Here is a 72,089-nt window from a genome sequence, read left to right on the forward strand (position 1 = left end):
AACATGGATGTAAAGTTTAAACTTAAACAACTTAAACAATATATAAAAAAATCCCAATGTATCTCAGTGGGTCTTATTTTCACAGCACTCAAAGGATCACAATGCACTTTCTCAACACATTACCTCACTTGTATGAATTCAAAACTTCCCATTCAATGTCTTCAAATGGTTTATGTGAACAAAAAATAACACTAAGTTCTGAAGTTGTGCATTTGTTGGAACAAGACCCACAGTTTTGTACCTATAAGCACATTAATAATGTTACACAAGACATTAACCATTGCACAGTAGGTTACTGTTCACAGGCACGGGCCTTCAGATTTTAGGAAGTTATGTCCAAGCTAAAGTAAAGTATGGGAACGTTTCCCTTCCTCCTTGCCACTGCGGAAGGGGATTGAACAAGAACAGAATTAGTAGACAACTTAAGTGGTAAACATTAATTTTATTTATAGGTGTTACAATACAATCACCATAAAACTTACAAGAACTGAACGTAAGACTTGCATAGACTTTTCTTTTAAAAATAATAATTTTATTCTTTTTTCAGGCCAAAGACTCTCCATTCTGGCACAAAGATATCTAACAAACTTCACTGTAGGTCTATTATTAAACAAAAGAAAGAGCCACACATTTGGTTTATCTAGTAAGGAAAGCTAATATACCACTGTGGATGTTTTCACTCAAATACTGGAAGTTTTCTGGGAAAGAATTCTTCATGCTTTGGTTCAGAATTTAGAAATCAAAAGCAGGATCCATTTGCAGAAATACATTCTTGGAAATGCATACAGTACTGTGTGCCACATCCCTCTTGATAGAAGGCACAACTTATGAAAGGAACATTCATGATATAAAACAGAAGTCAGTTCTGAAAAGCTAACAGTGACATCCACTACTTCTGGTGCACTTTTTTCAGTCTAAGCAAGACTTGCTCTTATTTTCTAACACCAACATTCCCCACCCTCAGTCCATAACATAACTTCAGTATTTCTAAAAGTAAAGCTTTTCCAGGTATGAACAGTTGCAAGAAAGAAATATGAGCCAACATTTTTCTACTGGTGGAGTTACTTTCAAAACTGGACCTAAGAGTAGTCACTACCCCCCAAGAACCCATGTGTCAAAACCAAAGAAATTATTAAAGGCAAATTTTTAAAAGTGTCATTCTTCCTGCATACTTGAAGTCGGGAAAACAAAGCTGTTTATGGCAGTAAAACTGATTATTTTGTCTAAAGTGCTTGATGAAAGCAGAAAAACTATAGAAATGATAAATTAGTGAAACCAGAGGTGGAAGAGTTACATTTATCATACAAAACAAGATAAATTGGAGCATTTTCACATTTTCTTGTTCCATTAGACAAGATACAGCAAAAAGATTCTTCACAGTGAAGAGCTCCCTTAGAATGTATAGAGTTTGTAACATATGTTTTTTTACATTTCTATGATATGAAGTAATTTGAAATAAGACTCAGAAAGAGTATCCCAAAAAAAAAAAAAAAGTATTATTACAGCTAAGAAATGAAGATTACATAGGAAGGTTTAGACATTAAAAAAGAAAATCTTTGGGAAATGCTATTAAATACTTTTAATAATTTTAAATGCCCTGACACTATATATTTTACAGTAGAAATGCAAGAACCTTTGGAACACAGCAACACTTGATTAGTTCTGTGCATGTCTTCTTTTATGACATCATCTTTCCTTTACATTCCACTGAGCAGAAAAGCATCCCTTCCATAGATATGAACTTCTGGCCAATCAGACACTTGCTGCAGCAGGAGCACAAGAAGCATTCCTGCGTTGCATGCCAGTTGAAGTTGTTGTAGGTTACACGCTGAACCTCGGGATCTATAGCATTATGACAGCCTTGGCAGGTCTGTTTAGAAACAAAACAATACTGAAATGAAGCACACATGCTCTCTTCAAGTGCAATAAAACCTAGAACATTTAAATGTTTTTTGAGGAGAGAGGTGTTAAAAGAAGCCTTTTAAAAAAGTCTCCAACTTTTGATTTTTTTCTTTATTTTTAGAGTGTTTTGATTAGAATTCAGCTAAGGGCACAGAATAATAAAATGGACACACAGTTTATTTGCTGCTGAGACTAAGTTTAGACAGTTATGATGGTTAGGATTTCCCAGTACCCAAATAATCATAAAAACCTTTTATGTCAAACATAAATATCTTCATATATTAACCTAAATATGTGAAGAGATTAGCTACAAATCTTCCTGTGTATTGACAGCTCTGTGGCAATGCCAAATAATTAAAAGTTATTAGAAAGTCTTGAATGCAATTAATCTTAGAATCTCATTGTTCACAAATTATAATTTAGATAAAGTCAATGAGGGGAAAAAAAGCCTCTCCAAAAAAACAATTCCTCACACCTACCTCAGAATATTATAAACTGCCAACTAGAGACTATTTTTCCCTCCATTCACTATATAAACCATCTAGATGCACATTAGACTGAGCCCCCAACTAGTAGCTAGCTAACTTACAGCTACGACTGGACCATCATCTCAGATGAGTTTCCAGCATAACCACGAATCAAGAACTACCATTCTTTTCCAAACTTCTAGCTGTATCCTGTCATCACTCTCCTTTTTAACCCATGTGGCTAGAAATAAATGAAACACCTAGATTGCAGTTATCACTACAGGCATTTAGCAGATCAGCTGAAATTGATTCCCACCAGGCTCAATGAACTGCAATTGACGAAAACTAAACATTTAGGAGAATCACTCATCTTCACCTACTTTACTCCTGTTACCAAATCCTGCTTCACCACTGGCTAAGTTCCAGGTGTTTTTCCAACAGGTTCCACCCCCCACCCTGGCAGTGGCTTTTGTTCTAGTTTTGTTCAAGTGAAAAAACTCATGCCTGTCTAAAGTTGTGGGTTTTGGTTTCTTTTTCCCGAAGGGAAAGAAGATGAACTGACTCAAGCCAAAACACACATTCAATTTATACTCTTCAGATACTTCCAGACTGAGAAAAAGTAAGAGTTTGAAGCTCCATAGACTTATGTTCCCTTCCTTCACAACACCAAGACATCTGTAAGGACCTTACCACAGCGTGGTTCTTCATATAGCAGGATTTGCAGACTGGCTTGTCATTCACCATTATATAGGTTATCCCAGCCAAAACACAATCACAATCAAAACAGCAGAAGTGTTTCAGATGCCAGTTTTGCCCTTCTGCGAGAGTATATTCATTGCTGAATATTAGCTATGAGGAAGATAAAAACAAGTATACAAGTAAACGAGTACATTCATTTAACAGTGTACCTTTTAATAAATACAGCCTCTGGATGTTTTGTGATCTGCAAGAACTCCCAGTGGTACCACCATTGTTTAACTGTTTCCCAAAAGCCCCCATGCTGCTCCACAGCATGGAACCCACAGATGCCAGAGGCCCCAGGAGGGCTGTGCCCTGTTGCTGCCCAGGGTCAATTTGGCCCCTAGTGCCCCTGATAAGGAAACGAGTGCATAAGTGAGACTTGTTGGAAGAATTTGCCCTCACATATCACATCCTATGTCTCCACAGATTGTATAAAATCACCAACAAATCCAAAACAAACTATGGATCTTCCTGAAGTGCAGTGTCCATATTGGTTTCAGTTCTTTGCATCTAAAATATCAACTATACTGGTGACGGCATATCATCTTCCTGCACTGAAATGTTTTACTACAACTCCTAATCACTTCTCAGGGGAACAAACATATACTAGAAGAAAGGACTAGGATATTTCCTACCTCATCACATCCAGCACACCGGGGTCTTTCACTGTCACAATAATGTCTTCCACAATACAGGTTTCCATTCTTCCAGAAATAGATCATGTCTACTAGAAGTTCACCGCAGGTGCAACAGACAAAACAACCTGGATGCCACAATTTGTCATATCCAGCACGTTCTGCATAGACAGCTGGGTCACCTTCCTTCATGTTCAGTTTGCAGTGATAGCAGAACTGGAAAGAGGTTATTACCAAGTTAATTAAGTCTTTGAGAGCTGTATTTATAAAAATTACATACTGCAGATATATTTAATAAATTCCATCTTTCCAGACTGAAATTAAAGCATTAGCTTAATCCCATGAGTAGATAGTAGTGGTTCAACATATACCTTTTCCATAGGTTATGTTTAAACAATTCAAGATGATGCACATTCTACTATCATAGCATTAGTGCCCCTTAAAAGGATTGTTATACTTTGCTGTATTCACATTTGCAATTGCAGTCCAGTGTTTAAAGAAAGCAACAGGCAATTAAAATTCATGTTATGTTCTGTAAATCTTACATGCTTAGGAACAAGGAGAGGATAATGAGCCTCCATCCAAGCTAACCAACTATGACTAGAATGCATGACAAGAAAATGGCTGTACTTGTAGGTCATGAGAAGACCAAGCCATATCTGAATCACTGGTGGGGAAAGTAAAAAATAAGTGAATATTTCAAACTGATTCTGTTTAAAGCTGTGTGCTAGGGATGCTAGTCACTCATGGCTGCTATCCAACAGTCAGTGATTAATGATTTTAGGACAGGGAGAGTGACTACAAATAACTACAAAGCATACATACACAGTTACACTACAAATAATTCCTGAGAGTTCATAGTCAGTCTTCTGCCCTGTACCTGTACACAGAGAGGTTTTTGCCATCAAGTAAAAAGCCACAAATTATTTATTTTACTGAACCAAAAATTTTTTATCTACAGTTTAATCACCAGTATGGCATTTCCTGCACTCCAGCTGGTCTGTGGACTGGGCTGAAGATCCTGGGAAGGTTTTCCTCTATGACTCACATCAGTAACAAATGGCTTCGTGTGTGCATATAAAAATAAAATACATATAAAGTGCCTCAGCTGTAAGGCATGTTGATCAGATCCCAGATGCCAGACAATTTCAAAAGGTACATAGAAAGCCACCAAAAGAAGAAGAACAACTTGGAACAGAAAAAGAATGCAGAATGTAGGGAAATAAAAGAAAGGGGAAGTTCAAATATACATGCTTATAAAGGTTTCTGATCTTTCTACTTTAGACTTCACTCCAAGAGAAGTCCATTGGAAGGTTAAGCAGCTGCCTAGACCCAAATCTGGGCAATGTGATTCATTTGCCTACCATTTACACCATCTCCAGCTTTGGTAGTTAAAAAGTACATACAAATTTCCTTCTTTACAAGATGAAAATATGCTGAGTACCTATTTTCCTTTAATTCAGCTTTCAGTTATGGTAAAAAAGCTTTATATTTGTAAACACAGATACAATTATTATAGGTATATTTACATTAATAGTGGAGACCTGGTTGTTAGTGTAGATGGGTTTGCTTTTTTTATTTTTTATCAGGTTTCCAAGAAGTGCAGTCTATTCCTATAATGAAAATTAATTTTCCAAGAGAGTCTTTGTACCACAGCTACAGGAATACAGCTTTCAAACTCAGTCTGAAAGACAATGTACAAAAAAAATCTGATAAGCAAAAATGCAGAACCAAAAAACCGTGTAGACAAGGATGGCATTCTTCTGCTAATTATTTAAGAGTTCTTCTTCGTATCAATTTATGTTGAACTGTTAAGTAGTTGAGATAATGTTAAATCCTACAGCTGAAATAAAGTCTCATTGCTGAAATCAGACCCCCCCCCCCCGAATACTTACAAATAACATACCTAAATCCTGATTATTTAACCCAGTGTAAACTCAGTACTAACAACAGATAAGAAACCAAAATGTTCATTTATGCTATTAAGCACCTACAAGCCTCTTTCTAAATCACGGCCCACAGTGATGCTTGGCTCAAATAGCAGGAAGAACACTCAGGTGCTGGAGTAAGAAAAGTTTGGAAGTGATAAACAGGTGTAATGTAAAAACAAAGCACCTTCTGATGCAATTACTCAAGAGGACATATGGTGCCTCCTGCTATTGACTTATAGTCCAAGGCAGTTGGTCAGCAGGGTATAATGCAAGATGTGCATTTCTGTAGGTCTTCCTTGAGGAGATAAGAATTGCTGTTGTGAAACTAAAGTAAACCAGCAAGAAAGGCTGATTTAAGACAAAATGACAGTAACCTAATCAAGCCATGGTAAAAGAACTTTTTAGTTTCTTAGATTCTCCATAACAACACAGTGACCAAAAAAAAGAAAAAATTAGCAAATAGTCAAACGGCACAGCTTGAAAATTTCTGCAGTAAGTGGTCATGTCCAAAGCTAAAACTTAAGTGTTGATTTTATGTTTCACACCAGTAGTCATATATACAGTCAGTTCAGAAACAAACAACAAACCACCACACCCCCAATAATGCCACAACAAAAGCTGCATTCTACAACCAGTGTTAAGCAAACCTTTTTCTCCAGCTAGAACTTGTATGTTTTTTCTGTAAGCAACCTGAAGACAAATAATTTTAAGGATTCATACATATAATAACAACATTTCTAGAAATCTAGCTACAGTAGAGGTTTTGACACTCCTAAGTAATGTCTACCCCCACTAAACTGATTTAATGTTCCTTCAGTAATCCTACCCCTATTTTGTATTTGTAATCGGTAGTTGAGACATGCACAGCAGTAGTTATGTCAGAAACTTGATAAAGGCTATAATTTTTGAAATATCAATGAAAACTGGATAGTTTTATATACTTTGTTTTTTGTTGAGCTATTACAAGGAGAAATCAGATGCCAAAGGAAACAAATAGGCAAGAAAATGGAGATGAATATGAAAAGAAGGCTAGTCAAAACAGCACTGTATGGCTCAACTTGTTGGACAAAGGATGGATACTTGTTACTTTATTATTCCTTAGTTTCATTTCTTTTTAAACACAATTTGTCAAGTGGATAATTTCAGTGCTTTTCCAAGAAAGAGGAGAAAACAAGCTTCTAAAATTAAACTAACTCTTCAACACAAGAAGAATGTAACAATTAGTCCATAAGACAACACAAGCTTTTTGATTATTCTTCTGTAAAAGCCACCCTAATACACTATCTCCAAGCTAACATGTTTTTGCACTGAGGATGAAAGTGTCACCTAGGAAGTTATTTGCTGCAATGAATTAAATACTGTCAGAAACCAAGGCTCTGTGCATTCACAACATCCTCTAGTTTCCCTTCTTTCTTTCCCACGTTTTTGCTATTCCAAATTAACAAACAATTTAATTGGGCTAAAATGACCAAATAGAGCACTCAGATGATAATTTCCCTTCTTGCTTTATCTTTCCCTTTTTATACTTACGTATTGAGATGCTTTCTGATTTGGGGGCTTCTTCTCCATTGTTCCAACAGCAGATGAGGTACCTCTGCCACCACCATTTTTCAAGTTATTCTCATCAGGAGCTCTCACTTCCACCTCACCAGGGAGCTTGACATCTCCTACACCAAGTGCCTCTTTTTTGTACTTCTTCACGAATTGCTCCATATGCTTAACTTCACTGGGGGAAAGCTCGTGGCATTTTGAAGGATCCTGATCGTGAGCAGGCAGCTGCTTTGCCAACTGCTTCTTCCTGTATTGTGCGCCTTCTGAGCCAGCAACAGGCTGCTTCTCCTTTGGTAACATCTGCATGTACTGTCTAGCCTGAATCAGGAGGAATTAGATATCAGATGGCACTTCAACTACAGACCCATTCTCATAAGCAAACACAACTAAAATAATCTCTACTGTTTTTAGCGACAGTCAAATTTGTCAAAAACAAGGTTCTTTCCATAAACATTAAGCTCCTGAAACAGTAATGGAGATAAAATGCAGCAGATGCATTAATTGGCTTCTTCCCAGAGTAAGAGACAGGCTCCTTTTTAAGCCTTTTACAACATACAGAAAAGAGTTATTACTTCTCTGAGTAAATAACATTTACACAGCACCTTGTCTCTCTCTATGAATACTGATCATGAGTATAGTCTTAGAAAAGTAGAATCTGAAATCATCTGCTAGGGGCATACAGCCCATTGAAGAAACAACTCTAGCTAAATTTAGGAACAAAAAGCCCTAGCTTTAATAAAGCAATGACGAAGCTAAAAATCAAATTGGTAACTGAATGTTAAATAAGTCTTAGATGCACAAGGTTTGATTAATTCACTGAAAAGGAATAATTTGAGATATTGTCATTCTGGCATGGATTACACAACATCTTGGCACAATAAATTAGTAATCAAAGTCTGAAAAGTGAAGAAAGGTCTTCAGAAGGCTATCTACCATCTCAACTACTTCAGCTGAAAATATACTGGAAGAGAGCTGCTCTTTTAGATGTCAACACTGACTTTGTTCTTACCATATACAGTAAAAGCTATAAGCAAGGCTAAGTGTTCCCCTTAACCTTAAACAATGATATAAATTGATGTGGTGATGGGTTTTTGTTTTTTTTTTTCTTTAAGCCCACATTTCCTGCAATTTTTTCAACGTTATTAAAATAGAAAAAGAAAAAAAAAAGAAAAAAGAAAAAGGCAGGTTACAGAAACTGGACTCCAGGGACTTAGTAGATAACTCTTAATCCTATGTATCAAAAACTAGCTTATCTCCCCAAGCTTTTAAGAATTTCTACATACAAACATTCATAAAGCATGATGACAGATGCAAGACTCATTAAACAGGCACCATATTTTCAGTTTTGAGGAGCAAGAAAGGAAGACTACAAGAGGCAAAGTTAGCCTTCCAGTAAGCTCTACTACTTTATCTCCCACCAACTCCTGCCTTGAACATGAAAAAATGTGAGTTGGACTTACAAGTGTCTGATTCTGAACAGGAGGAGCCCACTCATAAGTCACAGTATCGATAGACACGTTCTTGGCTGGCACTGGGCTGGTCAGTATCATTACATTGCGTTTATACATGGGATTGCTATCATTCTTCAGCTTTGCAATGAGGGTTGTGTATTTTGTATCTTCAAAGAGTTTCCCCACTTTCCGATCTTCCTCATGGCTGGAAGGGATGTCATGCTCCTCCTGGCCACATTTGCAGTTGCGGCATATTTTCCTGAAATTCATGGAAACAGCAACAAACTTAAAATCTCACACCATCTGAGTGTGTAGTAACATCACCAGGAACCCAAATCCTTTTTTCAGTGCTTTGTTTAGAAATACACATGTTTTTCTGCAATATGTTAAGCACTTCCTTATGTGTCCTGTTGTATTATTTACATTGTTTACAGATAGGTATCAGTTGACTACACTAATGCATTTTTAATATGAAGCTATGTCATTTCTTCAGTTACATCTCAGTACTGATCAAACACATATATCCTTTATCAGTCACCTACCAGATTTATTATAAGATAACTTAATGCATCAACATGATTCCCCCAGCAATCATTGCTTGGGATTTTAGTTTTTCAGTTGCTCTTCATACATTCCAAGTTATACACAATATATTATTTTCTCCATGTGGATTTCACTGTATGCCTGATATTTGATTATCACTGGGCTGCTATCATGTGGAAACAAATATTTCCTAGAAAGGAAGAAAATGCATACAGACATACAAAGAGTGTAATTGCACCAAGTTCTGTTCAAAGCACTGAATTTAAAGAGAAGATGAAAGAAAAGTTAAAGGCTTATATGGACAAAGTCTTTCAAAACAGCTCTGAACCAAGTCAGAGGTACTCTGGCACATGCTGTAGAGAGAACTTTCACAGAAAACAGCCTTAAATGGTAGAAGTAGATCTACTTACTTGGATATAAATTATATTCTTTCATATACTACACATTTCAAATGTTTTAGCTAACGAATATTAGAAAGCAATTTGTTACCTTAACCATAATTAAACAATTCACGTATAATGAACAGAACCTTGGATTAGACAAGCTAGTTCATTATTTATTAACAGCTTCCCCAGAACTTCAGTTCAAAGCAGTCAGCCAGAAATCAGTGAAATTAGATGTTAACTAAAGGCTCTTACTATACACCAAGAAAACCTATCAACCTTCTGGATCTCTAGACTATGAAGAGGAATGAGCAGTGTTTTACCCCATTATTTATGCTTCATATAGAAAACAGCATAAACTATTAGCTATAAAACGCTTCTGAACCCTGCTTGGCAAAACCTATCAAACTCAGCATTGTTCTGCATCTTGCTTTATACAGTCTTGAAGGCAAGTCAGGTGCCATAAGCCACAGGAACACAACAAGAACATGCCATGACTACAGCTAGCCCCTGAGGTAATGGGAAAGGAAGGAGGACCTTTAATTGGCCACCTGAAGTGATACACAGCCAGCCCCAAACAGATGCTCTCTATATGTACACCAGTTTAGGATGTGGAGTACTAACATTTCAGTGTATGGTGGATGCTGCACTGGTCATTTGGTTACACAGAAAACATACATCGTGGTAATTTAAGTTGTAAGGCCCAGTTCCAATAAAAATACCTAACTCTGCAATAAAAATGAGCCACTCATGCAAAATAAGAATGTTAAGCAGAAGTGACTCCACTTTGCAACACAAATACCTAAAGAGATCACCAACTGAAGTGTAGACTGTCTGACAGCTTCCAACTCATTTCCACAACAGGAAAGGTGCAGAATTTCAAAGCTGATACTTACCTGGATAGCTACTATAAACTAATCACTTTGCAATCTCCCAGTTTACCAAAACATTCAAGCATGAACTAGCACTGCCCATTAAGCCTAAAAACTTTACTATGGACCTCAAGCACTTGAAGCATAAAATTTTGCAAGATCTTCTGCATCTGTCTACACAAGTTCTTTACATAGCTAATACTTAGAGACTACTTAATATAATAATAAAGCAATTAATATTCACTTTGCTCATCTTTTATAGTATGCCTGTGATTGATTCTATCTTATTATCAATTCTCCGTTGTAACTTTTTTGAGATCTAATACCAGGTGACAGAATCAGACCTTGCTTTTTGCAGATTTAGTGATTTACATCATGATCACCATGCTGCTTTATGCCTCACAGCACACATACTACTGGAATTGAAGCAGTTTGTCCATCCAAACAATTGACACAAAGCACTTTATTTACTCTTACAAGTTAAATCTTTAGCAACAGTAACCCCAGTTTCAGTCTCGTGTCTTGATGTGATTTAATAAGTGATGAACGACCAGACATTCTTGGGTTCCCTGCACAGACTTAGGCAATTCAAGTATGACCATGCTGTCCAGAACTGCTCTGCTTGCAGGACAGACCTCAGTAAGAACAGTTCATATTGCTGTATTGCCTGTGTGACAGGTGGTGCACTCTCCCCACTCTACAGCATCCAACTACAGTAAAGCAGCACTGACAGCAGGCAGAGACCAGACTACTCCCCACAAGCTGCGGTAGAATTCATCCTAAACTTTCACATGGGCTGGAAAAGCCACAAGAGCACCTAATTTTTGCTCATGTCATGAAATTGCATATCTTTTTTCTAATAGTATTCTTTCAGAATGCAGAATAGCTTAGAGATCCTGTTTCTATTTTCAATTAGATGAACACCCTGACCTGCTGTCATTATTCTTCGTCCCACCTTGAAGGCTTAACATGTTTCACTGACTGCAATGTGAGAGATTTGTTTTTGCTTTCCTCATAAATGGGTAGCTGCAAAGAAGTGAAAGCACACAATTCATCCTTAGGTCCTTCCTGGGACTCACTGTGAAAATACTGCATTTATACTTGTATTGAAAATAATGAGGCAGCCACTAATCTTCCCCACCCCTGCACCCACTGAAATTCAGAATTTCACTGTGTGCATTTCAGTCTAATCTTGCTCTTCCAAAGTTAAGTGAATAATTCTTTGCAACAGTTTGCAAGAAGCTGTTAACAGGGGCTATGTTACAAGTGCAATAGTGGCCTTGGCATTCAAACTTGTGTACCATTATGCCTCTGAATACAGGACGAAACAATACAGAAAGAATGTGGAGAATGCTGAGTCACAACTGATGTCATCATATCTCAGTAAATCGAAGGAAAATCCCGTAGGCTGTTGCCATTTTCCATGCTCCCCTGGATCTTAGTCACATAAAGATGTCCATACAGCTGCTAACAGCCCAAAAAAAGTATCCTGTCCTGATTTATAATCTTTCCTCGAGTAATTTTCAGTACTAAAAGATATCCAGTTGATATTTACATATGAAACAGTTCCTGCATAGTACTGTTTACAGTTTAATCCTAACTTCTTTCAGTAGTTGCCACAGCAAAATCCTGCTCATTAGTCACTCACTGTCCCCCCGGCAGAAGGTATATGGCCAATTACTTCTCTTTAGAATAGACTGGCTGGTCATTTTTCTGGTCACTGAAATGACCCCATTCCATTACCTCAAATTTGTATTTCACAAGTCTGTCTGTTAATTGACGCTTTATTTTCATCTTTGATGTTAAACTGAACACTTCATGTGCAAGAAAAAAAATTGCTGTTATATACACCCAAAGACATAAATATATAAAAACATATATGCTTAGACAATTTTTATCTCCTTTGACTCTGTCAAGAGGACAAGTAGTGAGAATTTCTTGTTCTCTCCATCTGCATTGTTGAAAACATTTTCTCTTCACTTGAGGACATTCAGCGAGATCCCTGCAGAAGGAGTTGTTATGGACTCCTGCCTATGTCATCACCTCATCAAAGCAGAGCAATGCTCCTCCACACCCATCTCAGAATTTGAAAAGCTTTTCCCACTAAAAACACCAGAGATAGGGAAGAAGCTTCAAAAATCTGTGGAATGAAAAGTTGTGTATCACTGTAAAGACATCTATTAGATAGTGCCTTGCTAGCAGGTGTTGAGTAGTTAGAAAGAACAAGGAAGAAAGGTAGAGATTCCATCCTCTCAAGTGATGAATTCTTGTGTTCTGAATGTCTACTGACAGGAAGGATCAAAGACTTCCAGTTCCTTCTCCAAAATCAAATGTTAACCATCCACCTGATTGTCTATGTTTTGGTGTATGGAGAGGAAAAATAAGACGGATAATGATCCTTCCTATACTGCCTCCTAGAGACAGGAGGCAGTAGCTGCAGGCATAGAGAAATCTTCAACAAAGACCTGGCAAGCCCTGAGGCTTCTGCGCTCCATGCAGAACAACTAACCTCTTCCTATAACAGAATCACAGAACTCCAGGTGACTCTTGAACATCTCCAGTGAGGGAGACTCCACAGCCTCTCTGGGCAACCTGCTCCAGTATCTGATCACCTCCCAGACTAAAGTAGTTCTTCCTCATATTCAGGTGGAACTTCCTGTGCATCAGTTTCTGCCTATTGCCCTTTGTCCTATTGCTCAACACCCTCAAGTAGAGCCTGGTTCCATTACCTTGGCACCCTCCCTTCAGATACTGATAGACATTGAAGAGGCCCCCTCTCAGTCACCACTTCTTAAAGCTGAACAGCTCCCTCAGCCTTTCCCCTTAAGAGATGCTCCAGCCTCTCTGGTACTGAGGACCACAGAACAGGAAACAGCACTCCACATGCAGAATGCACCCCAGGACACCACTGGCCTTCTCGGCCCCCAGGGCACACTGCTGGCTCAGGGACAGCTTGCTGTCCACAGGACCTTCTCCACAGAGCTGCTTTCCAGAAGGTCAGCCTCCAGCCTGTGCTAGTGCAGGAGCTTGCATTTGCCTTTATTGAACTTCAGATGCCCATCTCTCCAATTTGTAAAAATCCTGCTGCCCAGCACTCTGGCATATCAGCCACTCCTTCCAGCTTTGCATCATTAGTGAAATTACTGAGAAAGGACTTTACTTCTTCATCCAAGTCTATTATTTTGCAATTCCTTCTGTTAGGTTTTCTCGCTATTAATGCAGCTATAAGTAATTGCAACTGCTTTGAACTGCGTATCAATGCTTTCCTGTCAGCTGTAGTATCAGAAAATCTTAAAGCCAACTTAAGGCTCTCCCTGCCTTTCATACATTGTATTTGTGCAGAGAAGCTACATGCTGAAAAAGATCATTCCCAAGCTTAAGACTCTTGTTTTCAAAAGTTTTTTTAACATCTTAGCAAGTCCCAGCAGGGACAGTTACCACTTTCTGGTACATATGCAACCAAGATAAATCAGAACCTTCCCTCCTGTTCTTAGCAACTTCTCACTCCTGTCCCATAGTTCCCTCTAGTGGGAGATACATTCCCAAGGAGCAATATGTAACTGAGTAGCAATCTCTTACATCCAGCCTGACCCACTGGACACGCGTGGGGGTTGTTTTGCAGCCTGAAATAAATCTAACGCCTAAATTAAGAGTACCTTCTCCACCTTCTGCTGCCACTACATTTAGACAGAAGCATGATTCTGAGGACAATTTAAAAAGCAAAAGCTATTAACACACTAAGATAAACCAGGCAATTGTTAACCATTCAACTACCATTGTAAACCACATCTCTCATATTAATTTTGTGTTCAGCTCACACTGAGGCTATCAGAACTTCAAAGCTTAGGAATAAATTTTACTAAAGGCTTGGTTTACCATTTCCATACTAGCTTCAATTTACAGTTCTGCACCTATAAAACCTGCCCATACAATGTGTCAAGATTTACAGCACAAACGTCTTAAAACAGTATTTGCCACCCCAGAAGAGATATATTCCAAATACTCCCAGTATAGAGAAGAAGGCTGTAGCAGCCCTTGTAAAGCCCCGCTACTGGAGAGGTACACTTGAGTTTTTTGTGCACTTTAGCAATCTGACTCCCTGGAGGAAGAATTGAGTGTCTTTTGTACGGAAATACAAGGAGAAATTGCACGTCGGCTCTTTGAGGAACAGCGCTGTCATGTATCAGCCCAAGAGCTGTGCGATGTGCTGGAGCTCCTCGGCTGTCCCCAGGAGAGGGCGGTGTCAGCCCGGCACACGCGGCTGCTCCTGCCCCGATGGAGGTCACGGTCTTCGTAATGCCTTACGGAGCTGTGCTTTGGGTCTGTGGCTAACACAGCCTTGATGCGACTTGCATTACTGGGCACTTCTGGCACAAAGTCAAGGCTTCCCCGTTTTTGAACTCTGTCCCTGCCTCAGCAAGTAGAGAAGCTGGGAAAGGGCGCAGCTGACTTGAATTGGTCAGGGGGGTTTAAATGCTATATAACGTCATGATAAGCAATAAAACAGAAAAAGAGGCTGAAGAGGTCAGGGTTTCTGACTTCTTAAGTATTTACAGCTTGGAGACTGGCTGAGCATCAGTGTGGTGGTGGCAGATGGCCAGTGGATTCCCTTTGTATCACCTGCTCAGCCACCACTTATTAAACTGACTATTTCAACCCATGAGTTGCCTCACTTTTGTTTCTCCTTTTCTGTCTACCACCCTGATGTCTGGGACAGGGAGTGAGCAGCTGTGTGGGTGTTTGACTGCTGACCAGGGTCAATCCCTACCCCCAATTATTCTCCCAGTGTGTAACTGTTTCTCTAATTACAATTCTTACTTCAACACATCTTTTACAGATGAGTAGCAACGAAATAAGTGGGTAAACTTGAATTGATTTTGATTATTCATGTTATAAAGACAATATTCTGTCCACTTGTGCTACAGTTTGTTCCTACTTAAAACAGAGTTTCAGATTTAAAGGCTAACAACTAAGTAAACAGATATTTGGGACGCATCACTTTCCATTTAAGTGGTGGACTACCAAAATATACGCATCATGCGAAGCATATTAATGTATTTTTTCCTTTGAAAACTATATTAAGACTTCAGATTCACAATCTTACTGTTCCCAGTAGCAGCTCTACTGGAAAAACAGTTATTTTCAAACTCATTCTTGAATTCTCTCAATTGCTAACTTTTTGACTGTTTCAGAGGCATGTGCCACATTGACACTTAGATTAAGCTTCTCAGACTACTTCAAGCCACCTTATTTATCTGGTCTATCCTAGAAGGACTCAATTTCCAAACTAAATCTTAGCTAAATAGTCACTGTTTTAACATCTTTTTCATTACTTGCTCTTTAATCCACTGCTATCTACAAACTCTAACTTTCTAGGAGAGACAGTGTTCCAATGAGCTCTGTATTCAGGACCTGGCACAATGAGCCCTAAACCACAGGAAGATAGTGCAATATGGATAAAGAAAGACACAGGCAAAACCCCTAAATACTCACACAGAAGCAGACACCTTTTAACTTTGCAATCATACTATGATGTGACTAAGCCACTTTAGCCATTTTATTTCTTTTTATTCCAAATTATTTCATGTTAAAGAATAATCTAGCAATTACAAGGTGTAACATTGGCAACTAAGTTAAAAAAATAAACAAAACAAAAAGAGAGAAAGTTAACTGGAGACTTTTTCCTCCCCCACTTGTAATTTCCCCATCTTGCATGGTGACTGAACAGAAGAGCTTTCAAGTAGAAAGTAACACAATTTCTCATCTAACCATGGATAAACACTATTGACTCTTGCACTTTTTAGAATTCTCTTTTACTGCATTACTTAACATTAATTCTGTTTTATTTTACTATTACTTCTACACACAACCTCTCAGGGATGCAGTGCATATTGAAAAAGTCCTCCCTAAATTAATTATTTCTTTTATCTTTAGATGATCACATTTACTTATAGTGCATTACCACTTCTTGATCCATGCCATTATTTTTAAGTTGTTTCTATAGCTACATATTACAGATAAGAATATAGCTTCTTAATTATGTATCAACCTCTAACAAGTTTTTGGTGAGTTTTGCTTTTTGTATGCCCGATTACTTTCTAAACACTCTCATCTGCAGTCAAATATTTGGGTAAAGATGTAAAATCTCCTAGGCCTTATCAGCACCTAATGCCACTATGGCTGGGATACAAAGGCTACTTTATAAAGCAAAACAAAATTCTACTGCAAATGCAATTTTCACTGTAGCTAGTTAGCACTCATTAAATGCAATAATTTTCATTGATAGCATGTGCTAGTGCTACTAACAATTATTTTTCTGTTATTTTCAGGCTTCTCCCTTTGAGAGGGATCTTGTTTCTAAAAAATTAGAATTACTAAGCTACATTTTAGAGCACACCCAGTATTATGAGTGAACTCGGCCAGTGATACATAAATGTATTATTATATACATAAATACATCTTGTTTCAAGAAAACAAGGTCTAAATGAAATACAGAGTTTCTGCATAAGTAATGACAGATTACTTACCACTATCATCAACTCACTGATTTAGGAACAGTACACCATCCAAGGCTCAGTACTTCCTAACTTATTTGAATTTGTGTGACACACACAAGTGACATCTCTTCCCCATCTAAGTTGTAGGTGTACACATAGTTTCAAATATTTGCAAATAATTTTACCTAGCATCTCAGATTAAAGCTTACATGTTTGGTCAGAAGTTGAAAAAGCATTTTATTACAGAAATAAAACACACTTTTTCCCTTACTGTAGGCATATTTTTTGCAAATCTACTTCAATTGTTTAGTCAGCTAAAGCAAATGCTGCAGTAGAAGTACTACCATTCACTTCAGGGAAGATGAAATGTGTTCACAAGTGATTAGATACTCTGTTGTAATGCAGCTGAGAAGTTCTGGCCCTGAACCGTGTCAGCTTTTTAAAAGCATCTTATTAGTTCAACTGAGAGAAAGAGCAAAAATGGTTACTTCGACATTTGCACATATATGTCAAGGTCTGCAGTGCTGAGTCACAGCTTAGGATAGATACATTTGGTGTCACTTACCTCCAGTAATGAAGCTCAAATCCTTCACACTTTTCCTTGCATTTTAAGCAGGGGGCACCAAATCCTTCCTCATGGCCCAAGCCCATCTGTGTAGAGAGGAAGATGGCTACAGTCATCTTCAAGAATTATGCTGCATGAATGATCTTACTGATGCCTTCATAGTCTGCAATCAACAGCATTTGACTAAGCTGACATGAGGACAGCATTCTGGAGCCCACTCACCTTCCTACTGTATCTCTATAAACAGCAGTATTCACACAAGCCTCTACACAGGGTTGAGCTAGGCAGCCAGAGGTAGCCTTAGTACTTTTCTGGTGACTTTTCTCCCCAGCCCAGCTTGCTCTACAAATGTCACACAAGGAAAGAAGCAGATTCTTTGCAGCATTTCCTGAGGTCTAAGGCTGTGAAACCAGAGTAAGTGAGGCTAGAACACTTCAAGTCAAAGGACATTTAATCCAGCTGCCTGGACAAAGTGATTTACAGTATGTGACTTGGCAAAATACACAAGATCAAGAAATAAACAGATCCCACATTTATATGCACTAACCTGGAATAAAGGAAACAACTAAGTGGTTTGTCTAATATTTGCAAGTATATTTGAGGCTACTCTAATAGTGACTGAGAACAGCACATACCCTTTACAATTTCATTTTAGCTGGACTCATACCAGCTTGCTTTCTGAGGGGAAAGACAAACAGCACAGTTAGCAAAATCAGTGACCAGATGCAATATGCAAAGGGCTTCAAAACGATAGATGACCAATTCACAATGCAGAGGAAATATCAGAGAATACAGAAAACAGTTCACACAATATATCAACACATCAGTAAATGCAAGCAAACCAAGTAACAGCCACTTGAAGTTTGAGGTGAAAAACAAATATGAAGCAGGATCACTTATGCATTCATATAACACAGTAAATTAAAATGTCTCACTCCAGTGCTTTAAACCTTTGAGTAACAGGGCTTTCAAATCAGACAGATGAAAGACCATGGAAGTGTGGCCACAGCTGGGTATGCAGGTTCATGCCCAACATGCAGAGGGACCCATCTCCACACGCCCACGCAGTAGGAGGAGTGCTCCCAACTAGCTGTAGGTAGAAACTGCAGTTAGCTTCCACCATGAATGGAAACTGAGCTAGAACTGACAAGTTCTGGTACTAATTTTAGTTCTGGCAACAACACCATAATACCAAAGTTAATTAGATGTGGTGATACAGTTTTATTATTAAGTTTGCCATTTACTAAGAGAAATCATACTACTATTGTTGTATGTACAAGGATATAAACCAGGTCAACTTTCAACTTGCTTCCACCCAAAATAAAGAACAGATTATTTGCAAGCCACTTGTTCAATGCAGAACACGTGGTAAAATGCAGGGAATACCATGTTTTCAGTTATTTTACAATTTAAAGAATCACTGCCTCAACAGTCAGACATCCCTGAGGAAAACTTCCCTGAAGATCGTGATCCATTTAGTGAAAAGAGGTATGTTGGCAGCTATTAAGCTACTGCAGGGATTGACAGAAGGACATAATATTATTATTTCTTTCATATCTGGAAGATGAAATACAAGCTGGCTGTGATCATGGTGACATCTTCATCAACCTAAGGGCTCAAGAAGTTCATGTTACAGGCGCTAACCTGAAGCCTACCAGTAGATATGTGAAGAAAAGCATAACTTTAAAGATTAGGTTCTTCATCAGCTACACTTTTGATAAGCTAACTAGTTAATAAAAGTTCATCTTCACTGAAGATGGGCATTTATTCACACAATAATAAATTGTGTCTTCTCATCTGGAAACCAGAGATCTCCCATATACACACACACACCACAAATCACAAAAAAACTAAGCACTTTTCCCAATTCACACTCAAAGAGAACAAGATGTTGGCCAGAAAGAATGTTTTCTAAAGGGAAAAAGGAAGCTAAAGCAACACAAAACAACCTTTTTTTTTTATTATTTGGGGGGTGTAGAGGGAAGAGGGAAAGACAGGTTGTTTTATTATTTGGTGTTGTTTTGTTTTTAAAGTCATCCTCCCTAAAAAGTTGTTAAACTTAAAATATGATTGCACTGCCCTAATAAACAAACTAAACTTCCACAAAACTCAAATCCCCTCCTCTTGCAAAGGACAACATTAACCTTGCTGCTCTTGCTGCTACTTCAGTTACAAACTGGCATTATTTCTTTATGCTCAGGTTCTCCCTTCCTTCAAAAAGAGTGGAATTAGAAGAAAGGGAAATAATGATAAACTCATTAGTATTGTAATTAGAAGATCTAGAAACATAGATCACTTGTTTAGAGAGGACTGTTTTATATTACAGCGAAATAAGCTTGACATTTCAAGAATTCCCAAAACAGAATCTGAAATTCAAGTAAGAAATATTAAAAAAAATTGCAAAAACCATTTAAACTATCATTTCCAAGCCTCCTAACATTTAAGTTTTGGGGTTTTTTAGCTAAAAAAACACCTCCTCAGAAACAAATTAAGGAGAGGAAATATGTGCTATCTAAATGCTCCACCCAGAACATTCTCCCCAGACTACAGGGACAACAACCAGCCAGTCTACTCGCACTTTCACAGCCAGCAGTCTTAGTGCTGATTTCTTCAGAAATCCAGCATTCTACATTCCCTCCCCAGAAATAAAGAGCACATCATTATCTAAATGCTTATGCATCTCAAGACAAATAAATTGAATTAGCAAATGAGACTTGTTTTGAAACAGCTTTTCAGTTTGCTGTGAAACAGAAAGAACGGAATTACTTTTCTATACACAATGTCTGGGCACCTTATGGAAAAGCTTTAGCTCAAGACTGAAAGGCACGCTGAAAAAAAAAAGTTAGATGTGATTCTAGATGCACACACAGCTTCAGCCTTTGTTCTGACAGAGAAACTACATGGCTGCTTGCCAAAAATTATGATATAAAATAGCCAAACTCAAAAGCACTGTGGGCTATTGTTATCCACAAGCCAGTGCATTACACATACTTCTCCCGAGTCCTGTAACAGGACATCCTTCAGCTGTAAGAAAGCATCAGCCTCAGAAATTACTTTCTTCTTCAGCAGCCAATTTAGCTGTAGTTTAGGAAATTCATAAAGCCTAAAACTTTAGTGCACTGCTTCTTTACTGCTACCCATATCTATCTCCATGTTTTCTGCAGAACATGGCCAGCTCCAAGCAGAAGCATCCACAGATACAGAGCAGGCTGAGCACTGGAGAGGTAATGCACGCCTGAGAACAGCAGGGAACCCATTTTCCCCATAAATGGAGTTATGGCACAGATAGGTCAGCTGAAATACTGCCAGAAGAAGGTTTCTGTCTGTCTACTGCCATTAATTTTCATTTTACAGCAAAAGCTAACCAAACCCATCTGGTACTACCAAAATACCCAGTACTGATTTAAACAGTCTGAATACAGATGATGATATAACTATGACTGAGATAATCTGTTGCATGCTGCTTTCAAGATTACACAGTACCCAAGGGCAAAAAGCTTTAAGTGGTTACAGCCAAGTGGCAATTACTGAGAGACTGCCCTCTTTCAGTTCACACTGGAATCTAGTGACAAAAGCTGGCTACCTTGACATGCGAGAAACTTACGATCATCTTAAAAGCCCAAATGATGACATTCAAGCATCTAAGAGTTTGCTCAGAATTGTAAGAGAAACAGCAATTCCTATGAAATAGTTTAAACCTGGCTTATCAGAAGGGTTTATTCTTAAGTTTACTGAACATTTCTTATCTCCTCAGTGCCACCACAAGACCAGAATTAAGTCTGGCCTCAGGTGCTTTTCCTTCCTCACTCCAAGAGGACTCCTCTACTACCAGACAGGGGAGCTTCATCCTGCCACAGACAGTAAGCCAATACTGGTACTTAGGCTCTGCAAAAGATCAAAAACCCTTCCAATGCTACAGATCCCTTCAGAATTTGAAAGGATGTGGCTACACAGGCAGAATGCTGTCACAAATGGATTGCCATAATTAACAGTGAGCTTCAGATGAGAACTAAATCCTCTTCACTATCCTTTTTGCAGATGTTTCTCCTGTGCTCTTCAGTGCTCCAAGTACAAAATTGAAGTGATCCATGTTAAAGCTATTCTCACACTTACTATAAAACCCTAGGAATGTTCCAGTTTGAGGATTAGTTAACTATTGATCTATTTGGATATCTGAGTGGGAAAGCACCTGTACAACACAACAGATTTCTAGTACATCTTAATGTGCTTTAGGCACTTTCAAAGAAGGGAAGGTAAAACAGGATGGACAAGCAAAAAAACGCCAAAGAACATGAGGAATGCCATTGCTGTGCATGCTCTATTACTGAGACCTGATCTTGTATCACTATATTCTGTGCCATCAGAAGTCTTCTCTAGCAGGGAAACACAACAAACATAAAATAAAAATAGGTTACAGCATTTAGACTTAAAAAATATGAGTAATGATACTTCTTAGGATTCCAGAATGAAGAAAAAAACACACCACTACAAAAGACATGAATATCTGGACAATGCTCTTATAAAATTGGACAGACACTGTATGAGAAGGAAAAAAAATTCAAATCTGTAACAATAAGAGCAGTATCCCATGAACCACTCTGTATTTGTTTTTAACGTGTCTATTAAAGTTGATGGCAAGTGTGACTCTGTTTTGTTTTAATATGCATTTTGATTTAGGAAAAAGTTGACTGGAATTAAGAAGTCTGAGTACAGAAGTCCATTTTGCACAGAAAGAAGGATGCCAAATAGTGGTTCCATCCAAGAAAAATATTTGGAAGATGATCTGGGCAGGACAAGCAAAGGAATAAATCAAGGAGCTGCAGTAGCCTGATAGTAAAAAAGTCCCAGGAATTTATTTTATTGTGATATCTTCTACTAAATATCAAATAGCTCAGAATTTAAATATTTAAGGCACTGCTACATAGTGAACCTTCAAAAGGCTAACAGCTATTAAAGATAGCTCAGCTGGATAGGAAACAAGTGTTGTTTATGCACAAAGCCCAGCATTACACTAGCTAAGTTTGAATACAGCTGACACACACTATAACACTAGCTGTAAACCTCCAATACAACACTATCCATCATCCAGTACTGCAGAGGCAATTTGCACAATACTCCATGTATTTTGTTTTGACATCAGCACTCTTACCCAGCTGCATCCTCTAACATTAGGTTTTGAGAAGCAGACCTGGAAACCTACACATTCAATTTTAAGAGCTTTAGTCAAGTAGAAAAGTGTAAGCTTTTTTTCTGCTTTTAAAAGCTGCAGCTAAACAACCTCAGACTGAAAACAAGGCACAAATAAAGAGTTAGGCAGACTTTAAAAACAACAAAAAATCCCCCAACAAAACCAGAAACACATACACAGCAGTACTAGAGTACAGTTAGATTTGGTGTATTCTGGAAACGTCATGACAGGAACCTCCTTACTCCCTTGAACTGTTCACTTGACCAAGTTTGAGACACTAGGTAACAGGTGTGGCATGCTTTTATCTTAACATCCCTGCTCTTCCTGAAGGTTTCCAGCATGTAAAAGAACCCTACCAACTTTGCTCATCAGTAAAAACTATATATTAGGGGGGTTTGTACATAAACATCCCTATTTAAAAAATGCATACATATATATGTACACACACACAACCCATATGCATTAGTTATATATAAATGAAACATATATCTATTTAGACTGCAAAACACAATTTTAAACTAGACTACATTACAAATATTTACATCTACACCCTTATAATTGTAGACTTTGTATCTGCTAGGAAGAAGATAGTAATTTGCATGACATGCTTAGTATAGTTTCTTGAAGTAAAAAAGTAATTTTACCAATAAAATTTCATTGAAAATTGCTACTCACCATTGCTATTACTTACTTAGAAGAAAACAGAAAGATTTCTTTCTTTTTTTCCAGAAACAACCGCAGAAGCAGATCTTTGTTACTTAACTCAAAGTAAGTTAATTTTTCCCTCTTGCTGTAAAATACTTGGCTTGTAATTATACCCTATCCAAGAAAGCTTCACCCAATCTTAAAAGTCATGTAGTCCTGCATTCAAAGAGTTTCTTGACTTGCTATCCAGGCAATTAATGATATTTTATAGTCAGACACCTGGGGAGTACTTTGGCAATAGGAAAAAAAGAGTAAAACTCAAAAAGTTTAGTTTAGCTGTGCCATATTTGCCAAGCTGCTATCCAGGGATGCTGGACAAAAAATAACTAGAGGTATGGATTCAGACAGCTGTTCCAAAAATATTCACATAACTTTTTTATTTATTTTTAAATTTAATGGGAGAAAAAATTCTCACACCCCACAGCAAATGCAGGAAGCAGTTACTTAGTTTGCTTGCGAACAAAACTGAAGTAGTTCCTCTCATATCTACATAAATGTCTTCATTCTTCCACTTGCAGGCAAAACACACTCCTGAATAAAAGTACATTTCCTCGATCTTACTATACCTATGAAACAGCAAAAAAGATCTGCTAAAATGGGTTTCCATAGCAGTAACACCAAAACAAACAGTGACCTCAACAGGAAGTGCAGCCCAGCAGACATTACTAAATCATGCTTTGCAAAACACAGAAAAGTTGACTTTGCTCCTATACATACTTTATCCACCATTCATTTATCAAAGATCATTATAGTTGTTGACTTAGCAATGTCCAAAGCACTCAGTATTTGGTTTTCCAACTGTAACAGAACAGACTAAGTCTCACGCCATTGAAAAATAACCACGCACAAATTCCACATTAGAGAAGTTTCATCTCTTCCCCCCACACTGCCCTGCCCCTTCTCCATGGCAAGCAAAGTTCTTTCTATAAAGCAAGTATTATACTGTGGAAGCTTATATAGAACAGACTCACTGCCAGAGTCTTATTTTCTCTAGTGAAGCATGAGACCATGCTGCCAAGCAGGGCTGAAAAGCAGGACCGTGACCTACTGATTCATTTTACTAAGTTCACAGAGGTGGCAGACAGGGCAGGAATCCAGGCTTTAGAACAAAGTTCTGCTAGAGTATTCAGCACAAAGCATTAAATCTTCATTTTCCCTATAGCCTCAAAGCAAGGCTTGAGAACACAGCATATACTGTATTTGGGAGAAACAGTGGTCTGTTTTTTCACAAATACTTTTCAAGCTGGAGCTACTGTTTTTACCCTTCAGTTCTGTGATGCAATTGTTTTACACAAACACTATCTTCATAATCCTGAAATGCAAGAGCAAATCCAATTCCTCCTGAGAAAAAGGAGAAAACTGTATAGTTTTCCCTAAACTCCCTGTCCCCTTGAAAGGAAAATTGTAACAGACCAGGAAAGTCTTAGACCTAGTACTCACAAAGCAGCCAAAAAGACACTATTCACTGCCTAGATGCTTGCCAGTTATTTAACAGCTCTAAAAAGCATGGTGAACTGACACAAAACTTTCATGTTACTCCATACATTTGCATAATTCTGCATATATATTGCTCAGTGCAGAAAGTTGATGCTGAAATTTCTGGTTCTGGCAGGCTGTGGTTGTCCAGAGCCCAGGACTCAAACCAGGCAATACATCTGGCTACACAGTAGTACTGGCTCCTTTGGTCCCTTGTTAACACATCAAGATGAGTTTTACAACACATGAAAGAAACAAAATAAAAGTTAAATTAAAAGTTTAAGCCAAAGTAATTGTGCCCTTAATATTCCTTAAGAAGAGTACATTAAACAAGACTGCGGCTTTTCTATCCCAAAGCAGCAAATACAAAAGGTGTCCACTGCTAAAAGGACGGGTTAGAAATTGTGGCAAGTGGGACAGTAGTTCTTCCTGCTGAAGAACAGGTACATTGTCTGAGTTCTAGTGGTCTTGCATTGAAGACAGACTGTGCTAGAACTGTTACGTTTGGAGAAAAAAAAAACACCAAACCTGATGTCAACAACGAAAACACATTCTCTGAGTGTTCTTTTTCTTCATACAAACCTAGACATGTAGAAATAAATGTATGTAGCAGCTTTCAAAAGAGACAATACAGAAGCTCAAAACTGAAGAATGGACTCATGGACTACTGACACTTAGATAAATCTTACGAATGTCACCTTGGAAACCTCATCTATCAGGTTTTCCAGAAACAGAAAACATCCCAATATATAACCCTGTACAGTTATAAATTAGCAGTTGTGGGTAGAGGAAGAAGCTTTTCCACAGCACCAGCTGAGTGTCTGAGCCTTCACACCGCATGCTACTCCAGAAGGCATTCATTTCCTTCTGCCCTGCTGAATACCAGGGCTACAGAACAGCCAACATCTAAACTCAGAGTTCAAAAATGCAATGGAATTACTTATTTGGGGACAACATGACAATTCCTGCTTTCTTCTGCCCAGTGTTCTAGGAACTTCCTGCCCAACAGGCAGATTAGCCACTCCATAACATTTACCAGATTATTTTCCAGGCAATAAATACGTAAAAGTCACTACAAAATAAAAGGTTACATAAAGTACAAAGTACATTTTGTAAGAGGACTCAAGCTATTTTGTTCCAGGTTGCAAGACAGGTGAGAACTACAGCATATGGTAAAGGAACCCATTGCTGCTGATAGACTAAAAATCTGAAACAGGCACCTCCTGGAAAAGTTTCTTCTAAAAGCCAAATAGTTGACGGGTTTTGATAAACTTGACTGCAAACTTCTCAGAATGTTCTTCCACCCTTCAAGAGAGAAGGAAGTTGGCAAAAAAGAGAGAGGTAAAAAGATAATAAAACAAACAGGTTGAGAATTAGAAGAAAGAAGACATGCAATTATTCCAGAGTTGCCATGAAACAGTTATTCTATCCAGTGTACAAAATCTAAGAAGTTTTATTTAAATAAATCTTGGTAGTCAAAAAAGAAGAATTTTGTACTGAACTTGCTAGTACCTAGCAAAGCTTCCTAATTCTCCCCGTAGGGATTTTCACAGAGCCTCTTCTGTTCTCTTGGAAAATGAGCTTCTTCCAAGTTACAAAGAGAAAGAAGAGATGATGTGAGCAAGGGAGGGGAGACAGAGCAGTGACAGACACAGTTTTCTGAATATACAGTAAGAAACAGAGAAAGTGTGAAGTTTTTCAAATCATAGACCTCTCTGCATATTAACACTACAGCAGAGCAGAATAGAAATACTACTTTCATTAAATAGCTTTGCTGGTTCTTTTGTGGCACTAGCTTCTGTGTCTATTTGAGCAGGTTCAAAAAAGTCTTCGGAACCCTCAAAGTTGATGAAGCAGAGAAGTAAAACATGAGCAAAGAAAAATATGACAAAAATAAGCAAATAAATTTAAAACACAAACAACTACCCAATAGTTACCGTGCAATTTAAAGCAGATATTCAGCAACTACAAGTTCACTCAAACCAAGACTCCATTATCAGCAGAATTTTATCAATCATTTCATACTCCATATTTATTTTCTCTTTAGATGAAAAAATTCTGAATTAGAATGCTCTATCTTTCAGAAATATGCATCTCTCACCTCCTGGAGTTCAAAAAGCTTCAAGCTCTGTCATGCCATCAAGTTTAAGTTTTAAATCGTGCTTAGAAAATACAAGCAAACCTCCTCAAGAAGCTTATTTTCATTGCATACAAGGAGTCACACAAGGGGAACAACCCTGTGCACACAACTACTTCTAAAGACCTACATAGTACTTAGCTACACCCATCTACATGCTGATGGCCTAATGACTGGGGGCTGAGATAGGCAGTTCCTCCAAAGCACGATGCTCACCCAAGTGACATTATCACACGGTGACACCACTTGAAGCAAGCTGTAATTCAAGGCTAACCATTGCTAGGATTCAGCCTTAACACGTAGCCTTGCACAGTACACAACTACTCCCACCCCCAAGGCACTTTCTAGCCTGCAAGATGGAAAAGCACATAAATTGAAAAGAGTGCATACGCATGTTTTAAAGCAAGATCAGGAATAAACTCCACGCACATTCATACAACATGCATTTCAAAAGACTACTTTTCACATATCAATGAAGGTTATGTAGAGATTTAACCCACGTTCACGTATAAAGCTCCTTTTCCCCTTATCAAATAGTACCAAAACATACTACAAAAAAATTTTAAGCTTTAAAAAAGTCAGTGCTTTAGCACTACATTTAATTTGTGAAAGAACTAGAAGCAAAGATTTACATGATTATCCCACGTGAAGCCAGTTTTGCATAGGAAGTTTTAAATGGCGAGTTTTGGAAAGAGATTCAATACCACTGGATTACTTATTGCTTTCTTTTACTCACCTTTTGTTTCTTGACAGTTTGACACAACTAACTAGTCAACATACCTTTAAACAGAAAGAAAAATCAAGCCCAGGCTTCTCGCTCAAGGGGGTAATCCATTGGACGCTGATAACACGCTGGTAAGGAGTCAGTCACATCATAAGTGGGAAATTAATCACTAACATAACGCAAACAGCGAGCTGGCTGCTTGCAATTAAGTTCCATACCTATACACACAGCGCACGTACATGAAAACACCTATCATATCTCAGGGATTTACTGGGGGGACCGCACACATGTTCTACTGCATGACCGAACAGCGGCACGTCCCCACCTGGGGAACCAACTGCGGCCACTGCCTGGGGTCGGGAGCAGCGAGGCAGCCCGGCTGTATGCGCACCGGGGCCACCCGGCAGGCGGCTCTCCCGCCTCCCACCTCTGCCACGGGGCCTGGCCGGGAAGCGCGGGGCACCGGGAAGGGCTGATCCCGGCACCCGAGTGGCGACCCCAGGGTAGTCCCCGCGGGGGCGGCAGCGACGAGGCGGGACCGCCGCTCCCCAGAGAGCGGACACCGGCATGCGCGGCAGATAACCTGGCGGGCAGCCTCCTTACCTTCTTCACTTTATTCTCCAGGTCCATGGCGGGGCGCGTCTGGCTGTGAGGCAGCTGGCACAGGGGAGTCTCCGCTCGCGCGCTCCGCGTCGCTCAAACTTCCGCTGCCCTGCAGCAGTGGCTGCAGCCGAACAAAGGCCGCGCGGCAGCCAATCCCCGCCGGCCGCCGCCGGCCCGGCAGCCAATCCCCGCCGCCCGGCCCGGCCCCGCCCTGCCCCGCCCGGCCCGGCCCGGCCGTGAGTCAGCCCCGGCGGGGCCGCAGGTCACGGTAAGGCGCCGCTGGTGCTGCCTCTCTGGTTCGGGCACAGACGTCTGCAATGCGGAGCTTCCCGAGGCACGAGAAAAGAGGAAATCTCGGGCTATAAAGCAAATGTGCCCTTGAGGCCAGGAGGACCTGATGTACACCGGGAAGAATATGACCAGCAGGTCAAGGGAAGGGATCCTGCCCTTCTCGGCCCTAGTGAGGCGACATCTGGAGCGCTGTGTTCAGTTCTGGGCTCATCAGTACAAGAGAGACAAAGAGCTATTGGAGAGGGGCCACTGGAGGGCTACAAAGATTATTTGGGGTCTGGAGCATCACTTATGAGGAGAGACTGCAGCAGCTGGGCCTGTTTAATCTAGAGAACACTGACGGGGTCACATTAATGCATATAAATATCTCCAAGGCGGGTGTCGTTGAATGGCTCTTCTCAGTGGTGCCCAGTGACAAAATGAGGAGCAATGGTTATAAGCTAAACCACAAAACGTTTCACCTCAGCGTAAGGAGAAACCTTTTCACATTGAGGATGACAAAGCACTGAACAGGCTGCCCAGGGAGGTCGCAAAGTCTCTCTGGAGACATTCAAACCCCACCTGTGGGGAGTTCCTGTGTCACCTGCTCCAGGTGACGCTGCCTTGGCAGGGGAGTTGGCCTAGATGATCTCCGGAGGTGCCTCCATACCCTGACAATTCTGTGATTCTGTGGTGTGCTGACGAGGAGCAGCGCAGGCGGCAGCGGACAAGGCGGTGCCGGGCGCCGCCCGGCCGAGACTGCTCCCGAATTCCCAGCGACTTCCTGGGCAGGGCCGTGCCCACCAGGGCTGGGTCCCAGACTCCACCTCCTGCCTGCTGGGAAAAGAGAGACTCTCGTTCCAGTCTTGAAACACTCCCGTGTGTATTCCATCCTGGGATGTCAATGATAGTGTAAATTGTATTTTACCTATAATGTATACGTAATGCAAAATGGTAGAAAAATGAAGCATCTGTAGGACTGAATACTTCCATAAATATTTTAATGTTTCATATTTCTTTTATGTTTGGAAAAAACAGCAAACATTCATACAGACTTGATAGCTACCCTTGGAAGTGGTGGTGAATAATTTGATAGAGAATTTTGTCATTAATTTGCAGAATCTAATGTTTTGCATTTATACATTCCAGCTTTTCTCAAGTAGGTCTTAGGTAATTTTGTTTCTTACCCAGGGGCCAGAGATATTTAATCTTTCAGTGTTTAATTTTTTTGTCTGACACCACTTGTTGAAAGATGTTTGCAACAAAGCAAAAATGAGACCAGATCTATTTGTTGTCTGTTAACAGATAAAAGCAAAACTGACTTTTCTGCTAGGACTGGCATTGTGGTGTATGCCATGGGCCAACAGCTCCTACAGATTAATCTATGTAGCAGATCTTGGTCAAGAAGTTCAGCAAAAAACTAAGAGAGGGTGGGCTCAAGCTGTATCATGAGAAAAAATGAGAGAGCATAGTCCGCGAAGTAATGATGCTGTGTTTAGTGTGTGTCTCCCTAGCAGAGGTGAACAATAGGAGCTGTTGTATATATTTTATTTGGTTGGGTTTGAAATTTTGTTTTTCATTTCTGGTTCTCATTTCTGGTTCCCACTCTGTTTTGTTTGTTTTAGTGGTTACTTCCTGATGGTTTGGAGGTTGAAAGACAAGGGGGAAGTTAAGGGTGCCTGGTGTTGGTGTACCTGGGACCCTAAAGTTTGAATACCATGAAACCTCATAACTTCCTCAGACTAAGCTCAAAGGAGTAATCTGGAGATTATTCCTGTTCAGTAAATGTGCTGTCGAATGCCAGCAATTGCAAAGACTAGACAGGTATTTTTGACCATACCATCTCTAAGCAGAGAAGTGAAATCATCAGAATCTTCATTATATGCTTTTCATTTGGGAGTGGATGTAGGAGCATATTTTAATTTTAGGAAACAAAAAAGAAGTGAAAGAAAATCTTGTATGGTTTAAGCATCTGCTGCTTATCCTTATCTCTGTGGGTATAATAGCATAATTATAGTTTTGATAATGTAAATTTTCTTTTTTTCCCCTACTAAGCTATAACACTGCTCAGTTAATAATAATTTCATTTGCTTATATTTTTCCTAAACTTCTGGAGTTGGAGATGCTCTGGTTGTGATTTGTGCATATTTGAAGTGTGTCATTTAGTGCCAGAATGTAGTAATAATCTCTTAACAAATTTCCTATCTACAAATTCATATATGAAGCCTACAAATGAATGTATATAATAGAAAATGCAGACAGTAATATAAAACTTCTGTTTTGTAAACCATCAGATTGCTGTTGGAACACACTTTCACTGAGACCTGGATCAATAAAGAATGCATTTTAACATTCCAACTGTTTTATGTGTTTTCTATGGCTTTAATTTGCCTGGCAGAAATAATTTCCTATTCCATTAATTCAATCTTGTATGACTCTTCTATTTTAAAATTCTGAAGTTGCCAGGAGAACAACAATGACATGCCAGGGCACAGAGCTGGGCTTTATCATAACTGTCTGGGACTTATCCAATACCTGTTTTAAATATTAGTATTTTCTAAGGAAAGAGCATGATGTATCCCAGCACTAACTTTCCCACAGCAACATAGGCAGGAGATGGAAAAAGGCTAATACTTCTACCACATATGTTTCTGGGAACATGGACAGCAGCGAGTGGATGGTCAGATAATTTTCCTGTTTTTACAATTTTCTTTGCACTCAGATACCATAATGATAAATGTAACTACATTTCTCCAAACATTAGATATGTAGATTATATGGGGGATTTATATGTCCATTCTCAGATGGAAGGTATCATAACTTAGCAATGCTGAAAATTTGTTTCCAGTAAAGCTGTTATTTAATAAACAGTCCTTCTGTTTAAACTTTTCAAGCAAATACTTGAGACTAGCTTCCAGTTAAATTCTTTTAGTTTTGCTGTTTATTCAGTGCTTTATATGTTTAGAAATAATGACACTGTGCTTTTAAGAACTTTTTTTGTAAATATAATCTGAAGTTGATAAAAGGAGTCTGTCTTGCCTCAAAGTAGCTTAATACACTAACTTAGTTTAAAAAAAAAAACATTTCAGTTTGAGAAGGGAATTACATTTGCCTTTCTGTATCCATTTGAATAAAACAAAGGAATGTTACATGAAATGTCTTGTGGCAGGTCCAATATAAACCCAGATGAGAATTTGGGTGCAGAAATCAAAAGTTGTAAGTCTGGAGGCTTTACTGATTATCTGCTTACCAGGTAAGCATATACATGGTTCTCCATTGCACTTTAATTATTTTGCTTTTTACTGTCAGATTTTAGGTACTGTGAGTGTTAATATTGACACAGTAATTTTGATAATTGTTTCATGCTTGATCAATTCAAAATCTAGAAACTAAACTTCCCTGTATTTCACTCTACAGAGAGGCTTATTATATTAGGAAGTTTCAGACCATGCATGAAATAGAAGAGGGTGAAATAGAGGCTGATTTAAGAACCTTGTGAAATTTGGTAACAGCTATTGCCTTTGTAAAAGAGTATAGAAAGAAGAGGCTCTGCCTCACTTTTTCTGTAAAGCCTAACTATGTAGAAAACCTTTCCCCCAAGTCAGAATACAAAATCTTGAGATTTTCTCAGCATGATGGGGAATCAAACTACAGCTTCCATCTGTTAGGACCGTGGACTAGCTACTAGACTTTGGCTACATTGTATTAACTATACTTTTAAAGTAGTACTACTGCACAGAAAAGAAAAAGTGCTCACTGAAATAGTGACAGAGTGGATCTGTCTATGTGGCTGTGCAGTCCCCAGGCTTACATTGGCCAGATGTTGGGTAAACTTACAGTTTTACAAATGAGGACTTGTTATCCAGAGAACCCTTAACACAGGCTAAACTTTTTCTAGTTCTCCCTGTCTCTCTGGACAGTTTTAGGGGCATAAGGCGAAGGAGAGAAAATAAAAGAAAAACGTCTTCTAAAAGGAAAGAATAAGCTGCGCTTTCTTCTTTGAAAGAACTGGAATAGAAGGCATCTCTGTTTCCCAGCAAGCAGAGATATTTTCTATCAAGTATAGGTGATTAAGCTAAGTTAGGAGACAGCTGTTTGCTGACCATCATTCATTTTTTGCTCAATATGCTTCATGGCTTGGAGTCTCTTCTGAATTGTGAGACTGCTCCATGAGCTCTATGTGCCTTAGGTCCCCTAGCATAGAAAGTAAACATGAGTCACTTTTAGGTTTCTGAGTCAGTTATTGGATATAACTCAAAAATTATGTACTGGAGAAGGGAGCTAATTCTTTATTTCGTCTCTGGTTTTCAGTCCCAGTCACAAGATCAGTAGTTATGAAGGTTCCTGAAGAAGGTTCCTGCATTATTAAATCTCTAACAGAGGTAAATTTACTTAGCCCTACTCAACACCTTCTCAAACACCTACTCAAAATGTATTATAAATTATAAAAAATTAAATGTATGTATCAGAAAAGTACTAAGCAAAGCCAGAGATGTACTTCTTGTTCTTTAAAAAGCTTATTATATAGTAAGTTTCCATAAATATTTAATTCATGGATGAAAAAGGAGCTCCTGATAAAATTCAATCATAAAAAGGGAGTTTATAGAGGTGGAAGCAGGGATTACTAACCTGAGAGGAATACTGAGACACTGTCTGGGATGCAAAGATACGTCTATGAAGGCCAAGGTCCAATTGTAGTTGAATCTGAGAAATGATGTCAAAAGCAGCAATATAAAGTTCTTGAGTACACAAGCAGCAAAAGGAAAAGTAGGGGAAATGGGGACATGTTGCTGAATGGGGAGGTGGCCCTGGTGACATGGGATATGCAAAAAGCATTGCCATCTTCACCTCAGCCTTTACTGATAAGACTGGCTTTCAGAAATCCCAGATACCAGTGGGAAAGACTAGAACGAGGAAGACATACCTTTGGTAGAAGAAAATGAGGTCAGAGCATACATAAGCAAACCGGACATATGTAAGTCTGTAGGTCCTAATGGGAGATATCCAGGACTGCCAAGAAAGCTGGATGATGCCACTGTGAGACCAGCTGATAATTTGGGATTCGTCACGGTGACTGGGAGAAGTGCCTGAAGACTGGAGACAAGTAAACATCACTCTTAGCTTCAAAAAAAGCAGGAGAAGGAGGACCAAGGGAGCTACAGGCCAGTCACCCTCACCTTTAGCCCTGTGATGGTTGATCGAGCAGCTGATCCCAGAAAACATTTCCAGGCACATAAAGAACAAAGTAGTCAGTGTGGATTTACTATGTCATGCTTGACCAACCTGATATGATCCTGAGGTGCATATCCATGAGACAACTGGCTTGGTAGATGAGAGTGGCACTGTCATTATTGGGTGGTGGGGCAGAGTGTATCCACAGCAAGTTTGCTGATGATATAAAACAGGTGGGTGTAACACACACACCAGAGGGTCCTACTGCCATCTAGAGAGATCTGGACAGGCTGGAGGAATGGGCTGACAGAAACCTCATGAAATTCAACAGGAATTGGAGAGTTCTGCAGTTAGAGAGGAACAATCCCAGGCACCATTACCTGCTGCAGACCGAGCTGCTGAAAAGCAGCTTTGCAGAAAAGGACATGGGGGTGTTGGTGGACACCAAGTTGATCATGCACTAGCATAGGATATCTCCTGAGCAGCAGGTTGAGGGAGGTGATCCTTCTCCTCTGTTCACTGGTAATGCCTTATCAGAAGTATTGTGTTCCGATCTGGGCTCCCTGGGACAAAAGAAACAGGTATACTTTGATTTGTAACAACTGTCTACATACTTGTATTTTCCATCTGAAGAGGGATAAAAAATTTGATGTTTATCTATTAGCTACATGGACTTTATCTTTTTGTTGTTGTTGTGAATTGTGTCAGAGATCTCTCAATATCCAGAGGCAAAATTTTGAAAACTAGGGTTATTTAGAAATTTTATGGCAAACAGGTTTTTATTTTGTCATGACAACACAGCAGTTCTTTGAAATCAAAATTTTCTGTAGGAATTCAAATACTAGGAGTAGAATTTTTGATCACCGTAGAGAATACAGAAAAAACATTTTCCATCTCATTAGGACTAAGGTATTTACATGAACTGTGGAAGAGCAATATCTGATGCTGCTTTGCCTAGGACACAGTAGAAGTTTGTAAATATGGGGAATACTTCCACTGTGGGAATAGTTAGTTCAATAAAGGGTGAAGGCTAGTTAGTTCAATAAAAGGTCAAGGCTGTTTCTATCAGGTTTCTCATTTGGAACATTCTTGGTTTTGTTCCAATGCAATGCAAGACGATTTTTTATTTATACTCTCAAAAAAAATGTAGAATGGGAACTAATTTCCTATACAGCTCTGCTGACAATATTGTTATGAGCACTTGTTTGGCTTCTTTCCCATGCAAGAGAGCTCCAGTAAAGGTTCTGTGGTTCTCAGATTTTCCATTAGTAATAATTTACATAAAGATTGTATAAGTCTAGAGGAGGATAATTTAAGTACCATCTGGATAGAATCATAGCAACTCTTTTGCTATAATTTGTATTTAATAACTTCAGCCTAGGCTTGAAGAGATGATGTCTAATGCTATTGAAAGAAAGTAGTTACAGTATATGAGATCATGCTTTTATGACTACAGATGCCAAGGAACATTAATAGGTAATTGAATTCTTTATGTGTCTGTTCATAACCCAGTATCTTATGATACTTGCCACCCACATCTGAGAAAAGCAAACCTGTTACATCTTTGGAAATGGACACTGATGATCAGACTTTCTGCATACTAGACTCCTTTTAGAGCCATCAAAACATTTTTCTGGCTTGGCTCTGCAAGCACAAACTTTTGTCTTAAATGGGCTGAAGTTGTCATTAGAGTCATAGGTCTCCAAGCTGTCACTTCGGTAGCTCAAAACCTCTTGCTTTTTCTATTGATCAAACCTACTCCTAAACTCAGACAAAAAGATGCCCACTTGAGATTTTATTCAGTAACTTACAGGTTGTCAAAGGACTAGTCTCAGGGGATATGATTTATATTTTCACATGGTATATGTGGTATACGGGAAGAAAAATTAAAATTAGGACAATTATCTGAACTACAATAATTAAACTCTCTGCTGGGGCTTGCCACTTCTGTTTTTATCAGTCCTGGAAGACTTTCTACTGAACTCTAATCCTTCTTCATATAATAATGTCATGATATAATATAGCCTTGATATGAGTTTAGTATTTGCTACCTCTATTGAAATACAAGTTTAGGCTCTGATTGAGCAGATGGGAATGCTAGCTGAGAGTCATAAGTCAGCCACAGAGATAATTTCCCTACATCTGTGCCTTCATTTAAAATGAAAATATGTGGCATATTTGGCAAAAAAAACTTTGGCCACTTTATACTGCTGTTTGACTTGGAGACCTTTGGTGTAGAGGTTTTCTACCTCTGAAATAGGTGAAAAGCATAGCTCAATATGCAGGACTGCAGCTGATGTCTCAAGAATCAGAGCAAACTGCTTTTTCAACCAATAAAAACATTTTTCAAAAGTTTTCAGAAAATCTGATTTATTTTCCTGTAACAAAGAGCCTATAGAGGCATAAGCTGAGCCACAGGTGTATGCTTATATTTGCTTACTGAATTTGGTCTTAGGGCTTTTCCTACAAGTAGTTTGCCTTTTAGCTTTACACAGCCACGTGGTGCAATTGACTTTAAGTGGTTTAATGACTTGGCGTACCATTAACAAATGTGTTTTGGGGAGAAATAAAAACATTTTCCCATGATTAAAAAATTATTCAGTAAAGGTGGCTGTGTAGCTAAGGAGCAATGAGAGAAGACATCTACTCCTATCTAACATCCATTTCTGGTTAAAGCAGCAGTTCTGATTTTTCCTTCTTCCTTCATTTATGCCCTTTGCCTGGTCTAATGATCTTACTTGTGCCATCTCTGGTTCCTTGAGTAGCCAGTTCAACTCTGTAGCCAGAAGAAATGTATTGATCTTGTGATTATTTGATTTTCTGTCCTCTTAGTGAGCTGAATTTAGAGATCTGAACTGGCTGTGGAAGAAATCAAACACCAGAAAGAGCAGGAGAGGAGCATGATGATGTATTTGGTACCAGAGAAGTTCCCATGGAGCTTCAAAGTGAGGGAGACCGATAACAGGAGAAGTAGAATTTAGAGAACTATTAAATAGCTGTGAGACAGCTTTATGACAAAATTATGTCCAGAAGGAATTAGGGATTAGCCCTTGAAGATGAATAGGTGGAGTCAAGCATGGGAGGCTAGTTATTCAGGAGACACTCTAGAATTCATGTCTTCTAGGCAGTATCATGGGGAAGCTGTCTGTTGTACATAGCACAGACCAAGAAACAAGTCTGATTCACAAAGATTATCAGCATGTTTGCACGTCTTCAACTACAGTACGGTCTAGATTCTGGCTTGTTCAGTAGGAAGTAGTAAAATTACAACAGTATGTAAGCTAAGAACTCATCATTCACCAGTTCAAGCATTTAGTACTAATGAAAAATGGGTATATTTTGTCTCAAAAGCTGTTGGATAGAATATGATGCATGAGTGCTGAGGAAAACAGGAACTGTTGAAGTTTTATCTCATTCTAAATTTTTCACATCTTCATTGCCTGTATGATGTATTTCTTCTGTGTATAGTAGGCATGAAACATTACAATACAACAGCTGTTTTATGTATGCAACAACTGTACTCCTTTACTGGCAAAGACTAAAGGATTCACAAATCAGTATTAAAAAGAAACTGTATGAACCACATGGTTCATCAGATTAGGTCTTTTCATTTATTTCCCTCTTCTTCTCTAGGTATGCCTTTTTTCTATGCTTTGCTGCTCTGTTATTTGGTTTCCATCTTCTTCCTACTCCCTTATATGGAGTGACTGAAGTCTTAGTTTACTTTTCTCATCCATGTTTTGCCTTCTATTCTCAAAAAAAGTATTTTAATATAACTTGATAGCATCTTGTATTTGTCTGTTACTAAGGGAATATATACAAAAAGGTACACAAGAAAAGAAAGTCAGAATTCAGTGTGCCCATGTATGTGCTTACCTCTCGAGTGCTTTTTTCATTCATTTTGTTGCTTATTTTTCCACCAGTGACAACATACAGTACCAAGAGCCAAGGCTATCCAATGCTTCCTGGTACAAGGTCTATTTTCAGCTTGTTATAACTTTATCAAGCATCAACCATTTGAGATGAAAGCTTTACTGCTTCACATACTACCCAGCATGAGAGCATAATTATTCCAGTCTTCTAAACTTTTTTGGCAGTTAATTCTTTTTTGTATACGTGGAACATTAGAGGAGAGAAAGAAGTTGATTTGATTTCTTGTTAATGCCAGATAATTAAGGTGTTTCCTGGAACATGAATAGTGAAAAATATTTTTCCTTCTTTTGCCAGAACTAACAATTCTTGTGCCTGTTTCTCTAAAAATTTTTCTGACAGCTGGAGTCTTATTTAGGAGGCATTTTGAATAGAAGTCAGTGGCTATATTCAGCAAACAACCTAAATGGATGTACTGATCTCTTCTTGGATAGTCTTGTGTTTAGGGCCTTCAGCTGTACTCGAAGTATGGAACAGCCTTGTCTAATACTTTTTATTTTTATACCGAATCTCCCCCACAAATCCTGTAACCTCTAAGTAAGGAAACAATCTGTCTTACCATATATGTGCTTAAAATATTTTGTATGAAACAGAACAGCTTTGACAAGAAATGTTCTAGTTCTACTATATCCCTTTCTGTGCAGTATCCCTGCTGTGAAGGAGCAACCCTTGTTTTGGATAATTACCAATTCCATTTAATATGGAATAATTGTGAGTGTAGTCACACTTAGAATATATAAACTGGGCCATTTCTGACAAGTGGCAACTTTATTATGCACTAGTGGATAAAGTTTGGGAATAAAAGGTATTTGAGAATACCTTTCTTTCCTGGTTTTGTAAATAAACCCTGAAAATGGCTGTTTCAGTTTGGCTTTTTTAATAAAGCCTATTTGTCAGATTCAGCTCAGCATCATAGATCCATTAGAGAATGTAAAATTGCTATTTTGTTAAATTGATTATTCCCTCCAAAAGTGCATCCAACTGTAATTCTAATATTTCTAATCTTTTCAATGAATACTTGAATTTTTGCAGAAAATGAATCTGGGTTTTGTCCTTTCATGTTTAGTAAAGAACAAATTAATTTGATTATAATCTTAAAATTGTTATGATCCCATTATTTGCAAGAGATGCCTCTGCTCAAACTAAAATGCAAATAAGACCATGTGCCAAAGCCAATAGTACAGATTTTACTTAACTATAAATGTGAAATAAAGAGAGAAAGAAATAGGAAAGAGAGGGTGGGAGGGAGAAGGAGAGTGAGAGACAACTTAAGTAGAAAGAGTCACCACCCCTGTGGATCCAGTGGCATCCCTTTGGTCCTTTTCACTCTGAGCCTGCTGGTGTTGGAGGTCTCATGAAACACAGAGTTCTGTGGATTAATATAGTTCAGGTACAGATGGGAATGCCCAAGCAGCTCCCCTGAGGTGGGAGCATGTTTTACACTGCCTTTTGCAACAGTGAATCTGCTGCAACCTGTGAATCCAGTGCAATGCTCCTGTGGAACGAGTAAGGGACAAGCTTTCCAGGGTCTTTGGTGGTTTATGACCCCTCTAGACATGATAGCTGCCTCTAATGTCAGGGCAGTTGAATGTCCTGTGGAAATGTGACCTTCTGGCAGGTGAGAGGGAGAGTTTTACCCTGGACCAGTTTGTGTAAGGGTAGACAGCTGGCATGGTAAAAAGCACCATTTCGTCTTCACTGGGTCTGCTTCTTATCTGGCCCAAATCTCAGCTTTTAGCCTTCAGCACCCTCTCTGTTTATGCAGAGCAGAGGCTTTGTCACCACCTCCCCACATCTCCCCTCCTCCTCCCCCCCGGTTTGTGGGAGGACAGCGTGCAAATCTGACCTCAGGAAAGGAGTCTGTCTGCCCCAGCCTTGTTTGCTTCTCTTTAAACCTGAGATACTTGGGCAGCAGTCTGGCCTTTATCTTATCTCAAGTTCCTGTCAGGTGGCTTAACTCACAGTCCAGTTTCCTGAAATCAGAAGGCATATATCTGAAACTTCAGTGGTTGTAGATGAGCAGTTTCTTCTTTGCACAATTTGCTACTGTGGGCAAAGTCTTTTGGTGGTCTTAAGAGTGTTTAAGAAAACTAACATTTTAAAGTCTCTTATAATAATAATAATAATAATAATAATAATAATAATAATAATAATAATAATAATAATAATAATAATAATAATAATATTAGCATTTGAAAAATTGTGTTCTCAAAAACATGTCACAGTTTCATGGCTCTGTTTGAAACCTGTCAGTACCATGTAGTTTAGCAACCATTCACCCTAAGCTCAGTAATCTGAAATGGATACATGACTGAATAATGCATTCGGGATAAAAATTTCAGAAATAGAGTCAGCTAACTTAATCCCTTGAAAAATCTGATTTTTCTATATCTCAGTATTCATGTCTAAAATGTGAAGAATAAGTCTTCCTTAAATCCATATGAAATTTGAAAAAAAAAAGAATTAAAAAAATCAAGAATCCAAGAGCTTCATATGCAAGGCATAAACTTCATTAATATCTGAAATAGGTACCTTGCTCTGGAGCAATTAAATAGAGACACAGTTTAAACATCTTATTCTTTTCTGATTTTAGTTAAGTCAAATAATTTATGTTTATTAAATTCTTATTAATTACCTTATCTTTCCTATTGAGGGGATGCCTTATTTAAACCAGATAATTCACCTAAGATTTTGATCCACTGAGATTATTGAGAGAGGTTTTTCTATCACCAGTGTGCCTTGCATCTAATGGCCATCCACATCAAACAACAACAAATTGTTTTATCAGGCACTGCTATGCTTTTAAAAGTCTGCTTAGCCCTGTAAAAAAAGATTCTACTGCTTTTGGCTGAAGAATGCTGAATTTTCCTTTAAATTCAATTTGCAATTCAAATCATGTCTTCAAAACAGGATTATCAAACATCAGGTTTATGCAGGATTCCTAAAACATCTTAATGCAAGTTGGCAGTCGCTTATCACACATTATTAAGCAGTATTCAGAAATCACAATGTTGTCACTGTAATTAGAAGTCTCTTTATTTTACTACATAAGTGGCTTATTAATCTGAAAGGAAAGTTATTAATAGAAGGGTCTTAATTGCTATAATTACATTAAAAGTAGTCTTGCTATAAAGCCTGAGAAAGCTCTAGCTGCTTTGCAGACTTTTGTGTCTTTGGATGATCATTATGAAATGCCAGTGATTTTAAATTAGCTTTCAGAGATAATTATGATTTAAATTGTAAACTCCACATTAGTCCATGTAGTATAGCCTGAAAATACCTTCTGCTTTGAGATTCTAATATAACTAAGGATAAAATTCTACCAAGACTGCCATCACAATTTTGTGGGGGGTTTTTTGGTTGTTTTTTGTTTGTTTTGGTTTTGTTTGTTTGCTTGTTTTCTTTTGGAACTATTAATTAATGATTTTATTTTCTTTTTTGAAGGGTAAGTGAACCTGGTGATAAGCAGATCATCCAGATAGCAACTACAGTGTGATGTTAGAATTACACAGATTGTAATCTTGGCATACTTCAGGGGTCAGCAAAGGGAAAGTAATACTGTTCTCAAAATAATTATTTTTGTAAGTATTTTTAAGGTTCTCACCTATAAAGACTGTAAGAATTGAATTTGTAAAGCCAGATCAGATTTCCAGAGCTGCTGCTGCATGGATTAGAGTGGGATTTCCAGTTACATCCACTCTCATTCATGGAGTTACCCATGATTTGTCACAGCATACAATTGATGGAGGGGAAAAAGAATATTTCACAGAATCATTCAGATTGGAAGGGTGCTCATTCTTATCTTATCCAGCCTCCTGGCCAGAGCAGGATCAAAGTCAGAGAGTATTGCTCAGGGCTTTGTTCTCCTGAACACTTCCAAGGATGGAGTTCATTCAACTCCTTTGAGCAACCTTCTCCAGTGCTTAATTATAGTGTTTTCCCTGTATAGTCAGGATATCCCATCTTGATCTTCTCATTATGACATTTGTATATTCAGCTTTCTTCTTCCCCTCTGGGATTTTGAACTCTACTGTCTCCTAGTCCCTACAGCCAGGGCCTCAATTGTTATCACACTGCCAAGCAGTTCTTAGTCAAAATCATGGTTGGTGGAGATAAAGTCCCCCATAAGAGCCACTGTCTGGTTTGAGTTGCTTAAAAATCTTCACAAAAGCTTCATTCACTTCCTGACTACAATGCTGCCCTCAGTGGTTTCTCCTCTGACCCTGACTCATGAGTTTTCACCCAGTCTGTCTCTTATTCCAAAACAACACTCAAACTGTTCCTTCCTGTGTTCAGCAATGCCCTCTCCTCCTCTGCCTCTCTTTTCTACAGAGCTTGTGTCCATCCATCAGTGATGTCCTTTAGAATCCACAAGAGCTGAAAAAGTCAGAACATGAGTTTTGCTGAATCTGTACTTGGCCACTAGCTTGCCCTAGCATTGACAATAGGTTGTGTAGCTCAGACTGCATAAAGAAGCAGTGAAGGCTGCTGTATGCAAATAAATGTTACAGGACTGTACATACAGCTGATAAAAAAGCTGTTGAAGGGACCATTCTCAAAATGTTCATGCAAACCACTGATGCATCGATATGACTGCTTCTGAGTAAACAGCTGGAGCTGGCTTTGCTCTGACTAGTAAGGGTGTATGTGTAAGTGAACTGTGTGAGGGAAATGTACTGTGGGAATTATTAACTTCTGTTAATTACAATAGCTTAATTAATAAACGCTCTAATGAATATTGACTGTGACCTACATCTGCCTCCTCTGAATTGTTCCCTTGTCATGGAAAAAGGAATTTACGACATGGTCATAAAAACCAAAGTACTAGTCATGACACCAGCCACGCAACCACCTGGTAAATTAAAGTATGTTCAATCCTACCAGGCCTTTCCCTTTCATCTGTGGGACTGTGGAAAATTCTTCTTGGATTCCCATGTCCATCACCTCTGTCACTTCAGCAAAGTAGACCCTCTGGAGTTGCTCCAAGTCTCCCTCTGTGCCCGTGTGGATAAGGAATGAGAAATATTGGTCTGAGAGCACGAGCCCCAACAGTTTCTCTGCAATCTCCTTAATCAACATAGCAAACAGAAAACTATGACAGCAACTTCATCCCTTATGCAAGGGGATCTCCAACCACTATCAGATACTATTTCATCTTGGTGCTAATGCATATTTCAGGTTCCAGAGTCTCCCCGGTGGGACTTGTGCCCATTTTTTGCCTCTCAGGGCATACTGAGCTCAGATCTGAAGCCAGAGGAAGACCCATTCTGCTGGTGTCAGAAGGCGTAAGCTTCCATTTTCCCCTGTGGGGGGTCTCCATCCACCATGGGTTCAAGCATAGCCTCATGCCATGCTTACTCATTGTATGGCTGAGGCTCTTGCCTCTGTAAGGTGTCAGGAAGACTCGGTGCTCTTTTCTTCCTTCTCCATGATAGCGTGCTGTCACCTTGCCTCCCAACCCCTTCAGCCTCAACAAAGCACATCTCCCACAGATGAGGCCACCATTAGCCCCAGCTCAGACTCCTTTCAGCCTGTCACCTGGTCACAACATGTCCACTTGCTCTCCAGACTGTCATCAGGTTATTTTGTGTGCTTTCTCCAGCTGGTGGCAGAGACCTCACCATACAGTGCATCACTAGCATTGCTGCACAGTTCCATGCAACCAGGAGCCCGTTTTTTTAAGTGTCTCTAAACAAGCTGCTCTACTAACTACCAAACTCTTTGCTGAATTTCTACACAGCAGCTAAATTTGTATACCCACCATGGATGAACAGCAAATTTCTTCTGGATCAGCAGAAAGCTAATGACTAAAGAGGCAGGGAATAACTAGTCCTGAACCAGTTCAGAAAAAGCCTCAGTCAGAAAGACACTGTTATCTGTGCGTGTTTCTAGAAGTGACAAGAAGCACAATCTGAAGAAAAAATATTAAACAGAACCAACACCAAATGACAATAAGTCAATAAAAGACCAAATCCAGGTTACTGATGAGAAGAGAGCTACAATGTGAGTTTTGTAACAGCAGTGCTGGCAGTAACAATTCCCACCTTTACTACAGGTCATTGCTCAGTAGAAGTCTGTCAAATCATTGTTATTGTTCAGGTGTCAATCCAGGTTATAGGGTAGTCTACAACTTCCTGCATTCCCTGTAAGCAGTTGTCTGTCATTATTGAGAGCTTTTTATCATTCAATTTTACATGTGTAGGAGTTAAATATTTGAGTCACAGCTAGTCCCTCTGAGCTGTCTTTAAAATCTATGGAAAGAAGTAAGTACTGCTGGTGTGTGCCTCATCTGGCTTACTCACACGCCAGTCTTAGGGTGATGTGATTCATCCTTTAGAGACAGCAATTTCTTTTTATCTTTCATATACAGTTATTCACACTGCTTCTTGTCAGATCACCCTTTGCTTTGTGAGTATTTGCAGCCTTGAGACCAGAATAGTTTAATTCATTTTTACAGAATCACAGAACAGCTGAACTTGGAAGGTTATCTGGAGCTTTGTTGGAGCCAAGCAAAGGTGGCAGGAAAACTGTATGAATGCACATCTCCACTGGAGTAAGCATTAAATAAGGTTCCAAGAAATGCTGATTAGTTTGTCTATCTCAGCTACTGTTAGGCATACAACTTTCTCTTAGAGTTTTTCATCAAAAGCAAAAGTGTTTGTAGACACTCAGATGAAAGTAATTTTGAACTCTCCTGTGAATTGTAGAAACCTAACCAAATAGCTCAACCAAATTACTTATAGGACCCAAAGACAATCTGGATGTTGAGTCAGTTGTACTTTGATTTATCTAGCCATGGAGCTTTGCCTGCAGGTTTCACCTTATGTGGATGCCTTTGGTTTCTTTGCTTCCTTTTTCTCTAATGCATCCTGTTTAACCCTTCTCCAGCAATTTTTATCAATGCTCAAATCCTTTACTGAATATTACAGTCCTTTGCCCTTTTATAATACTAAGAAGTTGTATTTAGCTTAGACAAAGTAGTGGAGGAAAATTGGGATTGAATTGCTTTTATGGGAAGCAGAAAAACAAATTAATAGCATCATAGGCATGAGTTAGTCACTTGAAATTAGTTGCTGGTCTCAAAACTTGCCCAGCTCACCAATCTAAATTTTGTAAGGTCATGACTAATGGTACTCCTCACCTCAAGCCACCTTCTTCTGAAAGCCTTAGACTTGTTTCCAGTGAAACACTGCCCCTTTGCACTTTCCTTTTCACATTACTTAGCCCTGATCAAACTTGGTGTTAGCAGATGTTACCTTCTGGCTCCTCATTTCAGGGGTTCACCATCTCTCTTCTGCAGTGAACTTTCTTGCCTTCCTAAGCCAGTAGGAAACCTGGGCAAGGGTATTATTCTGCTAGTTTACCTGTTACAACTAGCTCACTCTGCCAGGGTTAGCATCAAGGAACAAGAGGAAGCAAGAGACCAGAGGGAACTGTGTCACCTTTGCCAAAGAGAGTCTGAAGCTGTCAAACAGCTGCCTCAGGTTGTAATTTGAGATACATCTAAATCGCCACTGACTTCCACAAAGCAGCTCCCTTCCTTCTGCACTGCACCCATGTGCCCATTTCTGTCCCACGTTGACATGGGTGGATCTCAACAAGCTTGTCTATTATGTGGCTCTGAAAACAAAGTAATTGGCACAACTCAGCAGGTATCTAGAAAGCAAAATGGAATGACAGAATGAGGGTGATAAATTCTTATAAGGGTAAGAAATCCAGCTCTGGCAGCACTGTTCTCTGTTCTAGAAGTGTACTATTAATTTAATTTAAAATTGCATACAAATAAAAGCTCCAAGATGTGCCTTGCTTAAAAAAACTCAATCTTCCTACGGCTTTGTTATGTAAACAGCTTGAGATTGTGACACCTTACATGGGGAAAAGGGATAGGTATGTGGGAGCCACTGATACAAGAAGTAGTACTATGAAAGAGCCATGTTTTCCATTCCCAAAAAAGGCAATCCAAAGATCTGTTTCTAGCTCTGAAGGAACTGAGTAACTGTATGACATCATAGAATTTATTTCTGTCATTGATTCATGGCAGTGGTGAATAAAGATGTGTCTTTCTCATGCCATGGTTTTATTACTTGTATATCTCTGTATTCAATTTATAAAACAATTAAGTACCAGACCACTGTCTGGTACTTATTTTTTTGGATTTTATTAAACTGTTCCCAAAATAAATGAAAAGCATGAATATCTTCCAGTTGCCTGAAGAATTATTCTTGGTTGTATAGAGAAGACGTTTTATTGCTTCTTTTGCTTTGCCATAAGAGACAAGGTTAGTTTATCTTTTGAACAAAGTCCAAAGAAAAAAATTATAGTGCTAACTATAGGTAAGAGTTCTTCCATGTAGAAGATCTGTTGATAAGTCGTCTTGACTAAACCAGCTAGTTGTCTGACAAGTTTCTGATATTGTATTTAATGAACTTGATGTGGGACTTTCTTTTACTATTTCAATTTAAAGTAATGTATTGTTATTAATACTGGTGCATTAATTATGACAAAGTAAGGTACAATCTTACTGAATCAGGACATTGTAAAACCAGACAGTTCACAGTAATACATGAAATGTGTATAAAAAGAAGGATGTTATTTTTGAAGGTCAAAGGAATATCCTAACGCTGGGTGTTTTCTGTATCAACGTAGTGTGCATTGATCTCTTTTGTCTCAGCTGACAAAATGCAACATTCAGTGATTGTTTATGGAAGCAGAAACAGGGAAAACAGTGTCTACTGAAATGCACAAGAACTAAGGAGAAGCCTGAGAATAGGAAACACCTGTGAGAAAGTCAGGAAGCAGTAAATTCAATGCTCCTCACTCATTCACAGGGGAATGGTGACAGCTGTTAAAGTGCATCTGTAAACCCTGTGGACTATGAGGCAATGTGATCTAGTTCTGGTCTGCTTCCACTATATGCTTTGTCTTACTGTTAATGGATGTCCAAAACTTGTTCATTCATTAGTTTGTTGATGAAGTCAAGGAAGGCTTTGACAACTCATAAATGCAAGTCTTCTGCCTTGCTTTGTTTTACAAACTGAGCAGCTTTTAAAACAGCTTGATTTGCAAAACTCCAGGTTCAGATTGCCAGGTAGCAGGCATAAAAATCATCTTTATTTGGAAACTGAAGAAACAAGCTCTTACTTTTAAACATAGGCTCCAGTAATGTGGTTAGGCTAGTGCATACTATGGCCAAAATTAAATGTCTGCTATAAACACTTAAGTTTTGTGTGTGTGTGTATCTGTGTGTGTGTTCGTGTGGTGTCTGGTGCTATGGGCTGATGTTTGTACAGGATCAGAAAGTATGATGAAATGATGGAAATGTTAGTGCAATATAGATTTAGTGAATTGAGCATTTGTAGAAGTACCAGGGGAACTACATGTGTATTGAGTTTAGAAATGTATATGCAGAGGGGGAAATACCTTTCTGAGGGAACTTTATTTCTCCCTATAACTACCTGAATGGACATTGCTCCCAATAAAAAGGGCCAAGACAAGACAAAATAGCCTCAAATTGCACCAGGGAAGGTTTAGATTGGATATATTTTACAGAAAGGGAAGTAAAGGATTGGAACAGGCTTCCCAGTAAAGCAGTGGAGTCACTGGAAATGTCTCTGGGAATGTTCAAAAGGCATTTGGATGTGCTGCTTGGAAATGGTTTAGTTGTGGACTGGAGTGCTGGGTTAATGGTTGGACTCAGTGATTTTAAAGGTCTTTTCCAACCTAAATGTTTCTGTGATTCTGTAAGTACTGGGATGTGTGTGAGGCCAGAAGTTTAGGCCATTACATTATTTGCAATCCTTTACAACTGTACAGTACCACTCACTCTGCCTGGACATGTTTTCAGTGCAAAAAGATTAAATATAGCTGGGAAGCCCCAAACATAAGCCATCTTGTTTCCAGCATCAACCAGATTTGAAAAACAGGACAGGGCTGGTAGATGACACTTGTACAGACTTGTCAGCCCCACAGATATCATGTTCAACCAAAGAGCTGTAGAAGAAATGACAATTACAATATTTCATATATATTTCAACTTGTTCATTTCTGACAGTGAACCTCCAGAGCACAGATGGACAGATTTCTTAGCTGTAAACATATCTGTGAAAAGTAACATATTTTCTAAGATGCTAGAAAATACATACTTTCTGGAGATATTGAGTATTAAAAAGGCATGGGGCTCAGTAATGTGAAAACTTAGGGAGGGGAATTTTGTTGCAATGAGTTATTCCATAAGCCATGTTCTAAGTTTGGCCCATTCAGTAGGCAGAGCATGAGGTCAGCTGATGTTTCATGAAAAGAAGTTACCAGTCAGTTCACAGTGGGGTCATTCTTTCCCTTCATTGTGGGAGATTTTATTTCCCTCCCCCCCGAGGTTATATATATAATTTAGTTTTACTGTGTTAAATATTAAAGCATCTGATTTACACAGTGAGAAATACAGCTTTTAAAATCACAGGAATACATATGCTACCGGTGTACTATTTTTTATGTTAATTGGACGATGAAGAGATGGTATTAAAACACATAAATAGCATCCACTTTGTGCAAAAGAGCGGACAGTTACTGCTCTCAATTAAAATGGAGTTTGCTGCCACCTTATGGACTTGTGAAGTATTTATTTCCTTAAAAGTAGTGCAGCACTAATATGAACATTTTTAAAATTATTTTCCTTAATCTATAGATAATCTTGAAAGAGCCTGTCCTGTCTAGGATCTATTTTTTTTTTTCAATTTTAAAGTCTAAATTCTTTTAAATTAAAAACTGCCTCATTTGGTGCTTTAAAGCTTAATCTTCTCAGCAGGTATTAACACCTCAAATACATATTTTAAACTTTTATTATTTTCAATTACGTATATTTTTAATGCTATGGAAACTATTAATTATTTTGTGGAAATTATTTTAAGGTCTTGAATTACTATTTTTTAAAACCCCTCTAGCAGCCTGGATGACATGCTTTTAACTTCCTACCCACTAGACATGTGTAGGCCTATCTGTTGATGGCTTTTATATCTTCTGAAGATGTATTGGTCTTGCCATGTACTCTGGGTTGCCATACATAGGGAATGACTTTCCCTCTCAGCAGGGGTCAAGACCATGTAAAACTTTTTTCACATTATAAACAAATACTTATATTAAATAATAAGGTTTTTCTGTATCTCCCAACATGTAAGTAATCGGTCCAGTTGAAATCACGAATCAACCTCAGACCTAAATCTGGGCCTTTTATATGCAAGGGAAGAAAGACCAACTACAAGCAGAACTGAATTCTTGTATTTCTGTAAGTATGCTTCCCATTAAATACAACAAACCAAAACACAGTACTGTTTTTGACAGCTGTTGGGAAGGTGTTGATCTGAATATGGGAAAGATTTTCTGTTATACAGAATTTTCTGATCTTTAAGTGTTCTATGATGTCTTAGAATAAACTAGAAGGTACAAATATCTTGGAGAAAGAGATTCCAGAACAGTAAATATGCTCCTAGTTTAGTGTACTGAACTTATAAGGAAAGAACTCCTGCTTCAACAGGTTTTCTCATTTGTTTATGGAAGCCAAAACAGCTTCTGAAAAACTGGTCAAGTCAAAGTTGTGCGAGCACTTCTTGACTGTGCTGCTCATCTGGGATGCAAGAAAGTTTGAAAAGAAAGGCTTCTCTGATATTGCAACTTACACTTTTGTTTTGCACAGAAATTCCATGGAAGCTGAAATTAAGAACTTACTGCATTTTTTTCCCCTGGGAAATAAAAAAAAGAAAAAAAGGAAAAAAAAATTCTGTAGTGAGTCAGTATTTTCTGTTGGGCTGCTTTCCTTAAAAAATCCTCGCTCAGATTAACTTACAAACAAGTTAGTGATACTGCCGGGTTTTCCTGCAAATTTAAAAGAAAATTGAGTAGATGGGGTTGCAGAAAGTTGAAGTGACTTTTTAAACTTCAAAATATTTCCCTATCACTTGCACCTAAAACCTTATTGCTGTACTATTTCTGTCTTGAAATGAGCCAGTAGGGCACATTTCAGAAACATTACGTAGGTGACAATTCTGATAAAAGAATTCTGAAAGGGATATAAAGAAGAAAACTCAAACGCCTGATTTTCGTACGCTCCCAATTCTGTCATGTCCGTGTTCCCTCTAGTGGCAGGGCTGGCTGCCAGCCCCGCTTACACCAGCGCCCTAAATATCCTATATATGCTCCTAAATATCCCTGGGTACCTCACCCCTCACTCCCCTCTAAGCCAGAGCCCTAAGTCTCTTCACCCGGTGTTTTCCCTGTTTTCTTCCTTGCAGCGCCTTGTGCCTGGTGAGGACAGTGGTGTTAGGGAGCAGTGGAGTCTGCTGTCTCTAGGGCAAAGCTGCCAAAATCTCACCAAATAAGGCCCGTATTAAATACATCCCAAGAGAGGAAAGGATCATGGACTTCATGCTGGTTATAGAAATACATTTTTCTATCAATGCTCTTCCATGTCTTTACCTGGAAGGAAGGTGTGGTGGAGGGGGTGGTTTGTTTGCTGCTGTATTTCAGCTGCATGAATTGCAGGAATTATTTTTTTTCCTTTCAGGGGGTTTAGCTACCTAATAAGCCTCATGAATAACATTGCAAAACAAAAAAGGATAACATGGATGTCACTGTAAAAAGTTGACTCCAACAGAATCTAAAAAACCTCTATTGTTCCTGTTCTAGCATGACATGCAGTTTATTTATCATCAAGAAAGAACCTGTGATTAATTTGTCATTTCCTTATCAATACATGACCAAAGACATAACTGCCTGAGTGTACCATGGCTAATTCTTCCCTTTTAATTCTTGTTCCTTCTCCTTCTAGACTAGGATAGTTTGGCAATCAGTGGAGAGTACATAGAAATGTTTTTTAAGAAGAGGTACATATGGGGCATTTATTAATCAAGGAACCTATACAGGACATCAGGCTTAGAATTTCCTTGCTGAAATTAGGTTTCCATCTTTTAAGGAAAAAGTGGGACTATCAGGTACATAGTGCAGATGTCTAGCTATTGCAGGCTATATTTCTTCCTCTCTTTATTCCCTAGATAGACAATCTCTGGGAAGTGCTGGGGAAGTGCCTCTCTCTCTTGCGCTCCCCTCTTCCTGTCTCTATCCTGAGAATAGGGGATACATAATCAGATGACACAATGACTCAGCAGTTAAACCCCAGCATCTGCTACAGCAGCACCTCTTGGGAGTTTCTAACAAGAACTAGGTTGTTATCTCTTTATAAATCAGTCATATTGAATAAAGAGGAAGTAACCAGTAACTTGGGTGGGGAAGAATAGAAAAAATTCCCATAACAAAATAGGTAGTAACTAAAATGTCCATAATATTTCCTTCTTCCTACTTCAGTATGACTATTGAGACAATCAAAAATTCTGGACAAAGAGACAAAGTGGTCAGAAGCTTTGTCTCTTAGAGAATGCTCTAGAATGTCCTGTCACAGCAGCCTCTAATATTGCAAGCTAGAAGTTCTGTCTCATCTCCAAAGGCTTACAATACATTATGATGTATGAAGAACTGGATATAAAAACAGATATGCTACAAAGAATAAAATTATTAGGCACTATTAATAGTGTTCTCAGTTTCTGCCATTTGCTGATAATCCTTTTCGACTTTTTTTGATAGCTGCTACATTGAGAATTCACTTTGCAGTGAGGTTAAACTATAGAAAAGGGAGATTTGAGGTTGGGGGAATATTTCTTGCAGTTCCTTCACAAAAGTGTGCAAGCCAAGTGGCATCTTGGGGCACAGTATTTGTATGTGTGGGTGGGGAGTTGGGTATCTATCTAGTCAGGGAATTTTCAGGTGAGGCAATATAATGAAACCGTGGGAGTAGAGAAGGGCAGCATGGATGGAAATTAACTAAAATTACATCCTGGGGGGTCTGTAACTCATATTCGATCAGATTTTGTTATATCTAAGGTTAAGATGGGAAGGTGGCCTCCAGTGCACTCTCAGCAGGGGTTGGAGGAACCCAGGTGGTTCTGTACACTCGTGGAGTCCCAGTCTGGCTCCTTTTGTGGAAAGGTTATGGCTTTGGCCTGACTAACAGCACTGCAAAAACTTTGTCAATTGTCAATGTATGATGTATTGTTCACTTGTCCTTCAATGTCAAAACTCAGAAGCACCAAGAAAACTGGGCATAGCAAAGGATTTAGAAACCAAATATGTGTCTCTCGACCTTTGGATTTGGATGTTGTTGGTAAGTGTGAAAACCTAAAAAATATTCTGAATGTCAAAACCTGCTCATCCATATTTAGGGGAAGAATAGAAGCACTTGAGCAGGGAATTTCCAGGACAGATACATTACTTCTTATCAGCATGCTCTAAAAACTCAGGAGCTATGAAAGTGAAGGTTCTGAAGACCACTGAAGTACTGGCAGGTGGTAGGCTTCTACAACTACATATTCTGAAATTTTCTGATGTGGCAGCATATTTCACAGATATGAATTGGCCATGATCATACTACATCTGATGTTTCTAAGAACCTGCATACTTATATCCAGATCTGACTACATTTTGAATGTATTGAAACATACATTAAGTTCTAAACAAAGGAAAAGATTTTTGTGAAAATTTTGTCTGGAAAAAGGTTTCCTGTTGGAAAGATAACATGCCTGAGGAAAAAGCATATTCATGACAACTTTGGAAAAGTTGCCACAAACTCAGAAAAATGGTTTGTAAACCTCCATGAAGTGATTAGTCCTTTTCTAGTCAGAGATGCCTTTTTTGTGTACAGTAAACGTAAGATTAGTGAATAAATGCGACTTGACATAAAGTGTTTATTTCCTGAAATCTCCTGAATTGGTTAGAAAAACATCTAAAGCTCATATAGACAAAAATATATTTCATCACCAAATGCAATAGAGGAGAAATTGGATTTGGAGCCATTTGCAGAGCAGGAAATATGTTTTGCATCCTGGGTTTTAGTAATGAAATTGCAAATGTTATCTTTTGGATCTAGCCATCACAACGCCTGTTAAACATACGCACATTTTTACAGAAAAATCGATAAAATATTGTTGTCTGCAAAATGACACAAAGCGTGTATTGATTTGCTGCAACACTTGAAGTGATTAAAGAGAGAAATAATAAAATAATTTAAAATCACATTAAAATATTCATATATTTAATTTTTTTCTGAATACAGCAGGTCTTGTAAGAAAATAGTCATCAATTCTATTCCTTTTAGTTTAGGTTTTGGTATTGAATAGTGTTCCTATTTTTTAGACTAACACATGTATTTGGTTTTTTATCATATGCAGTGTTGGACACTTGCTAAAAGATACTGTGCTATGTTTCATGGCCTCTTTAGTAGAATTATGTTAGAGGAGTAGCATTTTATAAATATTTTTTATTTCTAATCTTAAAGTAATATCCTGGCATTTCTTTGAGTGGTAGACAGTAGTCAAAATAGTTAGACTTATATATTAGTCATCACTTAACATCTCTTTGTAATAAATGGGGAACAAGTTTTCTGTAAAAAAGAGGAAGTGCTTTGGTTTATATAGCATGACCTTGTCTAAGAGGAGACAAAGATACTCATTTAGAACTGAAAGAGAACATGTTCTATGTCTGAAAAGCCAATACAGAAAATGCATACAGCAAATTATGTGCCTGCAGCATTACTGAAGGTAATATTTTTCAGAATATTTCTTCAATAAATAGAAACAAGAAAACAGATATTAATGATTGAAATACATTACTTACTGATTAAAATCAAAAGAGATAACTTTACTGCAGCAAGCTCTGGCAACTAAAATGTTTTTCAGTTATGTGTTTGTATTACAGTGATGTCCAGAGATGTTCTGAATAGGCTGGAGATCGTTGTATTGGACAAACAGGAAAAGACATTTCATTGCCATAAAATGCTTTGTATCATAGTTTAAGGGGCTAATGAAATGAAAAAACTGATGTGTTAAAGGAGAGAGTAACATTTATACCAATGTGCTATCTGTTTTATGAAGATGATATGAAGTTCATTATTATGTATAAATTTTTCATGTGATATACTGAGTACACTGATGTTACTACATGGCTATTGTAGCGTTTCAAAAGGCTGGTGTTTAGACACGGGTCTGGTGTTCTTGGCTGCATCACATTCTTAGATGTACGCTGCCAGAAATCACAGTTGCAGCAGGGCATGCAGGTGCGCTCCTCAAAACTTGGTGCTGGCTAATGCTCAGGCCTGAGTCAGCTTCTTGTCCTCACTCCAGCTGTGTGTTCCCATCTGTGCTGTGGTGGGAAAAGGGAAGAGCAACGAGAGAAGAGGGAAGGAGCTGTGGCTGTTCCTCTCCTGCTGTCGGGTGCATTCCACAGCTGGCTCAAGGCAGATGGCTCGATCCTGTTCAAGCTTTTTACAAGGACACGTAATGATAGAAGAAGCGGGACTGGCTTTAAATTTACACAGAGTTGATTTAGATTAGATATTTGGAAAAAATGGTTTACTGTGAGGGTGGTGAGATGCTGGCAGAAATTACCCTGAGAAGCTGTGGATGTCCCATCCCTAGAACGTTCGAGCCAGGTTGAATGGAGCTTTGAGCAACCTGGTCTAGTGCAAGGTGTCCCTGCTCAGGGCAGGGAGGTTGGAAATAGGTGATCTTTCAGATGCCTTCCAATCCACACCATTCTTTGATTCTGCAAACTCTGGTGCTCTCTTTGGGGCTACGCTTCTCCAACTGAGTTTTTCTGAAGGAAGGATTTCCAGCTATATAAATCTTATTTTGTGGAGTTGAAAGGATAAGTAAGTAGCCTTGATCCCTCTTCTCTTGTTTTTTTGTTGTGCTTTTGATGAGAGAACGGCAAATCTGCTGTGGGATTTTGAAAGACGTAGAATCTGATTGTAACGATTTTACACTCAATTAACTCTGACACAATTGCTTCCTCTCACCTCTTGGCTACAAGTAGTAGGTATAAATGACAAGGGACATAAAGTTGCATCATTGTTGCTGATGTTGGTCAGAAATTTTAGAACGGTGTAATGACAGACACAGAGTATTATTTACTACTTGTAATAGCTGGCCTGGATGCAAGGTAGTAGGAAAGTAATCTCTAACTGGCTGTCAGAAGTTTCTCAAGCTGTGAGAAATGAAGCTAAGTAAAAGACAGAGAAAAAAAAAATCAAATTAAAATATGTTCTATAAAACTTCTGATGTGGAGGAGGTAACAAGATCCTGATTTGTCTTCGGTAAATTTAAACTTAAAGTTTAAACCAAACACTCCTAGACCTAAACCCTAAGCTGATGTTTTATTGGCATTCAGGTTCTGCAAGTTTGAGAAAGGCAGGAAGCCTGTTAATGTGCTACTGCCCCTAGAGTGCCCTTAGAACTGGATGTCTCATAAAAAGACTCATGTTGAACAATTTATCATGCAATGCTGGAATTGCTTTCAAAAAACTGAGATGTTTTTTCTTTCCTAATAGCAGTTGCTTCCCGCATATTTTCCAAAGTACTTATGGCATGTTTTACAATTAATAGCCATAATTAATAGAAAAAAGTCTTCTTTCCATGACATACCTAAGATTCAAAGTAACGGTTTTATTATTTTCCTCTGCTAAAAATTTATCACTGATTGTTTCAGTTCATTTATCCTTGAAAGGAGACTTCTTCCAAAGAAAACCCACAAAAATGGAAGGATGTATTTATATCTACTTATGTTTTAAAAGAACAACAGAGGAATTTTAAAAATAATGTAACTTTACGTTATGTTTTTTCATATTTCATGAGTACTATTACTGACATAAGTGGAGCTACTCAAGAAGTGAAGTACTGTTAAACATGAACGAAGACATCAAAATCATGCCCTGAATGGGTGGAAAATACACAGTGTTCTGTAATTGCTCAGTTTCTGGTAATGGCTCTCTGTATGTGGAACAATGGATGTTTGGTTATTTTATCACAGTTTTTAGCAGCACAAGATGACAATGCTGAAATCTCCCACATCTATATTTGGACCATACTTCCTTCTTTTGAATGTCACTGCATATTTTTAGACATAAAGAAAGGGGGATCTAAATTCTTTCAACATACTGCAAAACATGTGATTTTTAAACATGCCTTTTTAAAATTGATCATAAATGTAGTTATTATGATCCTCCACCAATTCCTACTGGGTAAATAAGTATTGGAGTCTCGAGTGGGGACTTGGCCTGTGAAAAAGAAGTATGTGTCTTGCATCCAAGGGTTTGATGTTCCCAGAAAGGAGATGCCTCTCCACAAGCGTTCCATGGCCACAGAGGTTTAGCCTGCAGCAATGTTGTGCTCCCTGCCCTTTTTGTGCATGTTTGGTGCATGTGCTCATCATGCCAGCTCTGAGCTCAGTGTCACCCGGCTTGTGATCTACATTGGGTACCTGGAACTGCACAGGCAGAAATAGGCAATATACAGGTGTGCAGGCACAGAATACATATACTCATCTCCATATGTGTATATGGTGCAGCACATCCAGCTCTCTGTGGCTTTGAAAGTAGCTTTGGGTGGGAAGTGACATGAATCCCATTTTTCTCTTTGCTTATCCTCAATGATCAGGAGCCTTGTCCTTATGTTGTAAGAAGGAAGAAGGGTTGTGTATGCATTTACATGAAAAAACATCTGTGCTGTTAGTAGGAGAAGAGACTATTGCAGAACTGGATGGTAAACAGCTAATTTGAAAATGAAGTTTGATGTAGATTTAAGAAGGTCTTTTAATGTCATGTATTTCAATTCCAAAATGGTATTTTTTCCTTGCTATTTTTTTGTGGACTAATTTTTTTTTTCTTGACCACATTTTTGTCAGTAGATTTTTCCATAAGGTTGTCTCTAGGTTGTGTTTGAATGACTCACCATTGTTTCGGGATCTTTATGACCCTTTTCACCATAACTTTTGCAGTCTAACACAGCAATTTTCTCCATCTATATTGCTTATTTGAGAATATGTAGAAAAAATAAGGTGCTGTGTTCTTGGTAAGACTAAGACTTTTGCATGGTAAGGTAATATAGGGAAAAGGTAGGAAAGTGAAAGATATAAAGAGTCTGTAAGGTAGAAGAAAAGCTAGGAAAATAAGTTATTTTATGTATAGGTGCTGCCTGACTTATGCAATAAAATAGCATCACGATAAACTGTGAATACGTGCATAAGATATGTTTATCTTATGTCATAGATTTTAACATTATCATTTTGCTTTAGCTTAATTTTACACCCAGTTTTCATAAATAAAAGTATATAAATAAATAACAACAAAAAAGGATAACTATAATTTCCTTATGTAAATATTTAGCCTGGTATTTGCATGTGATTTTTCTTTTCTGATGAAATACAAGTTTTTCTTTCTCTTTTGTATTTTTATGTATTTTGTTCAACTGCTTTCAAAGTTCTCAGTGACTCAGTTAGGTTCCAAATATGTTGTATGCATCTCCCACCCAATGTGAAAATTGATTGTGGTTGTTCCATGCTATGAATGCTGTAGCCCAAACAGAACAGATACCACTCTCTAGTTAATAATAGAGAAATATCTATGACAACTTTATTATATCACTAGAGCTTAAGAGTGATGTCTATGTTTGCACTGACTTGTGGCTGTCTTTCACTCTGCCACTTTCATGTCATTCTGCCATTTTAGAAGTCACTGTCATGTTGTTGCCTAAATACTCCCATTGCCTTTTTTGAAATTAATATTTACATAGTTAATTTTCTAAGTTTGGAAATGCCCCATTGCATTCCTCTAGCTTGAATTCTTTTTTCTTTTTGCAGCATTATTACTGATGTCAAATGCTAATTTATAATTATTTAATTTTTTCCCTTCTTCTGAACGGTCCTACTAAAAATAAGACAGAACTTGACTACTGTCTTTTCAGAAATGACTCAGTTTTCTCCTCTCCTGATTACATCAGTTTTACTGCTATGAGTTTTTCTCTCTTCTCAGATTTCTCACCTGCTTGTGACACAGAATCAGAAAGATGTGATAAAGGTGGCATTTTGTCACTTTTTCAGTGTCCTGGATATAGCCCATTCATTGGAAACTATTTCTGCAACTGCAGCTATTGCAGTAGCATTCCTTTGTTTTTTTGTTTTCCCATTCCAATTAAGTTTTTGGGAAAAAGAGGAAGACAATAACTTCCTTTAAAAGTACATAAGGAGTCCCCCAATGGAGGAAAAATCTTATGTTGGAATGGCTGAGCCAACTTAATGCCTCTTGAAACAGGTTTGAGGGTAGGGTTCCATGTTGGCAAAATTTTGTTCTCAGAGTGTTATGTTGACAAAAAGTGAAACTAGAGTGAAAGTGCAGATCTAAGACATTTGAGGTATAAAATCTCTGGGGTAAAAAGTTGTGTATAGTATTTTTTGTGTCTGAGCACTTGAACATCATGTGAGTGAGAATGACTCAGAGCTGTCTTTCCTCAATTGAATAAAATATCACCACATTTACCAGTAATATGTGCCAGCCCTTTGGGGTAAATTTAGCTTATTTATTCTGCATTGTGGCATGTGTTAGAGTAAAGTAAGACAGCAAGCATCATTTATAGATGTATAATATTGTTTGGGGGTCTGTATGCTGTTAGAAGAGTTGAGACTAAAAGAAGATAATCACTGTCTTAAAGCCATGATGTTCAGCTTCTAAAAAACACATTGTTTCAAAAAGAGAGACATATTTGTCTAATAAAATTAAATAGCCAGGAGAATTTTCATGGTATAAATATAATTATAAAGTTTATAAATATAACTGTACTGCTATATAATAGGCAAAATTTTAATGCATGTGCATATACTGTAATATATGACATAAATATAAAAGTAAAATAAAAGCAAGCAACTTCTGGTTTAGCAAATATAGTAAGGAGATAATAACAAAAACAGAGCTTATATGTAGGCTAAGGCCTACACATGTTGCCACTGAGAAGTGTCTAGTTTTCTGTGTAGGTATTTCTTTTACTGGAGCTTTTTTAAAGCTTTTTTTTTCTTTTTTTTTTAATCACATTATGCAAACATCCATCAGGAATAATATGGGTACAGTTTATCACATAGCAGATCAGGGGAATGGATGACATGATTTCCTGATGGCGATTCAAGTTAGTTTTTTCCATGATTTTGTGAATGAGAGGCTCTAATGTTTCTGGTTTCTTGTTGAAGTGCTGGGAAATGAATTGGTCTGAAGAGCTTAAATAAAAAATAGGAAAATGGCTGCATGTGCAAGACAGAAAAGGTGAGATATTTTTGTAAAAAAAGCAAGATTGAAAGTCTGCTTACATTAAATTTATGCAGATTTTTAAATTCTGAACTTTTCATATTCTTTTCATGTTTTTACCGGCTAATCTTCCATCTTGTTTAGGATCTAACAGTAGAAAATCTGGCAGCAATCATATGCATGTACTCCTCATTGCATACTTGGTAAAAAAAAATCTGGCAGATTAAAACCAATTGCAAAAGAAGAACTGTGAGCCTAACTTCCTGCTGCTTGCTGAGAGGGTAATTCCCTGGGATGCTCTGAGCATCCTACCTAACCCAATTCCAGTCTTTTCTATAAGCATCACTTTTCCCATGCCTTGATCAATCATGGGCCAAGTTACAGAGTATCACTAAATTGCCTTCAATATGTATGGACTCTAAGGATTCAAATCAGGAGGTGCTTTATTTTTCGTTTTAGTTGGTTTTCCTCTCTCCGGCTTTCTGTTGTGCAAGTGTGATGGCATTCATCCAAACTGGTGCCACCCTGTCAGTGAAATGGCAATACTAGCTTCCTTTAAGCTGTGCTTTTTGTAGCCCCTTCATGCTTCAAATATCTCTAGGCACCTATGCTTACTCCCAGCAGGTTTCCCAAGCACAGCTGGTCATAGCAGAAGCACTGTCTTTCTTTCAGGACCACAAACAGGCCTATCTCTTTGCATCAATATTCACACTTTGCATAAACCCCTTAGAAGCAGATTTCCATTTTTAATGGTTTTAATTAGCATTTATGAAAAACTAGTCTCACATGATATAAAGAAACAGATTAAATTTGTTAAGTGGATAATAATAAAATGTGGGTTGATTTGTTTCACCTGAATTTAAAAGGCTTTTGCTCAATGGGGCCTCCATGTTAATTCATTAAGCATGCTTTAGACCTTATGGAGAGTTTTTTCTCTTTGATTTAATTAACACAGATCAAACTCCCAGGAGATTTTATGTCCTCCACAGCAGTGTGTGATAGAGACAGTAATTTAAAACTTATTTATAGGTCTCTGTGTTCATTTACTTGAAAAAGGGATTAAAAAATTCTCTGAAATCATTCTCATATGGCAGGAGCTACTGAAGTACTTCAGGGTAGGAGCCAAAAGTGCTTATAAATGATAGAAGAGCAGTGGCTAAGACCGGGCTTAGGAGGTCTGTTTCTTTTTCCTGACACCAGCAATGGCTAGTTCCTGCTAAGCAAGCCAATTGAACATTTTCTCCACAGATGTTTTAATCCATGATGCAAAAGCACGCCCTTGAGTTGGGTCCCAAGGCCTCTATCCCTCCTTCTCACAGTGTTCATCAGTGGGCCTGGCTGAGCTCTGTCTTAGTGTAAAACATGGGATGAGAATGTGTGGTGTGGTTAGGGCAATTTCCTGGGAAGTAGTGGGTTGTTGGTTTCAGCCTCAGCAGCCCGAGGAGGTCCCAAACTGTTGCTGGAGCTCTGTAATAACATCTGAACATAAGAAATCACTTCTAGAGACTTTTTTTGTGCTACTCTCAGTGTGATTACTGTCATTTTTCATTGAAGTCAGGGCAATCTAAGAATCTAAATCTAAGTCTAAGAATGCATCACAAATCAGTTCCCTCTTGTCTGTTTTTCATAGTAAACTATGAAAACTGAACTGCAGTATCCAGCTTCTACATCTAAATTGTTCCTTAGATGATTTGAATTAGAATCAAAGGGGGGAAAAAATAGAAATTAGTTGTCTACAAAAAATTATGAGAAGTGGAGAGAGAGAGATTCAGAGAGAGAGAGAAGTATTCATTGAGGAATACGATAGCAAAGAACAGGACGAATACTCCCAAATAGATTCTGTAAAGCATACGAGAACCGTGGAAGGAGATCTCAAACAAGTGTGCAGTGTCTTCTTCTGTGCCTGAAATTCTCCTTTATCATGTGTCCCATCAGACTGCTTCTGTTCTCAAACAGGGTCTTGAGAGAAAATTACATGATATTGCAGTTAAATAATATATTGTGTCTCATACACAAGTGGCAGAAGAAGATCAATTGCATACAGCATTTAAGTTGTTCTTCCAAGCCAGGGACCAGGCTGATTCTTAGTGCAAGCAGATGGAACAGAATGAAGATATGTTTTACTCAGAAAGTTCCATAAATATAATGTTTTAAAATCCTTTAAAGAGATGGGATTTGCCCTGGGATTCAGACAACCTTGCGTCCACCTGTGAGCTAGGTGTCTAAAGTTGCTTGACCTCCATGGATATCTGGTTGATACGGTCAGAACTGCCAGGAGAGTGATTCAACTGATCAGCTTCTCCAGTGGGAGCTGAATTACCCTTGTGTTGCTGCCTTGAAATCGCTGACTGTAATGGAAGCTTAGATCCGTAATGCAGTGAGGATTTCTACATGTAGGTACTCAAACTGGTGTCTCTTAATCTTGAACCTCAGCCAGAGTCCTCTTCATATACATGATTTTTGAACCATTTTACCTGAAGTATTTCTGTAGCAGTGCATTTTAATCTATATGGTCTGATGTAAGTAGTAGACGAATGCAGGTTTTTACATTTTATCTTATGATTGTACTGATGGCTATTTTATACTCTTCAGTGTTCAGGAAAGAGTTTTCAGTAGTGGGCAGAATTCTATGCATGCTAAAATGTTCAATGATGAGAATTTCACTATTCCACTCGGCCCAGCAATTCTCCAAGAGGTGCTGATGCTCTGTGACAGTAATCGGGCAGATCTGAATTTCAGTACTGAGATATGGAATCACTGTTGTTCTGTGTTCTTTGATCATTGGGAAAAACTGAGCTCTATTGCCTTTGTTGTTTTAGTCAACAACAAATATAAAATGTGTGGGATTGTGTTAGAAGGTTGCTGTTCCCTCAGACGAAATTTGAGCACTGTTTGTTCGATTTTATACATCTCAGAAGTTAAGATATTATTATTATTATGTCAGTTATTAAAATTATTGTTATTTGAACCTGCAGCACTTTGCAAATTTTAGCAATGTTCCTGGGGGATTTTTGTGTTGCATACCTTAAAATGTGTAATTATGATTCCAAACATCATAAAGATTTTCTCTGAGCTATGCCTTTCAAAAAAGCCTTCATTTTGTCTTTGAGGACTGCTTTTAGGAGCTCACAATGATTATTGTAATTTCCTCTTCACTGCTTTTAATTCATGGGAATATTTTAATCTCCATCCAAAAAAAAAAAAAGAGAAAAAAGTTCGAAATTGACATCTTTTTAAGGTGTTCCTAGATTGTAATGATTTACAGGGGTCTCAGGCCTGCCTGAGGTCTACCAGAACATCTGATGGTCTGGTAGATTTTATCTTAGAAGAGCATTAAATTCAGAATGAACTCCTAGCAAGGTAATGGAGCTTCTAAAATTGAACTTTCAAGGGAAATATAGGTTTTTTTTAAGCCTAACTTAATTAAAAATAATATATTTTCCAGAAAATAAAAATCAGAATCCTTCAGTTTCCCCAACACATAAACATATAATTACAAGTGAGAGTGCAAGTGTCACAAAAACTTTACCAACTTCTGTATGACTGATGAAGAATGTTCTTGAATCTGGGCTTATTATATCCATGATCAAAACATGGTCTGTTCTGGAAAAGTGTTACATCTGACAGGAGAAAGAGTGTTGGTTCAGACCATCTATCAGGTTGTGTTAATAGCAATTTTTTTTTCTGAAAACTTCGTTAAAATACTATACATAGCAAGGTTTTTCGAGTTTCGTCTTTCAAGAACATCAGAGTTATAGAGTATAAAAATTTAAAACAAAACTCTGGAGTCTAGAGGGAAACTCACCCAATCCTATCTGAACTCTGTGCCATCATATACTTTAATGCCTCATAATATCACGAAATAATACTGTTTGAACCACAAGAGTGTAGTTAGAAAGCTTTATTAAAATATACAACGTAGTATAGTTTGGAATTTTTGAAACACCCTCTCTATAAGTGTTTATATCAAACAAAATACTACTTATTACAAAAAATATAGAAAGTATTTACTACCTTCTTTACATTTTTATAGTAATATTTTTATTTCATTTTCTAATGGTGTTTCAAGTTGGGAAATTAAAAATCACAAAAGGTAAATGATATTCCCAAGTGCCTCTATATAAGTGAAAAAATTCTTCTGGTTCAGCAAATTGTAAGGAAAGACCACCTTCTCTTATTTCATGAGTTCTGGATCAAGTAAAAAATTCTATGAGTTTCCTGCAGGAAAGGTCTTAGGTCTATGTGCAACTGTGAGTCACATATTTTTACAAAACAGGACTGGCATTGGAAGCTCCTCACCCAAGATCCTGGAGCTGTATATGTACGTCAATCTGTGCATGACTTTAAACTCAGTGTGGTGCTAGCTAGTTGGGCTGTGAATGGACTCATGGTAATCTGACTGTCCTTTTTTAGGATGCAGTTGAACTTAGTGTTTTCTTGGTTTTCTTAACTTGAAAGTTTTGAGTAGTGAAGTGGTAAGATGGTGGAGGTTCTTGGAAGAATGTTTCCCCTTTTTCCAGACATCACATCTTTTGCAGAAGCACAGACATGACAGGCAACACTTTTTCAGTATTTGTATAGTATTTCCAGTCCTTTTTTTTGGCTCAGTGGATCAATTACTTTGCAAGCTTTATAAATCATGACATGCCTCCTTCCTTTTGAGGCTCCTAGAGATGTCTTTGTAATTTCCAAACTACTAGTGAATGGAGGAGCAGAACAACTACTTAAGGGGAAGGTTTTGTTAAGTGGGACTGAAAGTCATCCCATCTAATTTTCATCAAAGCATGTTAAGCATTCAGTCTAAACTTTTGTCTAGACTTCCTCTCGAGAGGACCGGGGAGGGGGGGTAAGAAGTAGAAAAACCCCTCCCAAGGTGAGTAATTTTATCCTCTGAAGTTTTAAAACAGACATGAAATGGATCATTTTCTATGTCTCTATTAAGGAGCCTAGATGGCGAGCTTAGACCACACATGATCTTTCAGCAAGATGAATGTAGTCTGCAAAAGGATGAGAAGGATAAATAAAGCAGAGCTCAACTCTGTAGAAGAGGATAATGAGTGGGCTTATGCAGTCAATGAACTTTCCCTCCTTTATGGTATCAGGACACTTGAACCACTGAGAAAGCATATGGTTTTCTAATAAGGAGAAGACAAAGCAGAGAAGTTGGGAATGTGGAGAGAAAAATTTATGAGTGCAGCATATGACAGAAAAAAAAGCTGAGGTTTTTACCTTGTCCACCAGATAAACTCTATGGGGTGTCAAAGGGGAGTTCTGTCTGCAGACAGGAAAGGGTAGAAGAAAAGAGATGATCTGATATATTTGGCAATATTTCCCCTGCTTGATGTCTGCAGAAGGGGAACCCCCAGAGAGCTTTAGTCAGCCTACCACGTGAACTTCAGGGAGGAAATGTTCTCCTTTTACATTGTCAAACATCCCTTGTGCGCCAGTTACATTTTGAACACTGAGCACTATTTCTACCACAAAAAAAAGTCAGTGTGTAAATTCAGATACTCTGCCCTAGTTTTGGACAAAATCCAGACAATCAAAGACCTTACCTCTCAGTTTTGGACGTATTAGGATGCTTCTATGAATTTTAGAGTACGGAGGAGGTAAAAGTCAACCCTTGCACATTAGTCAGGGAAACCTTAACTCTGAATTTACTTCACTCTGTTTGTTAGTCAATGTAAGATGCAGTGAGAATATAATATAAAAGACTAGCTCCTAGAAGCTGATACTGTCTCACAGACTAACACAGAATTAGGATGGTTGCATATTGTCTGTGCTTTTCAGTCAAGGATGCTCAGAGAGGCAGCTCTTCAGGGAATTGAAGGTGACACAGGAAGCCAGCAGTAAAACTGTGTTGCTGACTTTTGGACTAATGCCCAAAACATTTATTGCAATTTGCTTGGCTTAATTTGCTTGAGGCTTAAGCAAAGAAGTATCAAACTGGTTCTACTTCACATAGTTCTTTCACAAAGTGCTGACTGCAGCTCGTTGTGTGTAGAAGAGGATGCACACTACTCCAGTTGTTAAAGTCACAAAAGATTGAAAGAAAAAGAACCAGGAATCTCATCTGGCCTATTTTTAGCCAGTGTGGCTACCTTTTCTAAGATATTTGTGACATCGTGTTCCTCTGTTTGATTTCTCTGCCTAAGCAAGAAGCAGCTGAGGTTTCAGGTTGCTGTGGGAGGGAGAAACCTCTTGGTGAGGCAGGGCGAGCAGAGCAGGAGCAATTGTGCTCCCAGTGTCCTTGTGTTTCAAGGTGGGAGCGAGGGCAGGTGCAGGGGTCGCAGCCTGCCCAGACCTGTGCCACAGCCTGGCAGCTCAGCCAGGGCAGCCCTGATCTGTCCCCACACACTGAAAACATGCCAGCCCCCAGTGCCCATCCCTGCCTCGCCCCTCTGCAGCCCGGAGCCTGAGCCACAGAGCTGTATAACCGGGAGCTGTGGGAAAGTTTTCAAACTGTGAAAATTCAGGCTGACTCCTGAGGGTTTAGTGCCAAACCAGGGGCACAAGCTACTGCAGGTGACAGCAGCTGGGAACTCCCGATGGGTCAGGTGCTCATAAGAGGACAGGAAAGCTGCTGCAATGGGGTCAGTGAAATTTTCCCTGAAGAATTCCTTTGTTTCTTTTCTCCATGAAGAGAAAGAAAACAACAGAAAATTTTGAAAAGACTTCATTCTATTCTCTTTTACTCTACTTTTTACTGCTTGATGTTTACTTCCCTGAGTCCTGTAATATTGTTGTTTCACCTTCTCTATTTTTGGGAAAGTACTGATCATCAAGGCTACAGAGAAAAAACTTTGAGAGGAGCAACCTGCAAATTAGGCTCTTGTTTTTCCAAAATCAAACCGGACACAAACCCTGCAAGATTCCTGTTAAGAAAAGCAAGAAAAGCCTCTCAGCAGTCTTCTCAGCTAACTCACCTTTAAGGTCCCATTTTTCCACTGTAAGATTCTTTCAAACCTTTTAGACAAAAGAAAAAAAAAAAAAAAAAATAAACCAAAACCCCAGACAAAGTCCCCTGGTAGCAAAGAGTATCTGACTTAAGTTCTGGAAGTAACAAAGTTACCTAACTAACTGTAACACATGGATGGCAACAAGACCACTGGCCTTTGTTTCGCTGGCTCTCACGTCTATTCATTGCTTGCATTGGCAAAATCATGCCTTTCATTGCCACTGTGAGTCCCGGTGGCTCTGCTGATGGAACCACTGGAAGGCTGTGGGTCCCTATTCAGTGTTTATCATCATTCCAGGGAATGAGTGACTTGCAGAGTACTTACTTTGGGGTATTTTTTTTTCTCTCTGGTACAGAAGCTGCTCATCTAGACAGCACTAACATTTTAGCTGATCCCTTGAGAGTCAGAAACATGCTGCTAAGCGGTTCTGCTTGAAGGCTCCCTGTTGCCTTTTACAAATCCTTATTGCAGCCCTCGAAACAAGAGACACACCAGCCCAGTGTGCTGCTCTGCTAGCCGTGCTCACAGCCGCGGGCTCGCAAAGCCTCCCAGAGCTCGCCGCGTGGCAGAAAAGGCAAAATCAAACTGAGCTGCAGCTCTTAAAAGGCTAATATGAACGTCCAACCATTTTGGGGATGCGGGAAAGGCTTAAAATGATATTTATGGTCATTCCAGATTTTGGTCTCATTTTACTTTAAAGAGCCATTAAAAGTCAAATTAAGCAAGACTCCTGCTGTTAGCTCAGTCAGCTGTGAAGGGTTCTGTGAAACTGTTACACATCCTCTGAAAGTTACTGAGTAAGAGGAAAAAAAGAAACCTGCTAAGGCTTCCCTTTTGATGTAGAAGGATTTGTACAACAAGGATTTTCATTTCTTTTAAGATTTTAATTACTTAAATATTTTCAGAGAAGAAAGCATACATGATTCTTAATTTCTTCCTAAATTGGGAAACTGTGATGTCTTAAGCAGAGAATTAAATCGTTGTGTTCTTCTTGAGGATCTGTGTCAGGCTAATCTTCCAGATAAAATGAACTCTAGAGTGAAAGTCATTAATCATGATATCTTAATAATAGGCACTTCAAAGGCAGTATCTACCCTTTCAGATCACGAATATCGGATCAGTGAAGGACAACTGTACTGTGACTGGCTGGGGACATCTAGTGGGGAAAAAGTAAAATACTAAAAAAGCCAGGAATTGAAAATGCTGCAGCCCTAAAATCAAAATCGGGACTTACTGAACAGAATCTCGCTCTCTTTAAACCCTAAATTAAATGTTTCTGGACAAAATAAAATTGCTTTCTATTTGTAGAAGATTCAATAGTATCTTTTCAGTTGTCTTTAAATAATACATTGCAATTAATTTAATTTCATTATGGATGTGGGAGTTTATTTTGTGTCTGGCTTTTTTTTCCCCCTGTTGCTTAATTTATCTGGCAAGTAAATTGCTTACATTTATTTTGGTTTCCTTTCCTAACATAAAACAGAGATAATGTTTGCCAAATAATAGTTGCCATTTATTTTATTAATTTTGAGATATTTGCATGGAAGAGGTTATAAGCAGTATGTACAGGTAGCTCAAACATTCCTTTCTTAAAATAGAATCATAGAATTTTCATAGACTTTTCAGAATTAAAGCAGTCAATTAAGTGGATTTGTACTACTGATACTACCAATATTATTATATTTATATATATATTATATTTATATATATATTATATTTATATTTTTATATTTAACATTTTATATATGACCTTACAACTCACTTGGTTTTGGAACTGTACTGTCATACTAGCAAGAAAAATGCTTACTTTGCCTGCTTCAAACATAGACTCGGAATCCTGAGTCCTTCTCAGGGCAATTTTAAAGCTCCAGGAAGTGGGATATTGACTTGCAAGGACACCAATGAGAGCAGTATTCCTTGAGACTAGCTAGTCAAAAGAGCCTGCAGGTTTTAGAAGCTACTTGGGAGTAGCACCAAAACAATTACTGACATGCCATTAGGATTATAGACAGGTCAAACAATATTTAATAAACACAATAACCATCTTCCCATGTATCTCACTACACATATATACTCAATTCACTTAGAAAGAAACACTCACAGGTATGTACAGGTGGGTTTGTAATATGCTAAATCACTTCTTATGGAAGCAGTCTGAGACTGATTTCAGGAGCCAAAGCCAAGGAAACCACCTAGTTCCAAGTAAAGTTTTAGACTACAACACATGGGAGATCAGGTGTTATGGTATAATCTCAGAATTCTGGAATAGTTTAGGTTGCAAGGGACCTTTAATGATCAGCTAGTTCCAACTCTCTTGCCATGTAGAAAATCATAATATAGGACGCAGCTAAACTGAGCTATACCAAGGATCTGCAGGGAAGTACTACACCACCTATATGTATTGATTTACATTTTTGTTGTTGAAAGGGTTTTATTTTTGGCCAATAAGAGCAGTGGTTTCAGACAAGGACACTTAGTAATGCCTCTGTAAAGAAGCAGGGAAACACAGCTTGTGTAACAACCACCTCAAGGAAGAACTGGGCTACTCTGGGTCTGAGATTTTAGAGAATCAGGAAACAGCAGCTCCTCAGAGGAAATATTCAAGCTATTCTACTCAGTCTATGCTATATTGTTATTGCTCTCAGTGCATCAAAAGATTTTTGGACAAAGGGAAAGGTGCCACAGATTTTTAGTTTAGCATAGAGTTTTTGAGGTCTTTCTTCAGAACATCAAGAGTCAAATAAATGTACATGAACCCTGAGCCTCACCCATTGTGAGTTATTAAAAAAAGCAATCTTCAAAGAAGGCAGGTGGATTGAGGGAGTCCATAAGCAGGAGTAGGCAGGTAGATTGAGGCTATCCATAAGTCGGAGTAAAATTTGCTTCCTTAGAATTGTTGAAGAGTGTCCTTCCTCTCTCCAGATAAATCTCATGATAATCCTCTCTCCCACAAATTGGGTTACACTAGCCAGGTCCTCAACAGTCCTGACTACTGTTTTCCAGAGACTAGTGAGAACTATGTGTGGTCAGGTACTATTGTTATGGAGTTCTACCATAAGATCAGCAAAAGAAGAGACTCTGTGTTATGGAATCCATGGGATTGTGATAAACTGTTCCTTTATCTGCTATTTGTTTACAGTAATTGTCCTCTGAAATCTTCCCTTCTGCATCCTTCATTTAATAGGCCCCAGGCAAAGTAAAAGCCTCTTTGGAGGAAGAATCAGTAGTGAAGGTCTAACAGTTATTTAAATTAGGTTTTAAGCCTAAGAGAAATGTAAGATTTGCCAAGATTCTGCATCATATAGTTAAATCATACAATACTGAATTCCAGCTCTTACTCCAGTGAGAACCAGACCATTGGCATCACTAAGTAGCTAAATACTATGATTTAGGGACTTTTTTCAGATGATTCACACTGAGAGAATTTAATTTGTAGCTCTGATGAAACTACATTTGAACAGGAAATAGTTTGGGCATGTATGTGAGTGGATTAGAAAAGAAAAAATTCATCCTCTGTTAGATAAAATCACACCAGAGATTTTTTTCTGGCTATAAGCAGAGTCCCTCTTGGATCAGTTGACCTCTTTAATAGAAGAGTCTGTCCTTCCATTAAATCAAAAGGAACAGAAGTCAGTCCTGTAAGCAGGTGGTTGTCTCTGGGTGATGTCCAAGGTCAGACTTTCTAACTCTTGTCTGAGTTACTGGGGAAACTGCCCATGAAATTGGAGATATTGTGACGGTAGAGGCTAAACAAGCTGTTCACTCCCCTGCTAGTGTTATGAAGACTCAGGACCAATGTATCTTTGTGAAAACAGGAAGGTTTAAATTCTCACTCTCAGACTGATGAGATTTTAGACAAGCTGCACAGTGCATTCTTTCTTAGGGAAAAAAGTTAATTAAGTGCTACTGCCTTCTAGACTCAGTTTCAGCATTGGGTGAACCAGCTCATTGTGGAGAATGAAGGTATTTGCCCAATGATACATCAACAGCACCTTATATCTATTGAGCAAAAGAAAAATATATTCCCTGGGGTAAGGGTGGATTGGATCACATTCAAGATCAGGTGCTGATTGCAAAAACTGGAAAATATAAAGTGAGTTTTTTAGGACTGGTTTATCAAAGTGGCATACAAAGATATAAAGCCACGTGTAGGATGTACGGGATTTGCTGAGGTGAGGTGCTTATCCCGGGGGTACGCCTGTCCCCTTTTAAAACACCGGAATTGTATGGGAGATCTGTGCCCTTTTTAAAAATGGCTGACTTAGGCAATAAAAAAGAAAAAAACTTTCTGAACTTGTAAAAGTTCAGAAAACTTGTGAAAAGTTTTACATGAAAATTAGAGTAGCAGAGCATAAAAATCCAGGTCTTCTAAATTCAGATGTTGACTAAACTTCCAGACCTTTCTCAGTCACAGATTTGTTAAAGTACAATGCTGTGGCAGAGTGCTGTGAAGCAAGTGACATTATCAATTGTGTACTTGGAAAAATAAGAAAAATCTTGCTTGACAAGAAAGTTAGTTGCAACTCTTGAAAAAGAGGGCCTTGCATTTTAAAATTCCTTAAATATGGAAATCCTGATAGTATTTTTGTATAGTCACTGTTTTTTTAACCCTGTTTTGTTTAAAACACTTCTAGTATTTTAGCTACTTGGTTTGAAAAATCTGACCATCGTTACTACCAATTTCTTCATGTTCCTCATGTCATAGAGCGTTTTTGGAGATGCTGCATAGATTTTTTCAAGAACAATTGGAACAGCAGTCTATTGAAATCTTGCTATAATAAATCAAGATAGGACAATACTGGGAAAATAAACCCGATAGCATACTGGGGCTTTTTCAGCCCTGTCATTCTCTTTACCAAACCTACTCCTAAGCACCTCTAATGGAATGTTTCCGAGCAGTCTGTTCAAATACTTAACCATCTTAAAATTTAAAATGTTCTTATTGATAGCAAATCTTAATCCCTTTAGCTTTTATCAAATCTACTGTGGGCATAAAGGACAGCAGGTTTCATACTGTCTCTAAAGCCCTTTCATATATTGAAAGAATATTCCCATTTCCTCAATTTTTTAAAAAAATAAAACAGAATATTTCTTTTAACAGACCTTGGAGGTAATATTTTCTGTATCTTAAATTATTACCTATTGGGCTGTTTCCCAAAGGAGAAATAATCTCTGTATTACATTACAGTACCCAAAAATGAACACTCCACTCTAGGTGACGTCTCCTACACTAAACAATTCTTGTGTCTCGTATGTGATGCTCCTCAAAGTATGTCCTTGAATGTCTTTTTACAGTGGTATCACATTCTTGCCTTAAATAAAATGTCTGATTCACTGAAAGCCCAAAGCCTTTTTTCAGTATGTCTGAATAGTCAGCTATTTTCCTATTGTATTTATCACTTGAATATTCCTTACTTAGTACTTTACTTAGCCTATACTGGATTTTACCATGTTGATTTCAAGATGTGCCTTTTGTTTATTAATATTACTAAAAAAATTTAAACCAGTTCTGCAGAACATTTATAACCTGTTCTAGTTTGAACAGCTCTGCAAATGTGACAAGTATGTTCTCTAGTCAGTCATCCAAGACTGAGGAAATTACTGAATTACTGGATGTCTGCAGCTTGTCATTTGATTTCTTCTCACAACTGGGCAGATAAGTCTTAATAGATACCTTGTGAGTGCATTTTCCTAGGTAGTTATACACCTATTTACCAAAGTTTATCTCTTTGTATTTCTGTATTTTGTGAGCAAGAATAATATTTAAAACAATGCCAATAGCACTACTAAGTGTATTGTTTACCAATATCTGATCAAATCTCACCCTTTGTGACTGCTGAAGCAAAGATTATACTAACTTTTTAGCCTTAGCTATCTGCTTTTCTCTTTCTTTCCTTGTTAAGTACTAGGCATTCTTTTTCTTGCTGTCCTCCCATTCCTAAATTGTTTGTCTTGCTACATTTTGTTTCTTGTTAGATGAAATTCATATTCATTTTGATCTATATTGCATGTTATTCCTTTATAGTCTTACATCTATGCTTGTAGGTCCTTGTTCCTACTTGTGTATTTCTTATTTTAATTGTATTTATATTTAGATTTTTCCACTTTCCTTTCTCTTTCTTATCACTTAAAGAGGTTTTGATGGAGCCATATTGGTCTCTTATTGTGCTCCATGTTTCTTTTACTTCATGAGAGTCTACCATTGTATCTTTAATGTAGTCTCTTTC

General features: G+C 38.3%; 1 protein-coding gene across 1 annotated transcript; it reads right to left on the minus strand.

The window, feature by feature from the left end:
- Positions 1 to 422: 422 nt before the first annotated feature.
- Positions 423 to 28,490, minus strand: TES (testin LIM domain protein). The gene is made up of 7 exons (XM_014892466.2): positions 28,372 to 28,490; positions 17,539 to 17,624; positions 8,688 to 8,937; positions 7,207 to 7,545; positions 3,746 to 3,961; positions 3,060 to 3,218; positions 423 to 1,870 (listed from the first exon to the last, which is right to left on the minus strand). Exons 1-7 carry the CDS (start codon positions 28,396 to 28,398, stop codon positions 1,679 to 1,681), a joined length of 1,269 nt encoding a protein of 422 aa, XP_014747952.1. The 5' UTR covers positions 28,399 to 28,490; the 3' UTR covers positions 423 to 1,678.
- Between the last annotated feature and the right edge of the window lie 43,599 nt (positions 28,491 to 72,089).

Source organism: Sturnus vulgaris, chromosome 5 (genome assembly GCF_052056855.1).
Source record: "Sturnus vulgaris isolate bStuVul1 chromosome 5, bStuVul1.hap1, whole genome shotgun sequence".
NCBI classification, from domain to species: Eukaryota; Metazoa; Chordata; class Aves; order Passeriformes; family Sturnidae; genus Sturnus; species Sturnus vulgaris.

Excerpts from the sequence above, each read along its gene's own strand:
- TES (XM_014892466.2), bottom strand. The coding sequence starts at position 28,398 with ATGGACCTGGAGAATAAAGTGAAGAAG. Across the intron at positions 3,219-3,745 it reads GGTGTGCTGGATGTGATGAG|CTAATATTCAGCAATGAATA; the intron begins GTAGGAAATATC and ends TCTTCCTCATAG. Across the intron at positions 1,871-3,059 it reads ATATGAAGAACCACGCTGTG|ACCTGCCAAGGCTGTCATAA; the intron begins GTAAGGTCCTTA and ends GTTTCTAAACAG.